At 48.1% G+C, this 72,089-nt stretch overlaps 3 protein-coding genes and 1 pseudogene across 3 annotated transcripts; 3 read left to right on the forward strand and 1 right to left on the reverse strand.

Annotated features, from left to right (window-relative positions):
* Positions 1-11,138: 11,138 nt before the first annotated feature.
* On the forward strand, positions 11,139-13,333 carry LOC109770566 (serine carboxypeptidase-like 34). The gene is made up of 6 exons (XM_020329272.3): positions 11,139-11,483; positions 11,576-11,683; positions 11,779-11,874; positions 11,980-12,072; positions 12,176-12,264; positions 12,344-13,333. Exons 1-6 carry the CDS (start codon positions 11,192-11,194, stop codon positions 13,157-13,159), a joined length of 1,494 nt encoding a protein of 497 aa, XP_020184861.1. The 5' UTR covers positions 11,139-11,191; the 3' UTR covers positions 13,160-13,333.
* Positions 13,334-25,434: 12,101 nt separating this feature from the next.
* LOC109770560 (BTB/POZ and MATH domain-containing protein 1-like) lies at positions 25,435-27,072 on the reverse strand (annotated as a pseudogene).
* Positions 27,073-27,572: 500 nt separating this feature from the next.
* LOC141027323 (BTB/POZ and MATH domain-containing protein 1-like) lies at positions 27,573-28,631 on the forward strand. Its single transcript, XM_073504327.1, has one exon. It carries the CDS (start codon positions 27,573-27,575, stop codon positions 28,629-28,631), a length of 1,059 nt encoding a protein of 352 aa, XP_073360428.1.
* Positions 28,632-29,847: 1,216 nt separating this feature from the next.
* Positions 29,848-31,086, forward strand: LOC141027324 (probable F-box protein At4g22165). Its single transcript, XM_073504328.1, has one exon. It carries the CDS (start codon positions 29,848-29,850, stop codon positions 31,084-31,086), a length of 1,239 nt encoding a protein of 412 aa, XP_073360429.1.
* Positions 31,087-72,089: the final 41,003 nt, after the last annotated feature.

Here is a 72,089-nt window from a genome sequence, read left to right on the forward strand (position 1 = left end):
GCAGACTGTAATTCTGTTTCTGAGGAATAAAACTCACATTATCCCGCAAAAAAATCGGATCAGTCTAGTAGCAACTGCCTGCCTACCTGTCTTTTGATATGATTTTTTTATCCTCCCATTTCGTTCCCTAACCCTATGCGGTTAGGGCGAACTTTTTCCTTCGAACTTCACCGGCGAGCCCGTGGATTCACATCTCCTCTGCCTGCCGCTTCGGCGGTTGGTGGCGGGAAGGAGAATCCCTGCGCCTCAGCCTAGGTTAGTAGTTTATGTTCGGGTTTTTCCGCAGGTGCGATGCTCGAGTAGATGGCAACACTTCTTCTTCGAGTTTGTCTTCCGGGCTTCGATCCTCATCGAGTTTATCTGTTTGGACATAGTGGATGGATCTCCGGCGATTCTAGCCGTCTCCTTTGAGCGGCGAGGTTAGGATCTTCTGTCACGTGGCGAGATTTGGTGTCAGGCTTTAGATCTGTACAAGGGTTCAACGACGACGACTACATCTCCCGGCATTGGTCCTTAGGGGCACGTGCACGAAGACTTCCCGACTGTCATTGACAAGGTCAAACCGGCTTCGGTTAGGGAGGTGTTGGAAATATGCCCTAGAGGCAATAATAAATGGTTATTATTATATTTCTTTGTTCATGGTAATTGTCTATTGTTCATGCTATAATTGTATTGTCCGGAAATCGTAATACATGTGTGAATACATAGACCACAACGTGTGCCTAGTAAGCCTCTAGTTGACTAGCTCGTTGATCAACTGATAGTCATGGTTTCCTGACTATGGACATTGGATGTCATTGATAACGGGGTCACATCATTAGGAGAATGATGTGATGGACAAGACCCAATCCTAAGCATAGCATAAAAGATCGTGTAGTTTCGTTTGCTAGAGCTTTTCCAATGTCAAGTATCTTTTCCTTAGACCATGAGATCGTGCAACTCCCGGATACCGTAGGAGTGCTTTGGGTGTGCCAAACGTCACAACGTAACTGGGTGACTATAAAGGTGCACTACGGGTATCTCCGAAAGTGTCTGTTGGGTTGGCACGGATCGAGACTGGGATTTGTCACTCCGTGTGACAGAGAGGTATCTCTGGGCCCACTCGGTAATGCATCATCATAATGAGCTCTATGTGACTAAGGCGTTAGTCACAGGATCATGCATTGCGGTACGAGTAAAGAGACTTGCCGGTAACGAGATTGAACAAGGTATTGGGATACCGACGATCGAATCTCGGGCAAGTAACATACCGATTGACAAAGGGAATTGTATACGGGATTGATTGAATCCTCGACATCGTGGTTCATCCGATGAGATCATCGTGGAACATGTGGGAGCCAACATGGGTATCCAGATCCCGCTGTTGGTTATTGACCGGAGAGGCGTCTCGGTCATGTCTGCATGTCTTCCGAACCCGTAGGGTCTACACACTTAAGGTTCGGTGACGCTAGGGTTGTAGAGATATGTGTATGCGGAAACCCGAAAGTTGTTCGGAGTCCCGGATGAGATCCCGAACGTCACGAGGAGTTCCGGAATGGTCTGGAGGTGAAGAATTATATATAGGAAGTCAAGTTTCGGCCACCGGGAAAGTTTCGGGGGTTACCGGTATTGTACCGGGACCACCGGAAGGGTCCCGGGGGTCCATCGGGTGGGGCCACCTATCCCGGAGGGCCCCGTGGGCTGAAGTGGGAAGGGAACCAGCCCCTAGTGGGCTGGGCGCCCCCCCATGGGCCTCCCCCCATGCGCCTAGGGTTGGAAACCCTAGGGTGGGGGGCTTCCCACTTGCCTTGGGGGGCAAGGCACCCCCTTGGCCGCCGCCCCCCACCCTAGATGGGTTTGGCCGGCGCCCCCCCCCTTCCCAGGGGGCCTATATAAAGGGGGGGAGGGAGGGCAGCAATATCACAGCCTTGGGCGCCTCCCTCCTCCCCTGCTACACCTCTCCCTCTCGCAGAAGCTCGGCGAAGCCCTGCCGAGACCCGCTACATCCACCACCACGCCGTCGTGCTGCTGGATCTCCATCAACCTCTCCTTCCCCCTTGCTGGAACAAGAAGGAGGAGACGTCGCTGCACCGTACGTGTGTTGAACGCGGAGGTGCCGTTCGTTCGGCACTCGGTCATCGGTGATTTGGATCACGGCGAGTACGACTCCGTCATCCACGTTCACTGGAACGCTTCCGCTCGCGATCTACAAGGGTATGTAGATGCACTCCTTTCCCCTCGTTGCTAGTATACTCCATAGATGCATCTTGGTGAGCGTAGGAAAATTTTAAAATTATGCTACGATTCCCAACAGTGGCATCATGAGCCAGGCCTATGCGTAGTTACTATGCACGAGTAGAACACAAAGAAGTTGTGGGTGTTGATGTTGCCAATTCTTCTTGCCGCTACTAGTCGTTTCTTGTTTCGGCGGCATTGTAGGATGAAGCGGCCCGGACCGACCTTACACGTACGCTTACGTGAGACAGGTTCCACCGACTGACATGCACTAGATGCATAAGGTGGCTAGCGGGTGTCTGTCTCTCCTACTTTAGTCGGAACGGATTCGATGAAAAGGGTCCTTATGAAGGGTAAATAGAAATTGGCAAATCACGTTGTGGTCATACGTAGGTAAGAAACGTTCTTGCTAGAAACCTACAAACCACGTAAAAACTTGCAACAACAATTAGAGGACGTCTAACTTGTTTTTGCAGCATGTGTTATGTGATGTGATATGGCCAGAAGATGTGATGAATGATATATGTGATGTATGAGATTGATCATATTCTTGTAATAGGAATCACGACTTGCATGTCGATGAGTATGACAACCGGCAGGAGCCATAGGAGTTGTCTTTATTATTTTGTATGACCTGCGTGTCATTAATAACGCCATGTAAATTACTTTACTTTGTTGCTAAACGCGTTAGCCATAGAAGTAGAAGTAATCGTTGGCGTGACGACTTCATGAAGACACAATGATGGAGATCATGATGATGGAGATCATGGTGTCATGCCGGTGATGAAGATGATCATGGTGCCCCGAAGATGGAGATCAAAGGAGCATGATGATATTGGCCATATCATGTCACTATTTGATTGCATGTGATGTTTATCATGTTTTTGCATCTTATTTGCTTAGAACGACGGCTTTAAGTAAGATGATCCCTTATGATAATTTCAAGAAAGTGTTCACCCTAACTGTGCACCGTTGCGAAGGTTCGTTGTTTCGAAGCACCACGTGATGATCGGGTGTGATAGATTCTAACGTTCGCATACAACGGGTGTTGACGAGCCTAGCATGTACAGACATGGCCTCGGAACACACGCAATACACTTAGGTTGACTTGACGAGCCTAGCATGTACAGACATGGCCTCGGAACGCGGAGGACCGAAAGGTCGAGCATGAGTCGTATAGAAGATACGATCAACATGGAGATGTTCACCGATCTTGACTAGTCCGTCTCACGTGATGATCGGACACGGCCTAGTTAACTCGGATCATGTTTCACTTAGATGACTAGAGGGATGTCTATCTGAGTGGGAGTTCATTGTGTAATTTGACTAGATGAACTTAATTATCATGAACTTAGTCTAAAATCTTTACACTATGTCTTGTAGATCTAATGGCCAACGTTGTCCTCAATTTCAACGTGTTCCTAGAGAAAACCAAGCTGAAAGATGATGGCAGCAACTATACGGACTGGGTCCGGAACCTGAGGATCATCCTCATAGTAGCCAAGAAAGATTATGTCTTAGAAGCACCGCTAGGTGAAGCACCAATCCCAGAGAACCAAGACGTTATGAACGCTTGGCAGCAGCGTGCTGATGATTACTCCCTCGTTCAGTGCGGCATGCTTTACAGCTTAGAACCGGGTCTCCAAAAGCGTTTTGAGAAACATGGAGCATATGAGATGTTCGAGGAGCTGAAATTAGTTTTCCAAGCTCATGCCCGGGTCGAGAGATATGAAGTCTCCGACAAGTTCTTCAGCTGTAAAATGGAGGAAAATAGTTCTGTAAGTGAGCACATACTCAGAATGTCTGGGTTGCACAACCGCTTGACTCAGCTGGGAGTTAATCTCCCGGATGACGCGGTCATTGACAGAATCCTTCAGTCGCTTCCACCAAGCTACAAGAGCTTTGTGATGAACTTCAATATGCAGGGGATGGAAAAGACCATTCCTGAGATATATTCAATGCTGAAATCAACGGAGGTGGAGATCAGGAAAGAACATCAAGTGTTGATGGTGAATAAAACCACTAAGTTCAAGAAGGGCAAGGGTAAGAAGAACTTCAAGAAGGACGGCAAGGGAGTTGCCGCGCCCGGTAAGCCAGTTACTGGGAAGAAGTCGAAGAATGGACCCAAGCCTGAGACAGAGTGCTTTTATTGCAAGGGAAGTGGTCACTGGAAGCGGAACTGCCCCAAATACTTAGCGGACAAGAAGGCCGGCAACACCAAAGGTATATGTGATATACATGTAATTGATGTGTACCTTACCAGTACTCGTAGTAGCTCCTGGGTATTTGATACCGGTGCGGTTGCTCATATTTGTAACTCAAAACAGGAACTACGGAATAAACGGAGACTGGCGAAGGACGAGGTGACGATGCGCGTCGGGAATGGTTCCAAGGTCGATGTGATCGCCGTCGGCACGCTACCTCTGCATCTACCTACGGGATTAGTTTTAAACCTTAATAATTGTTATTTAGTGCCAGCTTTGAGCATGAACATTGTATCTGGATCTCGTTTAATTCGAGATGGCTACTCATTTAAATCCGAGAATAATGGTTGTTCTATTTATTTGAGAGATATGTTTTATGGTCATGCCCCGCTGGTCAATGGTTTATTCTTGATGAATCTCGAACGTGATGTTACACATATTCATAGTGTGAATACCAAAAGATGTAAAGTTGATAACGATAGTCCCACATACTTGTGGCACTGCCGCCTTGGTCACATTGGTGTCAAGCGCATGAAGAAGCTCCATACAGATGGACTTTTGAAGTCTCTTGATTACGAATCATTTGACACGTGCGAACCATGCCTCATGGGTAAGATGACCAAGACTCCGTTCTCCGGAACAATGGAGCGAGCAACCAACTTATTGGAAATAATACATACCGATGTGTGCGGTCCAATGAGTGTTGAGGCTCGCGGAGGATATCGTTATGTTCTCACTCTCACTGATGATTTAAGTAGATATGGGTATGTCTACCTAATGAAACACAAGTCTGAAACCTTTGAAAAGTTCAAGGAATTTCAGAGTGAGGTTGAGAATCAACGTGACAGGAGAATAAAATTCTTACGATCAGATCCTGGTGGAGAATATTTAAGTCACGAATTTGGTGCACACTTAAGGAAATGTGGAATAGTTTCACAACTCACGCCGCCTGGAACACCTCAGAGAAACGGTGTGTCCGAACGTCGTAATCGCACTCTATTGGATATGGTGCGATCTATGATGTCTCTTACCGATTTACCGCTCTCATTTTGGGGCTATGCTTTAGAGACTGCCGCATTCACTTTAAATAGGGCTCCGTCGAAATCCGTTGAGACGACACCGTATGAATTATGGTTTGGGAAGAAACCTAAGCTGTCGTTTCTAAAAGTTTGGGGATGTGATGCTTATGTCAAGAAACTTCAACCTGAAAAGCTCGAACCCAAGTCGGAAAAATGCGTCTTCATAGGATACCCTAAGGAAACTATTGGGTATACCTTCTACCTCAGATCCGAAGGCAAGATCTTCGTTGCCAAGAACGGGTCCTTTCTAGAAAAGGAGTTTCTCTCGAAAGAATTGAGTGGGAGGAAAGTGGAACTTGATGAGGTGATACTCACCCCTTCCGAACCGGAAAGTAGCGCAGCGCGGGAAGATGTTCCTGTGGTGCCTACACCGACTGGGGAGGAAGTTAATGATGATGATCATGAAGCTTCGGATCAAGTTACTACTGAACTTCATAGGTCCACAAGGACACGTTCCGCACCAGAGTGGTACGGCAACCCTGTCCTAGAAATCATGTTGTTAGACAACGGTGAACCTTCGAACTATGAAGAAGCGATGGCGGGCCCAGATTCCGACAAATGGCTAGAAGCCATGAAATCCGAGATAGGATCCATGTATGAAAACGAAGTATGGACTTTGACTGACTTGCCCGATGATCGGCGAGCCATAGAAAACAAGTGGATCTTTAAGAAGAAGACAGACGCGGATGGTAATGTGACCATCTATAAGGCTCGACTTGTCGCTAAGGGTTATCGACAAGTTCAAGGGGTTGACTACGATGAGACTTTCTCAACCGTAGCGAAGCTGAAGTCAGTCCGAATCATGTTAGCAATTGCCGCATACTATGATTATGAGATATGGAAGATGGACGTCAAAACGGCATTCCTTAACGGCTTCCTTAAGGAAGAGTTGTATATGATGCAGCCGGAAGGTTTTGTCGATCCTAAGAATGCTAACAAAGTATGCAAGCTCCAGCGCTCAATTTATGGGCTGGCGCAAGCATCTCGGAGTTGGAACATTCGCTTTGATGAGATGATCAAAGCGTTTGGGTTTACACAGACTTATGGAGAAGCCTGTGTTTATAAGAAAGTGAGTGGGAGCTCTGTAGCATTTCTCTTATTATATGTGGATGACATACTATTGATGGGAAATGATATAGAATTCTTGGAAAGTATAAAGGCCTATTTGAATAAGTGTTTTTCAATGAAGGACCTTGGAGAAGCTGCTTATATATTAGGCATCAAGATCTATAGAGATAGATCAAGACGCCTCATTGGTCTTTCACAGAGTACATACCTTGACAAGATATTGAAGAAGTTCAATATGGATCAGTCCAAGAAGGGGTTCTTGCCTGTATTGCAAGGTGTGCAATTGAGCACGGCTCAATGCCCGACCACGGCAGAAGATATAGAAAAGATGAGTGTCATCCCCTATGCCTCGGCCATAGGGTCTATTATGTATGCCATGCTGTGTACCAGACCTAATGTAAACCTTGCCGTAAGTTTGGTAGGAAGGTACCAAAGTAATCCCTGCATGGAACACTGGACAGCGGTCAAGAATATCCTGAAGTACCTGAAAAGGACTAAGGATATGTTTCTCGTTTATGGAGGTGACGAAGAGCTCGTCGTAAAGGGTTACGTCGATGCTAGCTTCGACACAGATCTGGATGACTCGAAGTCACAAACCGGATACGTGTATATTTTGAATGGAGGAGCAGTAAGCTGGTGCAGTTGCAAGCAAAGCGTCGTGGCGGGATCTACATGTGAAGCGGAGTACATGGCGGCCTCGGAGGCAGCACAGGAAGCAGTCTGGATGAAGGAGTTCATTACCGACCTAGGGGTGATTCCCAATGCGTCGGGCCCGATGACTCTCTTCTGTGACAACACTGGAGCTATTGCCCTTGCGAAGGAGCCCAGATTTCACAGGAAGACCAGGCATATCAAGCGTCGCTTCAACTCCATTCGTGAAAGTGTTCAAAATTGAGACATAGATATTTGTAAAGTACATACGGACCTGAATGTAGCAGATCCGTTGACTAAACCTCTCCCTAGGGCAAAACATGATCAACACCAGGACGCAATGGGTGTTCGATTCATCACAATGTAACTAGATTATTCACTCTAGTGCAAGTGGGAGACTGTTGGAAATATGCCCTAGAGGCAATAATAAATGGTTATTATTATATTTCTTTGTTCATGGTAATTGTCTATTGTTCATGCTATAATTGTATTGTCCGGAAATCGTAATACATGTGTGAATACATAGACCACAACGTGTGCCTAGTAAGCCTCTAGTTGACTAGCTCGTTGATCAACTGATAGTCATGGTTTCCTGACTATGGACATTGGATGTCATTGATAACGGGATCACATCATTAGGAGAATGATGTGATGGACAAGACCCAATCCTAAGCATAGCATAAAAGATCGTGTAGTTTCGTTTGCTAGAGCTTTTCCAATGTCAAGTATCTTTTCCTTAGACCATGAGATCGTGCAACTCCCGGATACCGTAGGAGTGCTTTGGGTGTGCCAAACGTCACAACGTAACTGGGTGACTATAAAGGTGCACTACAGGTATCTCCGAAAGTGTCTGTTGGGTTGGCAGGGATCGAGACTGGGATTTGTCACTCCGTGTGACGGAGAGGTATCTCTGGGCCCACTCGGTAATGCATCATCATAATGAGCTCTATGTGACTAAGGCGTTAGTCACGGGATCATGCATTGCGGTACGAGTAAAGAGACTTGCCGGTAACGAGATTGAACAAGGTATTGGGATACCGACGATCGAATCTCGGTCAAGTAACATACCGATTGGCAAAGGGAATTGTATACGGGATTGATAGAATCCTCGACATCGTGGTTCATCCGATGAGATCATCGTGGAACATGTGGGAGCCAACATGGGTATCCAGATCTCGATGTTGGTTATTGACCGGAGAGGCGTCTCGGTCATGTCTGCATGTCTCCCGAACCCGTAGGGTCTACATACTTAAGGTTCGGTGACGCTAGGGTTGTAGAGATATGTGTATGCGGAAACCCGAAAGTTGTTCGGAGTCCCGGATGAGATCCCGGACGTCACGAGGAGTTCCGGAATGGTCCGGAGATGAAGAATTATATATAGGAAGTCAAGTTTCGGCCACCGGGAAAGTTTCGGGGGTTACCGGTATTGTACCGGGACCACCGGAAGGGTCCCGGGGGTCCACCGGGTGGGGTCACCTATCCCGGAGGGCCCCGTGGGCTGAAGTGGGAAGGGAACCAGCCCCTAGTGGGCTGGGCGCCCCCCATGGGCCTCCCCCCATGCGCCTAGGGTTGGAAACCCTTGGGTGGGGGGGCTTCCCACTTGCCTTGGGGGGCAAGGCACCCCCTTGGCCGCCGCCCCCCACCCTAGATGGGTTTGGCCGGCGCCCCCCCCTTCCCAGGGGGCCTATATAAAGGGGGGAGGGAGGGCAGCAATATCACAGCCTTGGGCGCCTCCCTCCTCCCCTGCTACACCTCTCCCTCTCGCAGAAGCTCGGCGAAGCCCTGCCGAGACCCGCTACATCCACCACCACGCCATCGTGCTGCTGGATCTCCATCAACCTCTCCTTCCCCCTTGCTGGATCAAGAAGGAGGAGACGTCGCTGCACCGTACGTGTGTTGAACGCGGAGGTGCCGTCCGTTCGGCACTCGGTCATCGGTGATTTGGATCACGGCGAGTACGACTCCGTCATCCACGTTCATTGGAACGCTTCCGCTCGCGATCTACAAGGGTATGTAGATGCACTCCTTTCCCCTCGTTGCTAGTATACTCCATAGATGCATCTTGGTGAGCGTAGGAAAATTTTAAAATTATGCTATGATTCCCAACAGGAGGGACAACAGCGGCACGCCGGCGGCTCGTTCTTGAGGTAGTAGTGATCGTTCAGTGGTCTTGAAATCTTTACATAATTTTTATTATGTTTGAGATGCTTTATACTTCCAATGAACTTTTCTAACAGAAATGATCATTTCCGCAAAAAGAAATGATTCTTTTTCTAGTGTGTGGTTTAATGAGCCTAAGAGCATCTTCAATAAATGATGTAGATGTTAAAATAACCGAAATATACATCACCAAGGCCCAAGAAGTCACTCCAACATATAATGTAGATGGATCATATACATCACTTGGGTGCAGCCGTGTCGCGCGAAGCCCAACTGCCACCGGAACCTTCCACCGCACGACCACCCTGCTTTCCGCCGCACCCCCACGCCACGCCGCCCGCCCGCCGGACCCCATCCCACGCCACACCTGGCATATCTGGCCTCCCAACTGCCGCCGCCGCCAGATCCACCACTTTTTTGCCGCCCCATGCCTCGAAATCGCTGGAATCAAAGCCGCTCTGCCTCCGCCGCACCGCCTCTGATTTGAAGCATCTCTGTCACTGTTGGCGCCCACACAACCTCCATCTTCTGGTCGTCTCCATGCGACTATGCTACTTCCCTGCCGTCGCACGCCTCGACTTCGGCTGAATCAACGCCGCTTGGCTGCTGCTGAATTTGGAGAATCTCCGTCGCCGCCGCCAGGCCACACAACCTCCGTGACTCTACCGGTCGTCTCCCTGCAACTCCAACGCTTGATTCCAAGCCCCACCCGCGCTGCTGCCGTGTCACCAAAGCACTAGTTTTTCATCATCTATTGGAGCACTAGTTTTACATCATCTAGTGTACATCATCTGTTGGAGTTAGCCTTCTTTTGTGATGTAAAAATCACTTTTTGACTATGTAAATTTCACATCTACTACTTCCTGGTGATGTAAAATACATCTATTGGAGATGCTCTACATGCTGCAGATTTTTAGGATTTGCCATGCTTATTATATAGGATTTGCCACGTTCAAAAGTGAAAATTGCCATGTACTATATTTTTTTTCAAAATAATTACCACGCCGCACTGAGTAATTGCCATGCGTTTGATCAGGATCCGATGTACTTTTTTTTTTGCATCGAGGATCCGATGTACCTGAGGGTGTTATACATCATATGTGTATATTGGGGTCCTTGGTGAATCTACCTCCTCTCAGCGTGTAGTGTACTTTTGTGTACTGGCCTATTGTGTCATGGTCTAGACCGACTAACTCCACCGTATTTGTCGACGTACACGTGACACGGCACCTACGTACGTACAGCACTGCTCTACCATATAGCAGTATGTCAGGTACTGTCTCGGTACCGAACCAACCAATCAATCAATCAACGTGCAACAACAAGCCCGTGACTAAAATTCGTAACAAAACCTGACAGTGCATACAAATGGAATGGCATGAAATTAGCAAGCTGGATCCTTTTGCAACAGACTGGCCGCGTCGCGTTTTAATCCGTCCAGATACGTGCGTGCGTGCATAGCAGCAGCTGGATTCCTGGCACCAGTCTGCCCGCGTTTTAATCCGTCCAGATACGTAGCAAATACTAGCAATGCTGATGTATACCGGACTAATAATAACTACTTACCAGACAAACCAAATCCTGCATCGCAACGGCCAGCTACGAGTACGAGCTGATTTGATATATTTCCATCTCTTTCCCCGCGAGAGATTTGATTTCCATCCAAACGCGGTCGAAATCCGATCTGGAAAACTTTCAACCTGCTGCCATATATATACCCACGGGGCAGATGCTGAATATCCGCGGAGCAGAGTACCACGTACGTAGCAGTTCACGAGCGGCTTTGGTCGATCGGTCTACGTACGTCGAGTGGCCATGGCCATGTCGAAGGCGGCGGCGGTCGTCCTGCTGCTCGCGGTCGCGCTCGTGTCGACGACGACGTCCGTGGCGGCGGCGAGGCACCACCGCGACGGGTTCGCGGAGGTGTTCGACCGGCAGGAGGCGGACCTGGTGGAGGCGCTGCCGGGGCAGCCGGAGGGGCTCGGCGTCCGGCAGTTCGCCGGGTACGTGACGGTGAACCAGACGCACGGCCGCGCGCTCTTCTACTGGTTCTTCGAGGCCACCCACGACGTCGTCAAGAAGCCCCTCGTCCTCTGGCTCAACGGAGGTACGCGCCACCATGAGCATCTACTCGACTCGATCGATCTGAGTCGTGTCGTTGGTCGTTCTAGAGTAAAAAATGTTATTGCATGCATGCAGGGCCCGGATGCTCGTCGCTTGGGTACGGAGCGCTGGAGGAGGTGGGCCCCTTGCTTATCCAGAAGGGCACCCCTGAGCTCAGGCTCAACCCCGACGCATGGAACAAAGGTGCCCTGTCACAAACTCACAGTGCCATCAACTTTGGTAATTACAGTTAAATAGTTGATCATAGTTCTTAATTTTCTGTACGTGTGCAACTGCAGAGGCAAATCTGCTCTTCTTGGAGCAGCCTGCCGGCGTCGGGTTCTCCTACACGAACACCACGGCCGATCTCGAGAGATTCGGCGACGAGCTCGCTGGTACGTATCCATCCATGCATGACCCAAGTACCCAACCCATGCATATTTTTAGTTTTTCTCTAATTGATTGATTGACTTACTCGAATGGATGCGTTCGTGAATCAGCCCATGATGCGTATACGTTCCTCGTCAACTGGTTCGAGAGGTTCCCACAGTTCAAGGGCCACGATTTCTACATCGCCGGAGAGAGCTACGCCGGTGAGTATTGCTACTACCTGTCGATCAATCTCGTGATTATGGTACCACATTAACTACGTAATACTAGTAGGAGAAAATCTAATCAATCTTCTAAATTTGGTAGGGCACTACGTCCCCAATCTCGCCGAGAAGATCGTGGAGCAGAACAAGAAGGTGCACAAGAGCAGGCGCATCAATTTCAAGGGATTCATGGTACGCAATCAATTCTGTTGATTTACGGTTAGATGTTGCTTACCTCGTCGTCGATGATGTTAACCCCTAGTTGTCCCAGATCGGGAACGCGGCGATCGACGAGGCGTCGGACGACCGCGGCATGGTGAACTACGCGTGGGACCACGCCGTCATCTCCGACGAGCTCTACGACGCCATCAACAAGAACTGCAGGTTCGACCACGCCGGTAACAGCAGCGACTTCTCCTCGACGGGCCACAACCCCGCCAGCAACCCCGCCTGCGACCGCGCCATGAACGGCTTCTACGGGGCCTTCGACCACATCGACCTCTACAGCCTCTACACCCCCGCCTGCACAGCCAACCCCTCCGGCACGGCGGGCCAGCTGCCGCGCCGCCTCCACCGGTCCGACAACGGCAGGCCCCTGCGGCCGCGCTACAACAGCTACGACCCGTGCCTGGACAGCTACGCCGCCGCGTACCTGAACCGGCGGGACGTGCAGGACGCGCTGCACGCCAACGCCACCGGGAGCATCCCCTACGCGTGGGCCGCGTGCAGCGACCCGCTTTTCCAGCACTGGCAGGACTCGCCGGCGTCCACGCTGCCGGTGATCAAGAGGATGGTCGACGCCGGCCTCCGCGTGTGGGTGTACAGCGGCGACACCGACGGCCGCGTGCCCGTGTCCTCCACCCGCCACGCGCTGCGCAAGCTCGGCCTCAGGACCCTCAAGCAGTGGAGGGAGTGGTTCACCAGCGACCAGGTCGGCGGCTTCCAGGTGGACTACGACGGCCTCACCTTCGTCACCGTCCGCGGCGCCGGCCACATGGTGCCCACCGTCACGCCCGTGCAGGCCAGCCAGCTCTTCGCCCACTTCCTCGCCGCCAAGGAATTGCCGCCCAAACCCATCGTCGCTTAAGCTTGGAAAAATAGTGCTTCGTTAAAGCCATTTTATGGACTATATACATATTACAGGTTGTTTGAATGGATTGTAGTCGATCGATCTTATAGGTTTGAACGAAAATCTAGTCTCATATTTTGTATGTAAATCAGAACTTCCGTTGCTCCTAGTAAATAAATTTGTTGTTGCAAATTGCAATAGTGCAGAACTGGACTTTGTTCACAATGAGAGGGTTCAGACCGATCGAACAATACATTCAGGTGCGGATCAGTACATTGAGGTGCACTCTCAAAACTACGATGCCCAGTTAAGAGCATCTCCAGCCGAAGAGTAAATTGCAAAAAGAAAAAAGAACATCACAATTGTGCAAAAGTCATCAAATACCCACAACAAACAATGAATTTGGATCAGCCTTTCTGTAACACCCTGATACAGTAGTATAAGTTACTCCCCACTATATATGACCAGCCATATATGCACCGAGGGAGTATGACTTTTGTCGTTCCTAAAGAAAGTACGTCTTATATTTTGTGTTAGAGACACTACAAAAACTAACGATTCATTAAAAAAGCTTTAGTTTCAACAGGTAAACAAATCTGCCCAAACAAAAGGATGTTAATTTTGAAATGGGCGTGTCTTATATAGGAGTATCATCCACTGGTAGAAAAAGAGGCTTCCATACGCCCCCATTAGTCCCCAAAACAATCGAACCGCGACAAAAGGGGTCTTTAGTCACGGTTCGGGAGGAGACCCGCGACCAACTATCTGGGCCCAGCGCGCTCGGTCGACAGCTGGCGGACGGGAGGGGCTTTAGTCCCGGTTGGCCTGGCCAACCGGGACTGAAGGTCCCCGAAGGCCTTTAGTCGCGGTTGGCCAGGCCAACTGGGACTAAAGGCCCATCCCTATATATAGGACTCAGCTCACTTCACTTCACTCAGCTCACTTCACAATTTTCAGAAGGGGGTGGTGTGTTTGCTTTTGGTTCCTCCTATGCACACAAGGTGTTCGATGAAATGCCCGAGAGCCTGAAACAAACATGATATGAAGTGTCCGAGCCACACTTGAGCTTTCTCATTTATTTTTCCTCCGCGATCATGGTTAGCAACTTGAACCTTTCATGTGTCATTGATAAAATATGCATGTGTGTAGTTCATTGTTTAATTTGTATTATTTCTAGCTAGTTAGTTTAACAAATGCATGATGGTTAATTATATACTTTATATAATAATAATGCAGATGAATCGGCAATGGATGTACGGTCCCCGACTCTCCGGCGAGTTCACTACGGGTTTGAAAGATTTCCTCGTAGTGGCAAATGCGAACAAGCAGCAAGGTTTTATTATCTGTCCATGTGCTGTCTGTAAGAATCAGAAGGGTTACTCCTCCTCAAGAGACGTTCACATGCACCTGCTTCGGCACGGTTTCATGCGAAGCTATAATTGTTGGACCAAGCATGGAGAAAGAGGGGTTAGAATGGAAGAAGATGAAGAAGGGGATGATATCGATGACAACTATCATGATCATTTCGGTGATACTTTCATGGAGGATGATGCTGAAGGTGGGGAAGGGTTAGGTGAAGGTGAAGAAGAGGCACATGATGAGCCCGCTGATGATCTTGGTCGGACCATTGCTGATGCACGGAGACGCTGCGAAACTGACAAGGATAGGGAGAATTTGGATCGCATGTTAGAGGATCACAAAAAGTCGTTGTATCCAGGATGCGATAATAGTCTGAAAAAGCTGGGCTGCACACTGGATTTGCTAAAATGGAAGGCACAGGAAGGTGTAGGTGACTCATCATTTGAAAATTTGCTGAAAATGTTGAAGAATATGTTTCCGAAGAATAACGAGTTGCCCGCCAGTACGTACGAAACAAAGAAGGTTGTCTGCCCTCTAGGTTTAGAGGTTCTGAAGATACATGCATGCATTAACGACTGCATCCTCTACCGCGGTGAATACGAGAATTTGAATGAATGCCCTGTATGCACCGCATTGCGTTATAAGATCAGAGGCGATGACCCTGGTGACGATGTTGAGGGCGAGAAACCCAGGAAGAGGGTTCCCGCCAAGGTGATGTGGTATGCTCCTATAATACCACGGTTGAAACGTCTCTTCATGAACAAAAAGCATGCCAAGTCGTTGCGATGGCACAAAGAGGACCGTAAGTCCGACGGGGAGTTGAGACACACCGCTGATGGAACGCAATGGAGAAAGATCGACAGAGTGTTCAAAGATTTTGCAGCTGACGCAAGGAACATAAGATTTGGTCTAAGTACTGATGGCATGAATCCTTTTGGCGAGCAGAGCTCCAGCCATAGCACCTGGCCCGTGACTCTATGCATCTACAACCTTCCTCCTTGGTTGTGCATGAAGCGGAAGTTCATTATGATGCCAGTGCTCATCCAAGGTCCAAAGCAACCCGGGAACGACATCGATGTGTACCTAAGGCCATTAGTTGATGAACTTTTACAGTTGTGGGCCAGACCTGGTGTACGTGTCTGGGATGAGCACAAAGGAGAGGAATTTGACCTACGAGCGTTGCTTTTTGTAACCATCAACGATTGGCCTGCTCTCAGTAACCTTTCGGGACAGACAAATAAGGGATACAATGCATGCACGCACTGCTTACATGAGACTGAAAGTGTACGTTTGGTTAACTGTAAGAAGAACGTGTACCTGGGTCATCGTCGATTTCTTCCCCGAAATCATAACATAAGAAAGAAAGGCAAGCATTTCAACGGCAAGGCAGATCACCGGCCGAAGCCTGCGGAACGTACTGGTGCTGAGATATTTGATATGGTCAAGGATTTGAAAGTCATCTTTGGAAAGGGTCCTGGCGGACAATCAGTTCCGCGGGGAGTTGACGGGCACGCACCCATGTGGAAGAAGAAATCTATATTTTGGGAGCTAGAATATTGGAAAGTCCTAGATGTCCGCTCTACAATCGACGTGATGCATGTTACGAAGAATATTTGCGTGAACCTGCTAAGCTTTTTGGGCGTGTATGGGAAGACAAATGATACAAAGGAAGCACGGCAGGACCAGCAACTTTTGAAAGACCCAGATGACCGGCATCCGGAATGGTTTCAAGGTCGTGCCAGCTACGCTCTTACCAAAGAAAAGAAGGTCATTTTTTTTTAATGCCTGAGCAGTATGAAGGTCCCGTCTGGCTTCTCGTCGAATATAAAGGGAATAATAAACATGGCGGAGAAAAAGTTCCAAAACCTGAAGTCTCACGACTGCCACGTGATTATGACGCAATTGCTTCCGATTGCTTTGAGGGGGCTCCTACCGGAAAATGTTCGAGTAGCCATTGTGAAGCTATGTGCATTCCTCAATGCAATCTCTCAGAAGGTAATCAATCCAGAAGATCTACCACGGTTACAGAACGATGTGGTCCAATGCCTTGTCAGTTTCGAGTTGGTGTTCCCACCATCCTTCTTCGATATTATGACGCACCTCCTGCTCCACCTAGTCGAAGAGATTTCCATTCTCGGTCCTGTATTTCTACACAATATGTTCCCCTTTGAGAGGTTCATGGGAGTATTAAAGAAATATGTTCGTAACCGTGCTAGGCCAGAAGGAAGCATCGTCAAGGGCTATGGAAATGAGGAGGTAATTGAGTTCTCTATTGACTATGTTCCTGACCTTAAGCCGATTGGTATTCCTTAATCGCGGCACGAGGGGAAACTAAGTGGAAAAGGCAAGATCGGAAGGAAATCCACGATATGTATGGACGGTCATTCTATGACTGAAGCACACCACACAGTTCTGCAAAATTCCAGCTTTGTGGCTCCGTACTTCGAGCAACACAAGAATATTTTACGCTCGGACAACCCGGGGAAGCCTGAATCCTGGATTAGAAAGGCCCACATGGAGACTTTCGGCAGTTGGTTGCGAAAACATTTAATGAATGACAATGATGTTGGAGATCAGCTGTACATGTTGGCCAAGAAACCATCTTCGACTATAACGATTTTCCAAGGGTACGAGATAAATGGGAATACATTTTACACCATCGCCCAAGATAAAAAGAGCACCAACCAAAACAGTGGTGTCCGCTTTGATGCAGCAACCGAGAATGGGCGAAAGGTCACATATTATGGTTACATAGAGGAGATATGGGAACTTGACTATGGACCCTCCTTTAAGGTCCCTTTGTTCCGGTGCAAATGGTTCAAGCTAACAGGAGGTGGGGTAAAGGTGGACGAGCAATACGGAATGACAATGGTGGATTTCAACAATCTTGGTTACCTTGACGAACCATTCGTCCTTGCCAAAGATGTCGCTCAGGTTTTTTATTTGAAGGACATGAGTAGCAAACCGAGGAAACGGAAAGATAAGAAAACGATCAGTACATCATGCGATGATCCAAAGCGCCACATTGTTCTTTCAGGGAAAAGAAACATCGTGGGAGTGGAGGACAAGACAGACATGTCAGAAGATTATAATATGTTTGGTGAAATTCCGCCCTTCAAAGTGAACACTGACCCAAGCATTAAGTTAAATGATGAGGATGCTCCATGGATACGGCACAATCGTAAGCAAGCAGGGACACAAGGGAAGAATTGATGTGTAATAATTTATTGTACCAAACTTTGTTGAATGGATCATGTGAATTAAAACGTACGATGGCGAATCCGGATGATTTGTATTTGGTCGATGAACTGAATGATGTATCAAACCTTTTGTCAAACCTTCAAGGGATCGATGAACTGATTTTTTTGATATATTATTTGTATTTTTAAGATTTTAAAATGAATTGTTTTCTTTTTCTGATTTTTTTGATATATTATTTGTATTTTCAAGATTTTAAAATGAATTCGTTTTATTTTTCTGTTTTTTTGATAAATAATTTGTATTTTTAAGATTTTAAAATGAATTAGTTTTATTTTTCTGATTTTTTTGATATATTATTTGTATTTTCAAGATTTTAAAATGAATTAGTTTTATTTTTCTGTTTTTTTGATATATTATTTGTATTTTCAAGATTTTAAAATGAATTAGTTTTATTTTTCTGATTTTTTTGATATATAATTTGTATTTTTAAGATTTTAAAATGAATTAGTTTTATTTTTCTGATTTTTTTGATATATAATTGTATTTTTAAGATTTTAAAATGAATTAGTTTTATTTTTCTGATTTTTTTGATATATAATTGTATTTTTAAGATTTTAAAATGAATTAGTTTTATTTTTCTGATTTTTTTGATATATAATTGTATTTTTAAGATTTTAAAATGAATTAGTTTTATTTTTCTGATTTTTTGATATATAATTGTATTTTTAAGATTTTAAAATGAATTAGTTTTATTTTTCTGATTTTTTTTATATATAATTGTATTTTTAAGATTTTAAAATGAATTAGTTTTATTTTTCTGATTTTTTTGATATATAATTGTATTTTTAAGATTTTAAAATGAATTAGTTTTATTTTTCTGATTTTTTTGATATATAATTGTATTTTTAAGATTTTAAAATGAATTAGTTTTATTTTATATGAAAAAGGATCTTTAGTCGCGGTTGGGGAGGCGGACCGCGACTAAAGGTGCCCTTTAGTCGCGGTTGGTGTCCCCAACCGCGACTAAAGGCTCTTTCTGCGCGGGAACGAAAGCGGCGCCAAAACCCTTTAGTCGCGGTTGGTGTGGCGGACCGCCAACCGCGACTAAAGGGTACCTTTAGTCGCGGTCCGCCTCCCCAACCGGGACTAAAGGTCTGTCTATATATACTGCACTTAGCAGTTTCCGCCACTTCCCATTCTTCTCTCGACGCCGAAGCCCTGCCCCGACGCCGATCGACGCCGACGCCGACGCCCTGCCCCCAGTGAGCTCCGCCGTCCCCCACTTCGCCTGCCCTGCGCGCCGCCGCCCCCGCCCCCAGTGAGCGCCGCCGCCGCCCTGCCCTGCCCTTGCCCGCGGCCCGCCGCCCCTGGCCCTGCCCCTAGCCCTGCCCCTGCCCGCCGCCCGCGCGCCGCCCGCCGCCCGCCCGCTGCCCCTGCCCGCCGCCCGCCCGCTGCCCCTGCCCGCCGCCCGCTGCCCCTGCCAAAGAAACCAAAAAGAAAGAAGAAAGAAAGAAGAAAGAAAAAGGAAGAAGAAAAAAGGAAGAAGAAAGAAAAAGGAAGAAGAAAAAAAAGAAAACAAAACAAAACCAAAAGAAAGAAGAAGAAAAAAGGAAGAAGAAGAAAAAAGGAAGAAGAAAAAAAGAAAGAAGAAAGAAAGAAGAAAGAAAAAGGAAGAAGAAAAAAAGAAGAAAGAAAAAGGAAGAAGAAGAAAATGAAAACAAAACAAAACCAAAAGAAAGAAGAAAAAAAAGGAAGAAGAAAAAAAGAAAGAAGAAAGAAAGAAGAAAGAAAAAGGAAGAAGAAAAAAAAGAAGAAAGAAAAAGGAAGAAGAAAAAAAGAAGAAGAAAGGAAGAAGAAGAAAGAAACCAAATGAAAAAAGAAGAAAAGAAAGAAGAAAGAAAGAAGAAAGAAAAAGGAAGAAGAAAAAAGGAAGAAGAAAGAAAAAGGAAGAAGAAAAAAAAGAAAACAAAACAAAACAAAAGAAACCAAATGAAAACCAAAAAGAAAGAAGAAAGAAAACCAAATGAAAACCAAAAGAAAGAAGAAAAAAAGGAAGAAGAAAAAAAGAAAGAAGAAAGAAAGAAGAAAGAAAAAGGAAGAAGAAAAAAAGAAGAAAGAAAAAGGAAGAAGAAAAAAAATGAAAACCAAATGAAAGAAGAAAGAAAAAGGAAGAAGAAAAAAAGAAGAAGAAAGGAAGAAGAAAGGAAGAAGAAGAAAGAAAGAAGAAAGAAAAAGGAAGAAGAAGAAAGAAAGAAGAAAGAGGAAGAAGAAAGGAAGAAGAAGAAAAAAAGAAGAAGAAAGGAAGAAGAAAGAAACCAAATGAAAACCAAAAAGAAAAACAAAGAAAACAAAACAAAATACTTGGCAGTGCTCAATAATCTTATTTTTTAATTCCTCCTCCTCTATGTCCCCTTAATCTTATTTTTTAATTCCTTTATACTTAAAGAATTTTTACTACATGCAGGAGTGACATATGGCGGACGATAGAGCCGAGCCGCTTAGGGATCCGGAGGCTGAACGTTATTTAATGGGCATCATCAACAACGAGATTCCTTATGTGCCGGGCTCAGAATATGAGCAAGAAGAGGATGTAGTCTCTTCTTTTCTGAACCTTGACGGTGGAACAGAGATTGTCGATGATCAAGAAGGTGAAGGAACGGACATTGCCGACGGAGGTCAACCGTCAACAAACGACGATCTCGAATTGCAAGTAGCAACCACCTCCGGCGAGGTATATATATACATTGAGCCTCTCGTGATACAAACTTACTTAAATGTGAATACATATGTATTAACGCGCGCGACTCTCTTTCTTTTTTTAGCCCTCGGCCGGAACGAGTACGACAGAGCGTGGCAAATCCAAGGCGATGAAAACAGGAGAAACATATGCCATTGAGTTTGTCAGTGAAACCGGCAAGCCCCTACAGCACACCTCAAAGTTTATCAATCAATGGGGAGTCGTTGTTAGAGACAACGTCCGGATCACCGTCCAGGAATGGAAGGAGCCAAAGAAGGCACGTCTTGGTTTCAGTTTTGTCGACAAGAGAACGAAAAAGGATTGCTGGAGAAAGCTTATGGAACATTTCATTCTACCTCCGGAATACAACAAAGTCGATGAATTCGGTAACGAGGTTCCGGGTGGACGTGAGAGGAGGAGGCTAGTTAAAGAGTTCGCTCTTCAGAAGATGGGCGAAGCATTCCGGAACTTCAAGAAAAATTTAACCCGTGACTATGTCAACAAGGGCAAGACTCCGGATTTCAATGGACAACATGAGAAACTGAAAGATGATTGGCCAGAATTTGTGAGGCAAAAGCAATCGGAGCATTTCAAGGAAATATCGAAAAAAAATAAGGATAATGCGAGTAAGAAAAAGTTCCATCATATTATGGGGCCAGGAGGATACCGCCTTTCGGAGCCTAGGTGGCAGAAGATGGAGGAGGACCTGAGGGTGCGAGGAATCCCTCTAGGTACAGAGGGATGGGACCCAAGGGCCAAAAGCTGGTGGTACGGGCATGGGGGATCGCTAGACCCGGAGACAGGGGTGTGTGTTCACCGGCAGAAAAAGTTTGCTCCCACCCAAGCCCTTATTGACGCAATGACCCAAGCTCAAGAGGGCTTGATCAAGTTCAACAGAGAGAAAGACGCACTGACAACAGCCCTCGGGAATGATGAACACGGAGGACGTGTACGAGGCAAAGGCAAAGTTCCGTGGAAAGTAGGGTTTTCCCAGGACAATGACCCGTACTGTTACAGAAGCCGTAAGAGAAAGACGGACCGGGATGCAGATCTTATGACGAAGTTTGCATCGGAACTCCATGAGTTGAAGCAGACCGTGCATGAACTAGTAAAAGAAAAATCGGCTGCAGGGCCGCATGAAGATCATGAAGCGGATCGCGGAAGCCAGCAGCGGAGAAGCAGCGTGGCTTCCACGGATGCCCCGCCTGGTGCTAGTGCACCGATGATCGAGATTCGTGCACCGGAGCCTCACTACCCCGTGGATGATGTAAAGGAGATGAAAGAATGTGATCTGCATTATCCCGTGGGGAACGTTTCCACGAAGGTAGCTAGCGGCAGTGCTTTACCCTGTACACCTGGAGCACTCCACCACAACAACCCCATTGCATATGGCTATGCTCGTGTCACGGTGGAAGACATAGTCCAAGGGTTTGAGGACCTGGAGATCGACAAACCTACACCCGAAGGGGAGAGAAGACTTGGAGATGTCAAGCGCCAGATCATTCTATGGAAAAAGAAGTACATGGTGTTTCCAGGCGAGGCGCCAAGGCTAGCAAGTCCACCCCCCTCCGATGGTGGTGGTGGTGGCGGTGGTGGCGGTGGTGGTGGTCGTGGTGGTTCACCTACACCTCCTTCACGCCATTCGACGCCGTCCCCCGATCCACAACCTCCGGCGGGTACGACGCCCCCCAATCCTCCTCCGGCGGGTACGACGCCCCCCAATCCACCTCCGGCGAAGAAGCAGAAGCAGGCGGACAGCAAGGAAACCCGCTCCTGGACTATTAACCCGGACCCTTATGTACCTAAGACCACAAGGGTACCGGAGCCATCACTGAAGCCTCTCCTCCCAAGGCCTGGGGAATTTAGTGAAGCTGAAACCAAATTGGCCGCGTCTGCTGATTATGAGAAATGGAAGGCGGATATGAAGGCGATAAAAGAGCCTGAGCCCAAGCAAGTATTCACTGAGAAGCAAAAGAAGTGGGCTAAGGATTTTTTGACGACACCGTCCCAAGCCGAGCTGAATATGCCTGACGACTATGGACATGAACTTCGTAGGCAAGCAAAAATATTGAAGGAGGAGAAAGAAGAAAGTAAAAAAAGTGGGAAACAAGTTGACCAGCTCGGGATGCAGAAGAAACAATCGATCCCCCCGCTCATAGTGAAAGCCGGTCCGGAAGAGGACCCCGAGATCATAGCAGCTGCGGCAGCACTTGGATTGACTGTAGCGAGTGCCATGAAACAAGCGTCCGAGATGGGTTTGACTCTTCGTGCCTTCTTAGGCCTTGAGGATGCGCCAGTATGTGAGATAGCATTACAATATGTGCGGAATGGGTCTCTCGTCGAGCCTGCGCGGGAAAAGAGTCTACCACCACAAATGCGAAATCTGCTACGTTGGTACAAGCAATTCATAACATGGGCCGACAAAGAATATGTTTATGCGGATGTTACAGATGAGCATCACACCAAACGGTACTCTGTACAAGTTCATATGAGTGAATTGTTCCAGCTGTTCAATCTGCGCGACCTCGACAAATCTATGCTGAGTTGCTACGTTCTGTAAGTGATTTATTTCTACCTCATCTCGTTCTTCATTGACTGCACTATATATATATATATATATATATATATATATATATATATATATATATATATATATATATATATATATATATAGTCCTAACTATATTGTTGCGTACGCTATTATGCAGATTGAAGATTTGGGAATGCAAAATAAGAAACATCCATGATGTTGGGTTCATTGACCCACATATCGTTAATGGACATGTGTTAGAACATCACCCCGAAGACGTGGAGAAAGACTTGTACAAGTTTCTTAGAAAGCATCAACTCAAAAGTCATATTCTATTTCCTTACCATTTTGGGTGAGTGTTTCTCTCTTGTGCCCATTCTCTTTTGTTTACTCCATGCATGGTATGTCTAATCGATGAGTTATGCATGACTGTGCATGTAACGTGTCCGCAGGTTCCACTGGATTCTGCTAAATATTGAACTTCACACCTCCAGAGTTCTAATCATGGACTATATGGATTCGGATCCAAAGCGTTGGGCCGACATGAGAAAAATGCTGCAAAAGTAATTATTTTCAATCATTTGAGCTCTATATCGATCGGTCTCTTTCGTTCATTTCCTAATATCAAGTAACTAATAACTCCCTTGTTCATTTAATTTTCTTTGCCCTGTAGGGTTTGGAGACGGTTCTCAGAAGAAATTGTCGGTGAATTCAAACATGAGCTAGATTTCAGAAGGTTAGTTAATGTGGATAAGCAGCCACCGGGGCCCAATCTATGTGGATACTATGTTTGTGAGAACATCCGGAGACACACCTCTGAGCGGAAGGCATCGGATAGCGTGCGGAACGCGACGAATAACTTGCGGAGGAGGCTTAGTCCAGAAGCTCGCTTCCGACCAATTCAAGAAGAATTAGCAGGATTTTTCATGAGGGAAGTCATCAATCCTAAAGGAGAACACTATACCGAGGACGAAGAAATTTATATGCATACCCGAGATTGAAACTTGTTCGAAGTTGTATATGGTCATCCATCCTAATTGTGTATGGAAACTTGTTCGAAGTTGTATATGGTCACCCGAGATTGAATATATATTATATATTCCTCTTGAATTCTTCTTGTTTGAAATTTCATATGCATGTATATAGTAGCTTAGAATATGTGTACTGAAACTTCATCAAAATTAAAATAAAACAAAAAATAAAATATAAAAGAAATAAAACACTACAAATTAAAAAGAAACCAGGTTTAGGGGGGCTAAAACCCTAAACCTGCGGAGGAGGCCTTTAGTCCCGGTTAGTCACGAGAACCGGGACTAAAGGTCCTCCGCCCCGACGGACCACTGGCGCCCACGTGGACGGGCCTTTAGTCCCGGTCAGCCACGAGAACCGGGACTAAAGCCTTTAGTCGCGGTTCGTAAGAGGCGCGACTAAAGGGGGGGTCTTTAGTCGCGCATATTTAGTCCCGGTTGCACAGCCGGGACTAAAGGTTGTTGCGAACCGGGACTAAAGGGCTTTTTTCTACCAGTGATCTTCTATAAGGAAACGAAGGAAAAAAGGGCAATGAAGGTGAAAACAACCAAGTTCTGCATTAGAAAGTTAATCAACACGATGGTCACTGAAGATGCAACGAAACAAAATTGTCTTGTGTGCGGTTTATATACCAAATTGACCTTATTTTGTTCATGCAATTTCTGAGTCAATACATGTGGCGTATACTTCACCTATATAAATGGACAGATTGCGTATGATTATTTTGTGTCATTTTTCATTTTCATTTGTAAGATAGTGAAATGTGGAAAAGAGAAGAAGCTTATTCGGTTATGTTCATCCTGGGTTATATACTTTTGTTTTTCTTTGTTAACTTTGAAAAATTCTTATGGACACACAACTACAGACTCTATTAAGGTGAAATTAGGGACATCACATAAATAGTTTTGGGTGACTCTGCTTCAGGGAATATGAAAGAAACCATGAATAGTTGAAGCAGAAGTCAGCAAACTTTGCAGCGAAATTTAAACGGGCACCACCACTGGCGTGGCGTGCGCCGCGCTTTTCGGCACTAGTAAAGACTATATGCGCGGGTGCGAACTTATAGTGCTCATCTTTTTTTGAAAAGTTAAAAAACCATGTTTAAAAGTTTAAAAAATAATGTTGAAACTTGTATGTGTTCACTAGGGATTCCTGAAATTTTGTCTTGAAAAAAATGTAATTTGTAAGCTGTATAGAAAAACAAAGTTTCGGACCAAAAAACAAAACAAAAGGCGGCCCATTTGAAAATACATATTTGTCTTTATTTTATACGCCACGTGTGAAAGTAAAATGTTACGAAATTTTGCACATACGTAATATGCACACGCGTGTGTGTGTGTACAAAAAATTCAACTTTTTTTATGTTGTAGAAAAAGTATTTTCTAAAACGGGGACGAAGGTGCCCCGTCACCGTTGGTAATTGTGCCTATATGCACCTTCTATAATAGGGAGGCCAGAGTAATGCAAGCTTCTATAGTTTCTAATACTAAAATAGATTGAATTCAAAATTCATGTACTGAAAGTTTGCGCACATCACACATATGCATTCAAAAAATGTGTATTTCATACTATAAAACTGAACTGGGAAACAAACAACTAGTTCCTTCGTTTGGGTTTATTAGCCCCTCGTATCATAAAATTAAAAATAATTTTTATTTCATAAAATAAGTGCTATATGTAGCAAAAATAGTACCATCGGAATTCAAATATGAATTCAACAACATAAATTTTATGGCATCGCTTGTATTTTGCTAGTTAATTCTATGGTCAAAGTATGAGCTATATGATTTTAAAAAAAGTATGAGCTATATTAGGGAGACTTGTAAATCTGAAGAGAGTAGGCCTAACAGTATTCCAAAAAAGAAACTAATTGCTAGCAGTAACACATGCGGATAGAATCAGCAAAGTAAATTTTCTTGCGTGACAGAAAACAAATGCATAGCTTGCCACAATGCACACGGGCATGTTAATATTGAACCTTGGCACTAGCTAGTACTGCTAGCTAGCTACGCTTTCTGCCACGGGCGGACTTGAGTAGCTCGCGCAGCACCAAGGGGCAGCTTGCCTCTAGGTGTTGATACCCATCCGTCGCCATGACAGCATCAAGAGTCGCCGGAGTTCTGACTATAAACTCCAAGCACTTGCCTTGAGCAGGGAGCAGTCATGCTGCTCCGCGAGAGCCAGAGTCGTCGCCGCCGTGTCGACGCTGATGCCGCCAGAGAGCCTATCTTCACAAATCAGCTTGAGCCTGTCAAGCCCGTACCTGTCAGCAGCAGCAAGCAGATGCTGAGTCATAACCGTCACCGTCTCCGTCGTCTCGTCAGCAAGTTCCGGCACTGTGTCGGTGTAGACGAAGTGCAGCATGGCCTTGAAGACGGCCGCCTCCATGTCCTTGACCTCGGCGTCATGAGAGCTCCTCTCCTTCATTTGCCCGAAGAACTCGGCCATGAGCACAGGGGACCTTGCAGCGAGTATGGCCTTGTGCGCGGCGAAGGACTCGCCGGCGACAAGGAACGTGACGTCCGCTCCGGTCCCGCTCCTCAGGAGCTCGGCGAGGTGCTCGTGCAAGTTGGACGATGGCACCTCCATTATTCCCCTAACAGAGATCGTCGCAGGCAGATCGGGTATTTCCTTAAGCACCGTGATGGTGCACTGCACGGTGAACGAATCGTCTCTGAGATAGGCCGATCTTTCTAGATCGCTTTTTTCAATGAGCAAAATTGGATGCGAGGTGTCCTGCGGATTCTTGAATTTGCCACTGTGCCTCCTTTCTTCGGATGGTTTAAGCTTTCCCCTCGGATCCACCAGGCGACAGCCGAGAGTGGCCTTCACGTTGCGCGTGCGGGCTTCGCCAAGGAAGAAGAGCTCCGCCGCTATCCATGACAGGTACATGGAATGGTGGCCTGGCAGCCCTGCGGAATACAGGCGGATCTCCCAGTCGTACCCGTAGACGTTCCACCTGGATTTGATGCTGCCCTCGAGGCTGTCCATGGTCTTGGTCATGCAGTAGCCGTTCACCCTGAGCAGTTGCACCGAGCGCACAACGTCGGTGAGGTTCGTGCGGGCGCTTGCCATGGCGAAGGTGGGAGAGATAAGGTGGGTAGCACGAGAGGTCGAGAGGAGAGAGTAGTGGAGTGAGAATGGTGCCTTTGATGCGGTTTTATTCCAGGACGAGCTTACGAGCCGACTCTTCGGGTGAAGAGATGTTGCAAAGCAATAAACGGAGGTTGGAAGCTAGAGTTATTATTAATCATTGCATGCGCGCAGTATACCAGCAGTCACCGTTGATTATGACGTTGGAAATACGAAGCATTTTTCAGTTGCTGAACATCGTGATCAACGGTGATCAATGATCGAGTAGTAAAACATCGTGTGACTGTTGAGTACTAGAGCATTTTCGCTCGATCTTCCGCCATCGTGTGACCATTGGTACTCGAGGAGTCATGGTTACTACTACAACCTGCATAAAACCTCGCCACGATCAATCTCAGTTTCTCTCATGGTCTCCTATACTCCGTTTCTCTTTTTGGAGTACTAGTCTGTTTCTCTCCCCAGTCCACATCCCACCTATCGCCATGGAAGATGCCTGCACAAACCTCACCGACGTCGTGCGCTCGGTGCAGCTGCTCACGATCAATGGCTACTCCATGACCAAGACCATCGACAGCGACGACGGCTGCATCAAATCCAGGTGGAACATCTACGGCTACGACTGGGAGATCCACCTGTATCCTGCAGGGCTGTCGAATCGATCCCGTACGTCTTTAGCCTTGAAGCTTGTCTTCGTCGACGAAGCCCGTACGAGCACCGTGAGGGCCAGCCTAGCATGTCAGCTCGTAGATCCACAGGGGAACCTCAACCCCTTCAAAGAAGAGAGACAAGCAGGGACATTCAAGCGCGCCCAGGACAGCTCGTCTCCCGTTTTCGTCATGGAAATGGCTGCTCTTGAAAGATCTGCCTATCTCAAAGATGATTCTTACACCGTGCAGTGCACCATCACCGTGCTCAAGGAGACATCCGGTTCAGCGACGAGCTCGGTTCATGGAGCGGACGTCCCGTCCTCGGACCTGCGCCGGCATCTCGGCGAGCTCCTGCGGGGCGAGACCGGAGCGGACGTCACGTTTCTTGTCTCCGGCGAGTCCTTCACCGCGCACAAGGCTGTGCTCGCAGCAAGGTCTCCCGTGCTCATGGCCGAGTTCTTTGGGGAAACGAAGGAGGAGACCTCTCCCCGCGTCAAGGTCAAGGACATGGAGCCGGAGGCATTTAGGTCCATGCTGCACTTCGTCTACACCGACACGGCGCCTGAACTGGATCAGACGCCGGAGACGGTTGTGGTTATGGCTCGGCGTCTGCTTGCAGCTGCTGACAGGTATGGGCTGGACAGGCTCAGGCTGATTTGTGAGCGCAAGCTCTCTGACGGCATTGGCGTCGACACGGCTGCGACGACCCAGCTGGTTCTGGCCGAGCAGCGTGGCTGTTCCATGCTCAAGGCTAAGTGTTTGGAGTTCATCGTCAGCACTCCTGAGATCCTTGATGCCGTCATGGCGACGGAGGGGTATAAGGAACTAGAGGCTAGCTGCCCTTCGGTTCTGCGCCAGCTTCTCAAGTCTGCACGTGGAAGAATGTGTAGCTAGTGCAACGGTCCAAACCTCTGCAGCATTTGTCATCTGTAGCAAACGAAAAGGTGTAGTAGCACCCGGGTGTCCTGACTCCCCATTATCCTCCAGTTGAATCGCACAGAGATTCGTGCAGGGACTGTGCAGAGGTCTGACGAGTTACAGGCAGCAGTGTGCTTAGCCAGGCCAATTTTCCCTCATCTAACATCGATGTGTACCAGGCCGTAGGTCTCAGTATTAGGTCTAGTCAGCAAGTACAGGTCTGACGAACTTGTCTCCAACAGAAGTGACAGGCGGGTCACGTTCTACATGGTCAAAGCGGCGCGTGCGGTAACCTTGACCATTCGTTTTTGAGACAATAACTTGTACAGACATTTGCAGGTCATCTCCACTGCTCTAAAACGGACTCCTCTTGATAAAGGTGGGAGCCAGCGAATTGAAAACAGCAGCTGTCTCCACTGATATGCTTGGCAGTCATTTACAGAGACATGAATAGTACCCATGGCACTGTTTAACTACAGGATGTACTCCCTCTCTCTATACAAAAACTAATCTGGTCCAAGGCTGACTTTTCCATGTTCATGTGCTGCACACGCTGTAGAGAGACAGAGATTGAACAGTGGCATGTGATGTGATGCGTTGGTTACTTTTGGTGTTTACGAATCACGGGTTGGACAACGACCAGGCTATGTAGTTGGGAATCTTTACTGTTCACCTAGGCCTGCTAAACAAACTAGCGGTCAAGGGCCTAGTACATATCTTGATGAGAAAGGTACAGCATGAGCGGCTAAGATAACCGGGAGTCCGGACCCCCGGGTGCTAAAAAGCCAATCTCCTGTAGCAAATTATACCTTGTGTCTTCAACATACTACTAGTTGTTTACAAACTACTAGTACTATCTCTTTTCAGATTTTAGCTGTATGAAAGCTTTTAAATCCGCTGAACTTGACCGTGCTCTAATTGGTCAAACCTTAGTAGCTTGGAACAATCTTGTGCACAGTCAATCTTGTGGCTTTTAGATGGAATTTGTGCAGGTGTTAGGATTCCATCATACCAAGCTGGGTTGATTGTGGGTTTCCCGGCCCGACTCGATCAGACACATCCAAATCCAATTCTTTCCCGGATCGAACTCGCACGGGACGGAAGGATCAGTACAACGCTGACAGAGTTTGCCTCCCCTGCCGTCGTATTCCACGATCACTGCTCTAAGTTTGTCCATCATCCATCCATCACGATGGAAGCTCCAGCTCCCGCTCCAGATTGGTCCGAGCTGCCCGCCGACATACTGTACGACGTGCTCACGCTGCTCGAGTGCCCGGACCTCGTCCGATCCGGCGCCGTCTGCGCGGCCTGGCACACCGCGTACTCCACGTCCACGCTACGCCGCGCCGGCATCTGCCCCGTCCGCCAAACCCCCTGCTTAATCTACTACACCGAGGCCGCCGGCGGGCTCAAAGCCCTCGGCATGTACAGTCTTTCCGAGAAAAAGGCCTACACCATGCAGCTCCCTGAATCTCCCATCAAGAACTGGATTGGCGCATCGCACGGATGGTTAATCACTATGGATGACAAGTCTGAGCTGATGCTGCTCAACCCGATCACCGGCAACACTAATGTACTCCCTCAAATTACAACCATGGAGCATGTTAAACCTGTCCTAAACGGCGACGAGGTTCTTGAAAAGTATGAGGTGTTTTACTACGACGGAGAGACTCCGAGGGTGGTGGAGGAGGACACCGCTGTATGGTCCTTGGAGGAGTATGGTCACATGGTCTATCTAAAGGCCACCTTATCGTGTGATCCATCGGTAGGTGGATGCATCGTCATGCTCATCCACCAGCCGTACGGCCAGCTCTCGTTTGCCAAGGTAGGAGATGATCATTGGAATTGGCTCAACGTATCTAGCTACTACAGAGATTGTGTATACCACGACGGGTGGTTCTATGCAGTTACCGAAGAAGGCGCGATTGATGCATACAATTTACATGGACCGTCTGTCATCCACAAAAGGTTGTTGCCCCAAATAATCCAGACAGTTTCAAAATGTCACGTTGTTCGGGCACAATCGGGAGATGTCCTCCAAATCATTAGGAGGCAGCTTCTAAATCCTGATCATGATCAACCGGGCAGTCGGGAGTGGGTCACTGAAATCAAAGTGTACAGGGTTGATTTTGATGACCAGAAGTGTGTCAACATAAATGAGATAGGGGACTATGCGTTGTTCATCGGGAGCAGCACAACGTCTTGCTTAAGCCTCAAGGACTATCCAGACTTGATGCCAAACCATGTCTATTTTACAGATGACGACGATGCAACACACATTTTCCGGAGAGATGACCCTCCCGAGGTTGGAATTTACGACATTAAAAATAATACCAGGGTGAATGTGGTTCATCCTGAACTTTGGATGAATTGGTTGCCTCCAATATGGTTGATGCCGAGTCTTGCAAAAACAGGTATGGTTGTCCCTTGATATCTATTCTGGAAGATGCGTGTTGTTGTATATCTCGAGCTTTGAGCAGCATTTATTTACGTGTTATATTTTCTAGTGCCATCCTCATAGAATTTATAGAAATCAACTCCCAACACTACGACAGTTAAAAGTTTTGCCATGTAACATTTTTTCCTTTTCTCTTGGAACATCATTATTGCTTCGTATTAGTTGTACTTTTATTTGATAAAATTCGCTTGATTATGTTGAACTTGCAAAACCTAGTTTTCCTATGGTTGACTTGTTAGATTGCATGAATCATGACACTTTTTACCGAACCTGTAGATATTTCTGCCCACATTTTTTTAAGGTAAATTATGAGAAGCTCTATATACAGAGTTAAAGCTACACTTATACTAGGCCAGAAAGAGAAGGAACTGTACAACAAAGGCACACACAATACCTAGGGAGCTAGTTATGCAAAAGCATGAACCAAGACCTCAAAATTCTCATATTTTCGTCTCTTTGCCCTATGGACGATCCACTGCACTAATGTATTGTTTACCCACATGATCCTAGTGTATTGTTCTTTCAAATGTCTTATTGGATCTCGTATTGCGCTGGTCTACAGAGAATCGGAAAAAAACAGACGCTTCATGCCGTGGCATCACTGCTAGTTAATATTGCAAATGGTTTCTTCAACAAAGGCAAAGGTTGGGCGCCAATGACAACAAAATCAAAGGAAATTACTCACCAGCAACAGTAAAATCCGGCACCAAATCATCAAGAATGGAAACATCTGAGTGAGAAGGATACGTAGCTCTTCCACCGTTCCACGTACAGTAGTAACTGCATCATCAGTCCATCTACAATGATACCAGTAGTTGCTCTATCAGCCAAATAGATGTGGAAGTTAAAACTTGTTGTTAGAGCTAATAATTAATAACAGACAATAGATTCTTTGGGCAGCATTTAGTCACATATTGTATTTCCTAGTGCTGCACCTCCTAGAATTTATAGAAATCCACTTTCAATAATAAGACTATTGATCTTAGCCCCCCCCCCCCCCCACACACGGCGCGGCCCCCGCGTCGTCTGTTCGAGCGACTCGGGCGGCGACTAGGGTTTCCCTGTCGCGCCGCCGCTCCCTTCCCCTCCCTCCCTCGCCGCCACCTGAAAGCCGCCGGATTCGCTCGCGCGGCCGCCGGTGATGGTGGCGGCGAGGCCTCGGTCGCTCCTTCCCTCGAGGAGGACCTCGGATCTGGGGCGGCGGCACTCCTTGGCGAGGCGGCGGCGCCATCTCGGCCGGCGTCGTTCGTGGGTGTGCTCTGGCTGGCGGCCTCGACCATGCGGGTGGTGAGACGACGGCGGGTGGCGGCGGCGACGCGGAGGTCTTCCCCTCCTCGTCAGATCTGAGGTTTGGCTCCTTTCCCATGTCTCCCTCGTCCCCGCCGCTTCACGCCAGCCTCCCTCCGTGCCGGTCTGGTGTGGATGGGTGACCGGTGGTCTGGTTTTGGGCCGCGGGAAACCGTTGGTCCGCTTGGCCGGCCTGGCAGCAGCGACGTCCTTGACGCCGTTTCCTCCTTGGAGGTGTTGCCGAGGCCCTTCCCCTTTCCACCCCTGTTCCTCCTCCCGGGTGAAAGCCCAAAATCCGGCTAGGATTGGGCGGCGACGGTGCGCTGCGCGTCGTGTCTTCCTTGGGGGCGCCACCCGGGGAGGGTTGCGTTCAGGTGAGGGGTTCAAAAGTCGGAGCTTCGGTGGCTTGGGTGGTCTGGTGACGGCGGTGCCCTTGCTGCCTTTCTTCAGTAGCTGCACCTGGTGGTTTTCCTGCAGCTCTCATGTGTTCTAGGATGTGGCGATGCGGCAGTCGCGAGTGCTCGAATGTTCAAGTGGTGATGTGCTGCGGCTGCTCCAGGTCCCGAAGCTTGCACTTCCCCTGCTCTAGGGTGAGCGTCTCTCAAGTCCGACGGTACGGCGCCTTGCGAGCCATGGCGAGAGGGAAGGGTCCCTCTGCGGCGAGAGAGACGGAGGATGTGTGTTGTATTTCTACCTGGGCGTTGGTCGGGCTCACTTACCACACTCTATTGTAAGCAGGTCCCCGTCGTGCTCGTGTGTGCCCCTACCCTAGATGGTTGATTGGCTGTAGTCTTCGGCTAGGACAAGCTTCGTGCTTTGTTTTCCTGTATTCTTTTTAAGCTTGTGCGTTCCGTTGAGTTGTAAGCCTCCTAGAGTGTCCCCTTGTATCGTTTGGCCGAGGTGGTTTGTGTGTGTATGTAATTCCTGGCCGGTTGATGGCTTTGTTAATTCAAAGCCGGGCTCTTCGCGAGCCTTCGTTCTAAAAATAATAATAATAAGACTATTGAAAGTTTTGCTATTATAACATATATTTTTTCCTTTTCTTCGAACATCATAAATCAGTGGGTTTAGTTTGCACTGGTCTTGATGCGGATTGTTGGTTATACTTCTTATTCATAAATATCACCATATTTTTATGAGTGGTCATCGAGAGACCAAACTTGTTTGGTTGGGATAGTTTAATATATGAAAGTTGTCCGGTTTTAAAGTTGATTGACAAAAACCACACAAGTCAATAAGTGTAGGGACAAAAATAGGCTTTTCTACAAATCGATAAAATTATGGAAATAAGTTACTAGCTTTGGTGCAAAAAGACACATGAAAAAGACACACACACATAACTTGCCATCAAACCCTGGACCTTTGCACTAGCTATGCTTTCTCCCACGGGCAGATAGAGGAGCTCTCGCAGCACCAAAGGGCAGCTTGCCTCTAGGTGCCTATACCCCTCAGTCGCCATAACAGCATCAAGAGTCGTGGAAGTTCCAACAATGAACTCCAAACATTTAGCCTTGAGAAGCGAACAACTATGTCGCTCCGCAAAGGCCAGAGTCGTGGCTACCGTGTTGACACTGAGTCCATCGGAGAGCTTGTACTCACAAATCAGCTTAAGCCTGTCCAGCGCGTACCTGTCAGCAGCTGCTAGTAGATGCTGAGTCATGACCAACACCGTCTCCGATGGATGATCAGCAATGTAGAGAATTATGCAACTCACGATATATTGATCGGGTGCAATATGCACGCATATATAAGTACAAAGGATAGCCACGTCCTCAACTATACATGGAAGGAGGAGGGCTTCTTGTACAAGAAATACACATATGTATCTACATCTCAACACCCCCCCACAGTCGAAGCGGCACCATGGTCGACGCAAAGACTGGATCGGAACTCCTCGAAAGATGCGGTAAACAAGCTCTTTGTCATGATGTCAGCAAATTGTTGGGACGTAGGGACATGTAGCACGCGTACATAACCAAGAGCTACCTGTTCCCGAACAAAATGGATATCAATCTCAATGTGCTTGGTGCGTCGATGATGAACCGGGTTGGCGGAGAGGTAGACCGCAGAAACATTGTCACAGTAGACAATCGTGGCCTTGTCAACCGGAGACAAGAGCTCATGCAGAAGCTGACGAAGCCAGGAACACTCGGCGACGACGTTGGCAACGGCGCGGTACTCCGCTTCAGCACTGGAGCGGGAGACAACGGGCTGCCGCTTGGACGACCAGGAGATGAGTGATGGTCCAAGGTAGACGCAATAACCAGAGGTCGAGCGGCGCGTGTCAGGGCAGCCGGCCCAATCGGCGTCAGAATAAGCCGTCAGATCCAGAGAGGATGAAGCCTGAAGTGACGATCCAAGATCCAAGGTGCCACGGATATAGCGCAGAATGCGCTTGACCGCGGTCCAGTGAGCATCACGAGGAGCATGCATATGGAGGCACACCTGCTGCACAGCGTACTGGAGCTCCGGACGAGTAAGAGTGAGGTACTGAAGAGCACCAACAATCGACCTGTAGAACGGAGCATCTGAAGCAGGAGAACCATCTGTGGCAGAAAGCTTGGCCTTCGTATCGACAGGTGTGGCAGCCGGTTTGCAGTTAAGCATCCCGGCACGGTCCAGAAGCTCATGAGCATACTTCCGCTGATGAAGAAAGAAGCCATCTGCTCGACGAATAACCTCGATCCCGAGGAAATAGTGCAGAGGACCTAAGTCCTTAATGGCAAACTCAGCACGAAGACGATCAGTGAGCTGTCGAAGAAGGGCAGTCGAGCATGCTGTCAAGATGATGTCGTCGACATAGAGCAGCAGGAAAGCAGTAGCATCACCCTGATGGTAGACAAACAATGAAGCATCGGAGCGAGTGGAGCGGAAGCCAAGCTGAGTGAGAAACGCGGCGATGCGCTGGTACCACGCACGAGGAGCTTGCTTGAGCCCGTACAAGGACCGAGAGAGCAAGCACACATGATCCAGAGAAGACTCATCGACGAACCCAGTCGGCTGCTGACAGAACACTTGTTCCTCAAGATGACCATGAAGAAAGGCATTGGAGACATCCATCTGGTGCACAGGCCAGGAGCGAGAAGCCGCCAGCTGAAGAACAGTCCGAATCGTGCCGGGTTTGACAACGGGAGCGAAAGTGTCGGTGAAGTCAACACCTGCTCGTTGACGAAAACCCCGAACGACCCAACGAGCCTTGTGTCGGTCAAGAGTACCATCCGGATGAAACTTGTGCTTGAACACCCACTTCCCGGTAATGATGTTGGCCCGAGGAGGACGGGGGACAAGCTGCCAAGTGTGATTGCGTTGCAATGCGTCAAATTCCTCCTTCATCGCGGCGAACCACATGGGGTCGCGAAGCGCGGAACGGGCGGAGGTCGGCAGGGGTGATGGTGACGAGGAAGACGTCGAAGCCACATAGGTGTACTCATCCGGAGGGTAGCGAGTGCTCGGCCGATGGACACCCATGCGCGACCGAGTGACTGGGCCGGCGGGTGGGGGCACCACAGCAGCAACCAGCGGTGGAACGGCCGGTGACGGAGGAGCCGAGGACGGGGCCGGTTGTGAAGTAGCCGGCGACACGCCCGGCGAAGAGGCCGGGGCAGGACCCGGCGATGAAGCCGGCGATGACGCCGATGCAGGGAACGGCGAGGCCGGCGAGGGAGCCGGCGCAGACGCCAGCGAGGCCGGCGCTGAACCCAGCGATGGAGAGGTCGGGAAGGCCGGCGCAGAACCCGGTGGTGAAGAGGCCGGGGAGGCCGGCTCGGAGGCCGGCAAGCCCGGCGAAGCAGCGGGCAGGAGCCAGAGTGCCGCGCGACCGGGAGGCGCCCCACGCCGTGGCAAGGAGCCAGGGCGGACAGGGTCGGCCAGAGAGGGGCCGGGCGCCGAGGAAGATGTCACCTGTTGTTCCTGTTTAAACGGGAAACAAAACTCGTCGAAATAAACATGCCGAGATGTGATGACACCACTAAAAAAGACACATCCGTGACATTTTGGGCCGAACGAAAAAAAATTTGTCATACATATGACACTTCTATGACGATAATTGTGACAAAACCCGGTATCATCATAGATGTGGTGGGCTCCTACTTCTATGACAAAAATCATGACAGAAAATGGGCTTTTCGTCCTGGGCGGGCCGGAGACGCAGCTGCATGACATTCTTTGGGCCGTCCATGATGGAAAAAACCATGGTAGAAGCGAGGGGGAGGAAAATTTCGGGGAGTTCCCGGTTACGGTGGGAGGTCGGGGGCCGAGCGATCCGCGTTTCTCTCGTACACGTACGCGCGTGTGTGCGGGGCGTTGGCTCTAACTGAACCCAAGCGAGGCGTTGGGCTCTAACTGAACCCGAGCGATCGATCGATGGCTGTTAACTGAACCCGATCGAGCGATTCCTTCGCTACTGCTGCTAACTGAAGCCGATCGATTGGATGAACAGTGAGCGTTGCGGGGGGGGGGGGGGTTGGATGAACAGGACCCCGTGGTGTGGTGGAGGGCTGGATGAACAGTAGACGGTGGAGGGGTGCTCGTGGAGGGGTGGTTGAACAGGACCCCGTGGTGTGGAGGGCTGGACGAACAGTAGACGATGGAGGGGTGCCCGTGGAGGGGTGGTTGAACAGTAGCCGGTGGAGTAGCGCGCGGTGGAGGCTGGATGAACAGGAGCCCGTGGAGGCTGGAGGAGGTCGACGGTGGAGATGAACAGTATCCCGTGGAGTCCCGTTTTGCGGTACGCCACACCCATCCCGATGAACAGGACCCCCGTTTCGACCATAGGAGGTCCGTTTCGTCCATTTTACGGTACGCCACACCCCTCCTGATCAACAGGACCCCCGTTTCGACCGTAGGAGGTCCGTTTCGTCCGTTTTACGGTACGCCACACCCCTCCCGATCAACATGACCCCCGTTTCGACCGTAGGAGGTCCGTTTCCTCCGTTTTGCGGTACGCCACACCCCTCCCGATCAACAGGACCCCCGTTTCGACCGTAGGAGGTCTATTTCCTCCGTTCTACGGTACGCCACACCCCTCCCGATCAACAGGACCCCGTTCCGAACGTAGGAGGTCCGTTTCCTCCGTTTTGCGGTACGCCAGGCCTCGTTTCCATCTCCTGTTCCGTCCAAGCCCTCTCGATGAACACGACCACGCATTCCGTTCCGACCCAGCCGGTTGGCTCCCACGCGTTCCGTTGCCTCCCGATGAACACGACGCATTCCGTTGCCTCTCCATGAACACGACGCATTCCGTTGCCTCCCCATGAACACGACGACGACGCTGTTTCTCCGTTCCGACCCAGCCATGTACGCGAGCCCTGGCCGTACGTATGCGCGAGTAGGCGTTCGAGACCCCGCCCGTATGTACACATACGTGGCCGTATTTTCTTTCTTGCACCCTGTCCGCTGTACGTACGTGTACATGCTACGTGCGTGCCTCTACTACGACACGTACACGCCTCTACTACGACACGTGCGCGCCTCTACATCCACCAGTATATATGTACGTACACGTTCGCGACCAAAATGACAACGCTACGTACGCTTCGACCAGGTGGGTCCCGACTGTCAGGCACTTCCTTGCGTGCGAAGATGTAGCTGGTGGGTCCCGGCAGTCAGGGGGGCGAATCATTTTTTTTGCCCGGACGCACTTCCTTGCGTGCGAAGATGTAGCTGGTGGGTCCGAGCAGTCAGGGGGAAATGTTTTTTTCGCGAAATACGGTGGCCCGTCCGGTGGGTCCCCGCTGTCAGGTGGAGGAATCATTATTTTGCGCGTAATAAGGAGGCACTTCCTTGCTGCGGCCGTGGACCCAGCTGTCAGCCTCTCCACTTACAGTCCATGTCCGATGGAAGTCATTCCTTGACCACGTTGACCACGCCGCGCCGAGAGCACCACGGCGGTGGACGACGGCGAGGACTAGGAAGGGGACGACTCGGAGCCGGGGAAGACGCAGCAGTGGATGCCCACGCGAAGAGGAGTACGAGGGTTCACTGGTTTGGCTGCGGTGTGAGGCTGCTGTCGCCGCAGAATAACAGGGGGTGTGGGTGAGTAGAGGGATGGCCTGGCCAGCGGTGGGAGTAGTAGGTGGCGGTGAGGCCTCCGCGGCATCACAGCCGGCCACGGGAGGCAGGAGCACGCGGCACGACCGGCGCTGGTTTGGGTGGCTAGAGCAAGAAGACCAAAGGTTGAAGAAGCACTACGGTCGTTGGATGAACATCGTACGATAACAGGAGCTAGAATCGTTCATATTGACTAAGTTGACAAAGCCCTCCGTCCCCGTCAACTTGGTAGGCCCACAAGTCAGCCTCCCACTATGCTGGGTTCCAGCTGGCTGGGGGAGTATTTATTTTTTTGTGCGTAATAAGGAGGCACTTCCTTGCGTGCGAAGATAGCTGGTGGGTCTGACATGTCAGTGGGGGGCACGTTATTTTCGCGAAATACAGAGGCCCTTCCGGTGGGTCCCAGATGTCAGGTGGAGGAATCATTATTTTGCGCGTAATAAGGAGGCATTTCCTTGTGTGCGGCCATGGACCCAGCTGTCAGCCTCTCCACGCATAGTCTACTTCCGATGGTGTCGTTCGTTGACCACGCCGCGCCGAGCGCATCCAAGGTGGTGGACGACGGCGAGGCGCCGGACAGCAACGAGCCGGAGATGGGAAGACGCTGGAGTAGAGTCGCGGACGGAGAGGTGTACGAGGGTTAACTGGTTCTAGTGCGGTGTGGTTCGGCAGTCAGTGGAGAAGAACAGGAGGTGTGGAGGGGTGGAGGGATGGCCTGGCCAACGGTGGAGTAGCGCTTCATAGCGAAGCGTGCTAAGCAGAGCTGCTAGCAGCAGCAAGCGGGAGGTGGTCCCGGCGGCGCTGGAGGAAGAAGACGAGAGATTGAAGATGGATGCCGGTCGTTGGATGTAAATCCAATGGCTAACATGTCAGAATCATCTGTTGACTAAATTGACAACGACTTGCGTTGGCTTCGACCTATTGGCCCACATTTCAGCCTCCAAAAATGTGGCACGTATTCAACCCATTTTTTCAGAATTTATAGTCTTTTTTTTGCGCCGTAGAATTTACAGTCAATTTGATCTTTTTTTTTGAATTATAGCCATTAGCTGGGCTGGGTGAACAAATAATGTAGCGTCCATGCAGCCCATTTATTTTTTTTCCTAAAAAATTACACGCCATTTGCACTTTCTCGAAATACACGATTTTGCTAGGCTGATTTTAATTATAATGTTGGGTTGGGCCAGCAATGTTATCAAAAAATAAAAAGGGGTTGAGCATTTTGTTATAAATATATTTAAATAATAAGTGATATTATTACATTCGTCCTTAAATCTTACCAAGCTTTTGTACATGCCAAAACAATCCAGGATTTTATTTGTTAAGAAATTATTTTTATAAGTTAATAAGATGTGGGATATCGTTTTCTTACATATGTAAGTATCTGTTAAATATATGATGACAATAAAAATAATATATAATAACATATAAAATAATTTAAATATATATAATATAGTTAGAAGGGAAACATAAGTTGGACCTGGCGTTCCTATTCTTATATAGAAAAATAGAACAGACCTGTGCGTTTTCTTAAAAAAAATATAAATTGGGCTGCCAAAAATAAAACCTCGGATGGGAGGTCCATAGGCCGGTCGATACATGACGGCCCTAAGAAAATAAAAACAGGCCTATGGACCTCCCATCCGAGGTCGTGGGCTGCGCATGTTAAAAATGAAAGCCTAGACGGGGCAGCCCAAAACCACGTCCAACACTTGCCAAAACTTCGTCCCTCGTTTTCTCTGTGTTTCGCACACTCGACATTGTGTGGGCATTTTGACTGTGCATGTTAGAAGAGCGGAAGAGCGGCGCTGGTCTTGGAAGTATTTTTTGTTGTTTTGCGTATTTTGGGTCAAAGTTTGACCATGTACTGTATTTGACAAGCAAAATGTGAATGCATGTCACCAAAAATTGTATCGTTTGGTTCGTATCTGAATGTACTTTCAAATTATATTATTTTTGCAACGTATAACATATATTTCATGTGCGAAAATCATAGTCAATTATGACCCAGAATAAAAGGGAGACTAGTTAATGTGGGGTCGCTTTCTTAATTGAAGGGTAAATTGATTTTGATTTTGATCCAGTCACAGCGCGCCGGCCCTCTCGTCCAATCCTAAATCGCTGTCGCACGCTCCTCTCCCTCTTCTCCATTGCAAAACCACCTCCTCTCCTCTCCATCATCTCCATTCCAAAACCACCGTCTCGCCTCTCCCTCTTCTGATCTTCTCCATTGCAAAACCACCTCCTCTCCTCTCCATCATCTCCATTCCAAAACCACCATCTCGCCTCTCCCTCTTCTGATCTTCTCCATTGCAAAACCACCTCCTCTCCTCTCCATCATCTCCATTCCACCGTCTCGCCTCTCCCTCTTCTCTATTGCAAGACCACCGTCTCTCCTCCCATCTTCTAAAGCTAGCACCGGACCACTCAGAAGGACATCTATGGAGAGGATGCAGCAGCGAATCAGGCAGATCGCCGGCGGTGACCAGGCAAAGTTAGCCAGGTTGAAGGAGATCCTTAGTTGGTTTGACAATGAGTGGGAGATTTCGAGGACGGTGCGGGCCATGTGGCAATGTATGCGAAAGAGCGAGACGGCAGCGATGAGGGCGGCGATGTACATGTACTCCTCGGCGACAGTCACGCCGCAGTCCTCCGAGTTCATCGAGTATCTCCTCTGGGCGATGGAGCAGACAGATTCGCCCGAGGCAACAGTCAGGTGGAGGTGGTGGGCGTACAGGTCGAAGGTCGAGCACCCAGAGGATAACGAATCGATCGAGTATGGTGTGTCGTTCGTGAGGGTGCAGAGCCAGCCGGAGCCACATGAGTATTCGTTCTCCCACCGCAAGAGGAGGCCGGATGGCGCGACGTTGCTTCCCCGCCATTCTCCACGGTTCCCTCGACGCTCGCCTCGTTTCAATGGCGGCGGTAGGGTTTAAGGTAAGCTTCGCACTAACCTAATCTTCCACCTGCTCATGCTTACAATCAGTGTGACAGCTAATGAAAATCATGCTTACAATCAGTCTCCGAGTACTACGCCAATCACCCTAAAATAGCTCTGGACCTTTGGGTCAAAGTTGTGACACAGTGTACAAATAAAGAAAAATAGATTGGTGCTTCTTTCAGAAAAGAGTACTCCCTAGAAAACTGCCAATATAAGCTACTAGTATTTGGTTAGATGATTTGCTGCCGAGAAAGATCCGTCCACAGAGAGCGCCACACATCCCACTGGTGGTGGTGGATGCCAATGCGTGCATGCAGCATGGTTGAGTCGGTAATTTTTACTTGGCACACCTCGCACTCTGCATATATGCCGGTTCCATACGTGCATTTGTGCAGTTCCACCAAAATGCAGCTGAATAACCCTGTTTGCACAGATAATGAAAAAGCGTGATTACATTATAGTGGCACTAGTTGATGAAACACACAAAATAAATAGAAGAAAAATATTGCGATAGTATCATAGTATGCCATGCTGCGAGGGCGAGATGGGCCCTGTGACGCCTCATACGGTACGCCTCATACACCTTCTGCCAGTGATGAACATCAGTGTACAGCGGTAGTACAAGGAGGCGCCTTGAGACATTCAAATCTCTATTTTTGTACATATCAACTAAAATTAAGCACCCCATTTTGCAGAAACGCTTAAACATTAACAATGGGACTAGTTGATGAAACATACATTAACAAAGAGAAGCACTTTCTTTATCTACATTGGAAATGAAATGATAGAGATGACACTCGCTCTATTTTAACTATATTATTACTTCATTTTATCAGTGACACTAGGGTCGAGCAGGTGGCAAACGAGGTGTACCGTGCGTCGCAAGGATGGAGGCCGGGGGTGCTTAGACTGGGATGCTGAAGCTGGCTCTTTCAGTCACCAACATGGATGATTCAATTCATGGGACCTTTTGGTGCAGTTCACCTAAAATGAAGCAATGTTCCGTGAGCTAGCAGCTTCTTCTTCAATTTTTTTTAAGAAAAGGGCTCCAGCCCCGGTTCCATTTCCATCAGAAAACGAAACCCACAGAGCTTCTTCTTCATTAGTTGCAATAAAATTGAGCAACATCAAGGTTGGTTGTGAAGCTCCTGGAATGCTCAACTATAATTTGGATATCATTTGTGCAGTTCAACTAAGATCGAGCGTGAAATGTATATCTCTGTTTGCACAAAAAAGGTGGAAAGGAGGGTGACTAACAAGTGATGAAACATGCATCAAATGAAAAGAAGCATGTTCCTTATCTGAATGGCAATCCTACAAGGACAGTAGCAATTTTTTAAGCACTGGCATTGCTAGATATTAGTGTGGGCATTAGGATTAACTATGACAACCGTTAAATACGACATTACTTTGGGCACGGGAGAGTAGGCGGACCAGGACAGTTGCATTTCTAACGAAAAGAACCAACTTATCTTAATGGGAAATTTTAGCAGGACATGTAAAGAAGTGCCATTGATTCATATTACTGGAGGCATTACATTGAAAACAACATTGGTTTAACGTGTCCTTACTTTTAACAGTGAGACTGCTACATTTTACCAGTGGCATTACATAAGAGTGGCTCGGGGCAACAAACATCAGAACAGGATATCTGGGTTGGTCCCATTTTTGTTCGGTATAGCCACCTTATACTGTGTGAGGCTAGCAAATCTAGTGCTGGACTTACTCTGTTGACTTGTCCCCCAGTCCCCACTTTCTTTCCTTTTTCAACCAATAGATCGGGTTTATATTGAGTTTGTACTGCGTTTCCCTTTATTTCCCTATTAGACCTATAGACCAGTTGGATAGCCAGTCTCTGCTACTTTTCGCCCCCATTATTTCCTCTATCGACCAAGTCCTAGATTCAGGTAACAAATCCTCCCCCACCCCCACCCCCTTTCTTCCTTGTTTGAACCAAGTAGTACTAGATTCGAGTGCATGAACTAGTTTTACCTCTTAAACGTAAAAAAATTAGGTGGTTTTCAAACAGCCGATCGATCCTATCTATGAGGGGGCCTGAGAAATAGTAAAAGATACAAATGCAGCGACGTCAGGAGCTCGGGAAGTAGAGCAAGGCCGATTTCGAAGGAAGTTATACCTGATGGTCGCCGGGATGTCGCTAGGTGGGCGGCGGGAGGCCGGATCTGCCCACACTACGGCAGCAAGGAAGAAGGGGTCGGAGGCCCTCCCTCGCCAGCGGTGCTTGGGAGAGAACGGCAAGGCAGGCTGATCGGGGCGCGCCCAGCAGTGGGTAAGAGCTGTCACAAAGGACGACCGCGTGAACGTTGCACCTTCTCACCTTCCCCGGCGGAGAGGATCCGGCTGGATCTGTGATCAGCGGTGAGCAGAGAGAGAGAGTGTGGCCACCGCTGTCGTGTTTAGATCTGGAGAGGCCGAGATAGTGTGAAGAGAGCAACACTAGCAAGCAAGCACGGAGGCTCCTGCCTATATAGTGGAGTAGTACTAGTTTTCTTTTGTCTACCGGAGCCGGCTTGACCTCGTCAATGACTGTCGAGAAGTCTTCATGCATGTGGCCCGGAGGCGCAGTTGTCGTCATTTTGATCTGAAGCACCGGATTATAACATATAACACGAAAAAATGCCACATGACAAGAAATCATAACCTCACTGCCCAAAGGAGATAACATGAATCCCGACAGACAAACTAGACGAGGAACAAAACTCAAATTAAAGATAAACTCGTAGAAAAGGGGTCCGTCGATAGATGTCCTAATTAACATAGCCGGCTTGACCTAGATGGCAGCCGAGTAGTCACTGTTCGTGCATCTGCCCCCAATGACTAGCCCAACTCAGTTGTCGCTGTTCAACCCTCGCAGTGATCCGAAGCACATGACACCTAATTTTGCGAGATGACAAGAAACCTTTTTTTAGATTTCTCACCACAACTACAGCCATGTACAACACAGCCTGCACGATATGTACACGATAGCCAGTCCAGGCGTGTCTGCTGGAGTCTGGTCACATGCATGGACGAACTGATCTTCCGTGTCTTGCAGGGATCGTCCTGGCACCAACGTAGTACAACACTTCTCTAGTACTATCGCTCGTCTCCCTCTTCTATTAAGTCACCCGACTTGCGGGGCCGGGGAGTGTGCCTATGGTCGGTTCTCAATTGACGTCCCACATGTGTGTGAAAAGGCAATATGACGCGCGTTCCATTCGGAGAGCAGCGTGCCAGACCGACCGACCGCCTGGGGTGCGACGCGAACGCGACGGGCGTGCTGTATACTCCGTACATGTGTACCGCCGTTTTCTAGACGCTTTGCTCCATGGCGCGGGCGCAATCCATGGATACAAAATTAGTATACTGTATACTATTTAAAAGTCGAGGGCGGGGCTTTTCCTGCGCGGTAGGCGGCGGGGCAGTTCCGCCTAGTCGGTTCGACAGAGACGCGAGAAGACGAGGGAGTAGGCTGCTGCAAACGTAGGGCTGTGTGATTTGACAGCGAGTTACTGTTGGACAGGTGGGGCCCGTGATTTGACTTGCCATTATCATTTTAACTGCGGCGTTACGACCGGCGTGAGTCCCCCGATTCCTGACCACCTCCATACAGGTGCCTCTCCCAATGCTCCACCATGTAGTAGAGTCTGGCTCTTGCATGAGAGCCCACTTCTCCACTTTTTCCTTGCCTCTCTTTCCTCCACATATGCAAAAATGCCATGTAAAGCGCACTATTGTACTTACTTTTACTTGCTCCTACAGGTGCTTAAGCTTGCCACATAGGCATAAAGTCTGATGTGGCAAGTTAATCAAGAAGAGAGAGACTAGTTTGGTGACCCAAGGAAGAAACGGTGCTAAGCACGTGTACCTAGGTGAAAAGATAATTTTGAGTCTATAGCTAATTAAATGAAGCAAACTTAGCAACACCATTTCATTGGAAGAGGTCACTCCTTGGCAAATGCAATAAATACTAGTACTCCCTGTGTCCCATAATATAAGAATGATTAGTCCTCTCTCTACGCATTTAACTCCTCTTCTTTAACACAGGCGAGTTCTGGATTGGAGGGTTTGGAGGATAATAAATGCTCATTAACTTGATTTTAGCCTTTTTAGTATTTGGATCCAAGCATGGGTGAGGCTACCATGTTTTAGTCCCACTACTTTTAGTCATGGGACTAAAACGTATCCAAGCACCCTCTTAGTTTTATTTGAGGGGTGGGTTGTGCTGGACACCATTATTGTGATTAGCCTTTTTAATAGTACTATATGCATAATTTGGCGACGAGCGCTCTCTATATGTACTACCTTTTTTTTAATTTCAAGTTTTGCTCCATGGCGCAATCCATCGATACTACTGATGTACAAAAGTATACATTTTTTAAAAGGCTAGAGGGCGGGGCAGTCTAGCTTGGTCGGTTTCACGAGAGGCGAGGGCCTTTGTGATTTGATGGCTCATTACTGCTGGAAGGCGGGGCCTTGTGATTTGACTGCTCGTATAAATGCGCCGACGACCTGATCGAGGAGGAGCAAAGAACCGTGCGGTATACTCAAGTTTTCCACTGGAGTAGTACTGCGACGGAGGAGCACGAAACACGGCAGCCCAGTGCCATATGGCGATAAAAAATGATCTAATTTGCTAGTCATCTCATTGTTAGCATTGTTCTATTCATTCCCTCAAAAAAACATTGTTCTATTCATGCCTCGCAGAGAACGTGACACGTGCGGCGAAACACCCGAAGCAAAAGATGAAACACAGGAGCAAAAGAAGAAGGAAGATTATCACCCCAAATGATCTAATTCGCCGCGGAGTCGTAACTGCTTCTTCATCGCCTCCACGACCCCCATCTCCTTGCGCGTTTCCTCCGCCATCTTCTTCATTCTGTCCATGACGCGGGATTTCTCGACGCGAGCCTTCATCATCTGTTCCACGGCCGCATTACGTACCTTGACAGCAGCCGGGTGCTCGATGCGGAGCTTCGCCAACTCCTCCTTCTGTTCCATGACGAGGGCCTGCAGCATCTTCATCGAGGAACTACTATTCTCATGCAGCTTCTTCCAGCCGGCGTTCTTCTCCTTCAACAGGTCGATCTCGTGGCAGAGCTTCGCCTTGTCCTCCTGAAGTCGCAGGATTTCGCCGGTCGCCTTCTTCTCTGAGGCAATGCTCTTCTCAGCAGCATCACCAAGCCGGCGGTCAACTCCCCCTGCTGATTGAGCTCAGCGGGCATGTCGTCGAGGCTCTCCTTCAGCAACTCCATCAAGCCTTGGATGAACTCCTTCTGCTTATTGAGCTGATCGTGCATGCCGTCGAGGGATAACGACTCCAGCTCCGCCGGCTCGGCATGTTCGCCTCCGCGGCTAGGGCGCTCCTGGGAGCCATCGCCTGCCCGTGAGAGATCTTTCGAGGTCTCTGCGTGGCGGCGAGCCCTCTCTTTTTTTTCCGCAGCCTTGGTTGCCGCTCCCTTGTTACGAGTAGTTCTCGACCTAGAGCTCTGCTCACCGGCCATGGCAACGACGGACGAAGAAGAAGCACTTATGAGGAGGAAAGGTAGAGTAATTTTTGGTTAGGTAATTCCCCTTTTTATAACCTAAGTACTAGCACTAGTACTAATACCTGCATAGTGGGAACATGTTCAGGTTTGGTACGTACTAGTAGGTGTGAGCAGGCTTTCGAATGTGATGGGAACAAGGTAAAGATTAATTGATGGTTTTGGTTTCGAGGCCCGAAACGGCTCCCGATGAGTTTAGCGGAACATAAATTTCAAGTACTACACTGCTCAAATGCGTAAATATTATGTTACTGTCAAAAATTGGCACAAAATACGAAGGAGACCAATGGAAGTACTACTAGCAACCCACGATTTAACTACTCGCATGCGCGCAGTGGAGTAATAATGTCTTTCTTCCGCCCTCATGTCCACTCAATTTGCATGCGCTGTATTAATTGACCATCAATGAAGTGAACGACTTTACACGCGTCAAATTATCACATGGGGTGGATCTTGGTACAAAATTGCGTCCGCCAGTGTACCCGCGTGTGTGTGCGAGGGAATGAGTGCGTGCATGGCGTGCGTGCACATCTTCGCTTCGTGCATGTACCGCCAGTATGGCTCAGGGAGGACGAGTACATTCTTTTGGAACCAGCAGCACGTCACTGTGATCAATCCACGCAAGGAGGTCGCGACAACGCCTCCACATGTGCCACGTGGCTTCATGAACTGTAAGAGAGACACTGTGTAGCGTGCCATTGGTATTCTAATTTATGTGTTTTGCACATACTCGAAGTACTAGTAAGGTACACGTGCATTGCACGCATCAGATTTTGCAACCAAATTATGAATAAATACCACACTATAGCATGTAAGCTCTGAGTCATATATGCCTGATGTAGCCCTTCGTTTAATTCTTATAGTTCATCTCATTCAAAATCAATTAGTTTTTATAAAAAAGCTAAGAACGCGGGAATAGGAAAAACATGGGATTATAGTGGAATGTCGTCTTGAATCCTACAGGATTGTACGACTGTTTGATTGTGCATAGAAAAAACGCAGAGTTCTTTCAAAGAGGTTTGAGTGGATGGGATGTTTCCTATGAAATCTAGTGCAAATGAATCATATGGAAAAATTCATATGGTTTACAATCCTACGAATCAAACAACCAAGATAGGAAAAATTCCTAATGATTAGAATCCTCCAAAATTCCTTTGAGAATCCTTTGAATCAAAGAAGCCCTTAATCTATTTTATGATTCATGGAATTGTGCGTTGTAAAGCATAAAGTAAAAAACAAATAATGGCAATTCAACTAGAAAAAAAGTTTGGGCACTTATGATACGGAAGATTCTAGAACAAAAGAGAACCACTGTTGTTTTGAGGTTTGTGCATTATGCTTAAGTTCAACCATGGAGTCTGCTAGATTGTACATGTGGCAAAATCCGGTGGGGGGCTAGAAGATGGTGCGAGGGGCCGAGTGGAGGGAGACTATGAAGGAATGCACAAGTGCGAGATCGATATTTAGAGAGAGGGGGCGAACACGTGCGCTGTTGCGCGTAGTGGCGGGGCCATGAAAAATAAATGAGCTAGGGGGCCAAGCATTGCTAATCCTTTACGAGGAGGGTCAATTCATGAACTTAAACCATTTTTAGCAGCAATTGTCTAATGATCACATTCATATTAGCCTCGATATATAGTGATGTTAGGGGGGGAGGGGGCAGGGCCCTTACTGCCCCCTGTCTTCGCCATTGTGCACGCGTCTGAGAGATGAAGCGGAAGGCATGGATGATGAGAGGGGGACGTTGGATATATAATTAATGTGGGTGTATTAGCTATATATGTTAATCCTATATAGAGAGGTATAGATTGATTGATGTGGACGTGGGAAAGAGGGTGAGACCTCACTGGATATATCGATTGATCGGTTTGTGTGGAAAACTATGAAAGACCTAGCTATAAACACACATACATAGAGGAACATCGATCGTTGCGCATGCACGCGTGAGAGATAAAGAATGCCCGATATGATGGAGAGGGGGATGTGTGTGGGTGTGTGCCTTCATGGGAGACCGACCTGAAAAAAAAGATTGCATGCGTCCGATGGATAATGCCGACTGGTAGTGTGTGTGCATGCATGCACGAGAGAAAGTTAGTGGTACAATTATAAAGAGAAGACTACTGTGTGGGTGTAAAAGAATAGGTGATGTCGTAATCAATGTAAAGTTGAATTCAAATATTTGAATAAGAGATCCTGATGTTTGAAACCCATGCATGCATGAATATAACGGAGATTTGCGCGGTGTGGTTTGAAAACGAGCATGTTGTAATGTATACACATTGAACAAGATCAGACTGATTTGAATTTGAGATACCGATGGCAGACATCATTTGGCCACGTCGCATCCGTGCATGGACACACTATTCTAATTGGAGATGATGGGCGGCTTTCGCATCACATATCTATATCTATACCCCTATATATATATATATATATTATATTTTTTTTATATTGTGTGCGGGTAACTTTAACTTTGAAAGATGGTCGTTGGATGAGGCGAATCCGATGGTCCAAAGATGGCAAATTTGAGCACTACTGGCCGTTGGATATCTTCTAGATTCCACCAGATTTCGCCACATGTATAATCTAGAAGACTCCATGGTTGAACTTAAGCATAATGCACAAATATCAAAACACAAGCACTTCTTATTTGTTCTAGAATCTTCCGTATCAGAATTGCCCAAATGTTTTTCTACATGATTTGCCATTATTTGTTTTTACTTTATGTCTTACGACGCACAATTCCATGAATCTTAAAATAGATTAGCTTTCTTATAAAAACTAGATGATTTTGAATGAAATGAACTATAAGAATTAAACGAACATCTACATCATGCATATATGACTCAAAGCTTGCATGCTATAATGTGGTATTTATTCATAATTTGGTTGCCAAATCTCATGCGTGCAATGCACGTGTACCTTACTCTAGTCTAAATGGTGTTTGTGTGTGTGTTGTGCGTGTTGAGGTGTAAATTGTCTTTTTTTGGGTACACGTTAAGCTTGTTCTTCCGAAATTTCAAGCCGCGCCTTGTTATGCCGAAAATTCAAGCTAGCGTCTCTGTCTATCGTGCTGCGAAACTCCCGCCTCTTCAACCCGCGCCTTGTTAGCCCGAAATATTTAAGATATATCTTTGTCTCGTTGTGCTCCGACAACTCCCTCCATCTCAACCCGCGCCTTGCTATTCCGAAATTACAACGCGCGCGAAAACTCCCACCTCCTGTGAAATCCCGACACGCGAAATGCCCGTGGTACCCCTGAACCGAAAGAACCGCCTCAAATCGGTGGGGGTACTTTCGTAACTTACCCCACATTTCGGACAAGCGCGTCTCTAAGCCATGGTTCCCCACTGCCATCCCATCCGCCCACCCATTCGTACACCGAGGCCGCGAAAACCCGCGACGAAACCCCACACCCTGCTCCGTCCGCCACCCAGCTGGAGCCTCTTCCCCGACGACGTCGTCCACAGCAACACCTCGACGTCCCTCATCCACCATACTGGATGAGGATCCGTCGTCGATCTCATCGTCCCGCCGGTTCAGCCACCCCGTCCTCCACCTCCAAGGACCTGCCCCGACGTTCCCCTCGTCTTTCGCGCCACCTCCATTCCCACACCGCCGTCTTCACCTGCACCACCGGAAGAGCATCATCATCACCGTTTCCTCGGATGAAGTTGTGGCCTAATCGGCGCCACCAAAGAGGTTGTACACTAATCGCCGCATTTTCTTCTTGATCCGATCTCACGGTGCTGCCGGCGCTCGGTCCCGAGCCGAAATGGCACGGCTCCATCCACGGCGGCGTCGCCGGCCACTTCCTCCACGGCGTCGCTCCCTCGGCGGCGACGTCCACATCAGTAGGAGCTGCTGCTGCTTTAGCTCTCGCTCGTGCTGCTGCTCTGCTCTTGCTCTCGGTCCCCTGCCTGGTCTGCTCTTGCTATTGCTCTTGCTCGCGCTGCTGCTCTCGCTCTTGCTCTTGCTTGCGGTGCTGCTCCGATTTAGCTACACTTCAGTCGACTGAATCGACTTCTGGGTCAGTCGATTTTCAGGGGGGGGGGCTCGCCGGGGTGAAGGAAGAACCAGCCGCAGCGGGGAGGGGGGCTCGCCGGAGAGGTACCTGAAGGAAATATGCCCTAGAGGCAATAATAAAGTATTATATATTTCCTTATATCATGATAAATGTTTATTATTCATGCTAAAGAATTGTATTAACCGGAAACATAATACATGTGTGAATACATAGACAAACAGAGTGTCACTAGTATGCCTCTACTTGACTAGCTCGTTAATCAAAGATGGTTATGTTTCCTAGCCATAGACATGAGTTGTCATTTGATTAACGGGATCACCTCATTAGGAGAATGACGTGATTGGCTTGACCCATTCCGTTAGCTTAGCACCCGATCGTTTAGTATGTTGCTATTGCTTTCTTCATGACTTATACATGTTCCTATGACTATGAGATTATGCAACTCCCGTTTATCGGAGGAACACTTTGTGTGCTACCAAACGTCACAACGTAACTGGGTGATTATAAAGGTGCTCTACAGGTGTCTCCAAAGGTACTTGTTGGGTTGGCGTATTTCGAGATTAGGATTTGTCACTCCGATTGTCGGAGAGGTATCTCTGGGCCCACTCGGTAATGCACATCACTATAAGCCTTGCAAGCATTGTGACTAATGAGTTAGTTGTGGGATGATGTATTACGGAACGAGTAAAGAGACTTGCCGGTAACGAGATTGAACTAGGTATCGAGATACCGACGATCGAATCTCGGGCAAGTAACATACCGATGACAAAGGGAACAACGTATGTTGTTATGCGGTCTGACCGATAAAGATCTTCGTAGAATATGTGGGAGCCAATATGGGCATCCAGGTCCCGCTATTGGTTATTGACCGGAGAGGTGTCTCGGTCATGTCTACATAGTTCTCGAACCCAAAGGGTCCGCACGCTTAAAGTTACGATGGCAGTTATATTATGAGTTTATATGTTTTGATGTACCGAAGGTTGTTCGGAGTCCCGGATGTGATCACGGACATGACGAGGAGTCTCGAAATGGTCGAGACATAAATGATATATTGGATGACTATATTCGGACACCGGAAGTGTTCCGGAGAAGTTTCGGATTAAACCGGAGTGCCGGAGGGTTACCAGAACCCCCCGGGGAAGTAATTGGCCTTGGTGGGCCTTGAGGGGAGAGAGAGGGCAGCAGCCAGGAGGTGGCGCGCCCCCTCCCAAGGGGAGTCCTAGTTGGACTAGGAGAGGGGGGCGCAGCCCCCTTTCCCTCTCCCTCTCCCTCTCTTTCCTTCCCCCCTCTTTTCCTAGTAGGACTAGGAAAGGGGAGTCCTACTCCTACTAGGAGGAGGACTCCCCCTCTCTCCTTGGCGCGCCTAGGGCAGCCGGCCTCCCCCTTGCTCCTTTATATACGGGGGCAGGGGGGCACCTAAGGACACACTTGATATACGATATTTTAGCCGTGTGCGGTGCCCCCCTCCACCATATTACACCTCGATAATACCGTTGCGGAGCTTAGGCGAAGCCCTGCGTCGGTGGAACATCATCATCATCACCACGCCGTCGTGCTGACAAAACTCTCCCTCAACACTCGGCTGGATCGGAGTTCGAGGGACGTCATCGAGCTGAACGTGTGTAGAACTTGGAGGTGCCGTACGTTCGGTACTTGATCGGTCGGATCGTGAAGACGTACGACTACATCAACCGCGTTGTGATAACGCTTCAGCTGTCGGTCTACGAGGGTACGTGGACAACACTCTCCCCTCTCGTTGCTATGCATCACCATGATCTTGCATGTGCGTAGGAAATTTTTTGAAATTACTACGTTTCCCAACAGTACCCCACTATCTATCTTAGGGTTCAGGATGGGGCGGTGGTCGCCGGCAGTGGCGGGGCGGTGGTGTGGGGTCACCGGAGAAAAAGCTCGGCATGGGGGGGGGGCTAGAGGGATGGCCGGGGCGGCGGCGGACCGGCGGTGGGGAGTGTTTTCGGGGCGGGCAGGGCGGCGCACCGCCGGCCGCGGGCGGCGGGGGGCTGCTGTTTGGCCGGTGGTGGCTGGCGGCTCGGGGGGGTGGAGGTTGAAGATGAACCGCAGGCCCTTGATTTTGTATCCAACGGCTGCAAAATCGACTGACCAGAGATGAAAAAGTCAGTCGACCGACGTGTAGCCTCACCTTGCTAGTGCGTTCAGTTTCGACAGCAAAATTCAGTTTCGACAGTTAAGTTCAGTTTCGACAGTTAAATTCAGTTTCGACAGTTATGTTCAGAGATGAGCGGCTGATGTATTTTACATCTAGCACTTTGTGGTTATGTATTTTACGTCATGTATTGGAGATGCTATTAGAGTTCCACTCAGGTTAACGTTGTTCGTTGTCTCTCTTGTCCTGCTTCAGCCTCGGCGTCGTACAACTCACCGGAGCTGCTCCAACGACAAAACCCTCCATCACAGCGGAGCAGTACCTCGGGCTCCATCTCCAGACGCCTAAGATCTTCTTCCCCTCCACCGACAGCCAAGTCAGCCGGAGCATCCTCACCGGCCAACCCAATCACGCTGAGATCGACATGGCTTCGCCAAAGAGGTTGTACACTTGTTGCATCTCTTTTTTACTCTACATGTTATATATATTGTCCACTGAGCACTCGTAGTAACGGGAAATACGATTATTTTATCCTACTATATGACAAGCAGTGAGGTACCAGGCAACTTAGCTATCCGTGATGGACTCTCTTGAACGCCATCATTATTTATCTCTGCGTGTTTGAGCTGTGCATTTGTCGATGGGCCTGGGAGTTGAGCTAGTATGGCAGTGGCCTGGGTCCAAAGTAATAGAAGTAGCACAAAAACATTTTTTTAGTGTAGGATTTTCCTTGCTCAAGCCTGCCTACTAGAATCGCTAGTGCTTGAAAGGAAAAGTGAATGAAAAACATCGGAATTGGAAAGTTTCCTATGGTACTACTTTTCATGAATTTGGTGCAAAGGAATGGAGCAAAGGAAAACTGTAGGATTTGTTCCTTTAGTGTCTCCTTGAAAGAAAAACCGTATGAATTCTAATTTCCACTTCTCCTCCTTTTCATATTCCTATTCATCAAGCACAAGACTAAGAGATAGTAGCATAATAGAATTATAACCGTACATTTTCTTGTGGTTTGACTTAATCTCACCATGCTTTTTTGCATCCTGTGATCTTCCAATTGTTGTGAATCAAACACCCAGATTGGCAGAAATCCTGTGTTTTTAAATTCTCTGTTTTGCACGTGCATTCCTATCCTATTCCTATCTATTTCCTATCCCTGCATTGTTAGAATCCTCAAATTCAAACAAGCCCTTACTCAATTACTTCTGTTACAGATATGTGTCAAAGAAAACCTTGTGTGGTTTGTCCTGCTCCTGCGGCGTTGTGTTCCACCCTAGCTCAGCCGCTCCAACGACGTAAGGGTTCACCACAACAGGGATCTGCTCTCCAGACTGTCTTTCGCCGCCTCAGATCTTCTTCCCCGCTGCTGGCAGCCACGGCAACTGCATTACCATCATCAATTGAGCAGATGACCTTGAGGACTACACGGGTCCGCAAGAGAGGTCGCACTCTTCCGTGTCTGCTTACGTTATGCGTCGCTTAATATGATGACATGCTACATTATCGTCGTGTTCACCTATTAGACTCCGAGTCAGGTCCAAACTAATGCTGAAACTTGAGTTTTTAAATGGATGTGGGGTACATATTGGGGCAACAATCAGTACTATCTGTCTACTATCTGGTTAATCTCCGGTGTCTACTATGAGTTTCATGTTGGGTGCAAACAAACATTAAAGGAGCCATTATCTGTATTTTTTAACTAAAGCTATTATCTGCCTGCTATCATTGGTTTTGGGTCTATCCACAGTTTGCTACCATCACTCTGGATTTATGCATGCACTCGTTACATAATCTCATTATGTTTTATTCCTATGCATGCCAGTTATTGTACACAATGGAACTGATCATGTAGAGAAAAAGAGACGAGCCTTGCGTGGCAATAAAATTTCATGCAGACGTCGTTCCATGGTGGGCGCAAAGGCAGCCCCCCCTCCACCCATTTCGGATCGTAATCAAGAGGAAGATAACTATTCTGAGGGGGATTCAGAAGGAGAAGACCACTCCTATTTACCCCATGAGGTATTCGCTCTAACTTGGCATGCTGATGTTGGTAATATCATGCATATGGTGCCTTGCATTGCTTACTGTATACATTAAAGATGTCATCTGCTTAGTTTAGACATGCTTTGTGTCAATGCCATATGTTTAGTTTCTTTATCGTATATGTGAATCATGCAATGCCATCTTGTCTAGCCAGGCATCATATATGTGAATTTTGCAATGCCACCCTGATTAGCCAGTCATCTTATATGTGAATTATATCATGCCATCATTTTTTTATTACGTGTTAAATTTGTCAACAATTTTAGTACATTCAATTACTCTTCCTGTGCATCAGCCATTCGACACGATCATGGAAAAATCTGGAGTGGAAACAAGGTCTTTAGAGCAGACAATGCTATCTGACGAAGCGCATGTCTTGCTGGTTACTGATAGCTCCTCAGAGGAGGATTCAGAGACAGATGACCAGTCATATTCCCCCCCCCCGAGGTGCATGCCCTAACTTGGCAGGGTTATGTTGCTCATATCGTGCGTATGGTATCTTGCATTGCTATGTCATTTGCTTAGTTTAGACATGCTTTGTGTGAATGCCACTTGTTTAGTGTCTAATTACCATATATGTGAATTATGCAATGCCATCTTGTTGCAAGACATTATATATGTGAATTATGCAATGTTATCTTGTTGCAAGGCATTATGTATGTGAATTATGCAATGCCATGCTGTTTAGGCAAGTGTCATATATGTGAATTATATCATGCCATCCTTTTTTTGTATTTCTCATTGCTTTTGTCGACAATGTTTGTATATTCAACTGCTCTTCCTGTGCATCAGCCATTTGAATTGGTGATGGAGAAATCTGGAGTGAAAACAAGGTCTTCAGAGCAGACAATGCTACCTACTGAAGCAAATATCTTGCTGGTTGCAGATAGCTCTTCAGAGGAGGATTCAGAGGCAGATGACCAGTCCTATTATCCCCCTGAGGTGTATGCTCAAACTTGGCAGGGTTATATTACTCATATAATGCATATGTTGTATTGCAATGCTTAGTTTTTACATCATATACACAATATTGAATGTCATCTCCTTAGTTGACACATCATATATGCGATTACCCTCTGCTCACTTCCTTAGTATATAAATCATATATTTGAATTATGTCATGCCATGATGTTTACATAGACAGCATGTATCTGAATTATGGCATGCCAACCCATTTTCCAAAGACATAATATAGTTATATCATCTCATCCTGTTTACATAGTCATCATATTTTAAATTATGTCATTCTATCCGCGAATTATATCATGCCATCATGTTTCCATCGACGGCATGTTTGTGATTTATGGCATGCCAACCACTTTAATAGACACATCGTATAGTTATATCATGTCATCTTGTTTACATAGTCATCATATTTTGAAGTATGTCATTCTATCCTGTTTAGTTAGCCATCATACATGTGAAATTGTGTCATGCTATCCTGTTTAATTAGCCATCATATATGTGAAATTATGTCCTGCTATTCTGTTTGCTTAGACAACATAAATGTGAATTATTTCATGCCCTGTTTTCTTCCCTACTATCCATTGCACCTGTCTATCTTACAATGTTTGTACATTCAATTACTTTTCTTGTTTATCAGCCATTTCAATTGGAGGGAGTGATGGCAGTATCTGTGGGAGTAAAAACACGGTCTTCAGAAAAGATCGTGCTACCTGTCGATGCAGATAGAACCACGGTTGTACTTGCCCAAGAACCAGCCCCACCACACATAACCCACACTCATGCAGATTGTACCCCTACCCAGTTGGACAGAGAACTAGCTACACCCCTTCTAACCCCAACCCCAGCAGATAGACAGCCAGTTCCCGTTGACACAGCAACGTCTCCACCACAGAGCACCCAAACACGAGCAGTTAGTAAGGCAACTGCGGTGCCCAAATAACGAGGAGCACCACTTCAAACCCGAAGTCAACGCTTAAAGTAGAAGAAGAATTGTTCTCAGGTCAGGTTCCGTAGCTATGGTTCATACTACTTTGCTCTTGCACCACTGTATTTACTGATACCAACTAATTTCAAATTTGAAGGATGCAATTGAAACTCCAATGGCGCAACAGGTATGTTTTAAACCTGTTTCTTCAACGTGTTTGGTTGTTTGCTGTTGTAACTTGCTCTATGTTGATTTCAGTTTCAATTGAATAAACAGTTATGTTCTCATGCCATGCACATTACAAGTGTTGTTATTGCTGTGTAGTTTCCCACACTTATATTCTGTCTATGCTGCTTTGTCTTAAATAGATATGATTCGAACTGTATCTATCTTGATTTGGCAACATAAACTAGAATGATATAGACCATACAGTGACCATACTACATAGATATATGTTTGTTTCATGCTGTTATCCTGTCCACCTTACTACTGAACTGGTTTACCAAAATGAGTTTCATATACTACATTGTAAACCTGAGATGTGTTTGTTTGTTTCTCTTTTAGAACGCGGATAAAATATTGGAGAAGAGTACCCTGTTATGCAATGGTAACAGAAGTAATGCAGATAAGGTTCAAGATAGTGAGACATCCCTGTTGGTCTCCAAGAAAGCTGATAAAAACTATATTGAAGACACTGAGACAACCCCAAAGTCATGTCTGGATGTAGTGTTCGAGTTACTGGCTACCACTGTTGGCACCAGCTCTTCGAACTCGTTGCCTGAATTAGTTCGGCTTCTTGAGTCTCAACTTCAAGTTGAAAAACATCGATCAGATGTTATGCGACAGGAAGCCGAAGGACTGAGGAAGTCCCTGCAGAATTCAGATGCATACTTTCTGGTGCAACAGCAAGCGCTGGAGGACTTAAGCGCCAAACAAGAGAAAGTTAATAAGCTTGCTAAGCATCTTGCCAGCATTATGGGTACCCGGGATATTGTTTCTTGAGCTCTTCTGAAGTGGTTTTAGTTCTGGACTTGTTTTGCTGCGGCGTTTATATGCTGCTGTGTTCCCTATATTTGCACTGGTGGCGAACTTTGATGCCCAGTGGATGTAATATGTGTAGTAGCCGTGATAGCCTAGTGTAAGTTGCTTGCTTATTTATTTCCTTGTTGTCTTGTTTATTTGTTTGCTTGTAGTCAGTGCAGTTCTTTTTCTGCGGTTTGCTAGTGACTGCAATAACCTATTTTTCTAAACTAGGCCACAATAACCATGGGCTAATATTTACTGTAGTGACACTGGGCCTCCTACGGGCCGTAGAAACAGTGGGCCTTCTACGGGCCATATAAACAGTGGGCCTTCTACGGGCCGTAGAAATAGTGGGCCTTCTACGGGCCGTAGAAACAATGGGCCTTCTACGGGCCATAGAAACAATGGGCCTTCTACGGGCCGTATCATCAATGGGCCTTATACGGGCCGTATGATCGATTGGCCAAACATGGGCCAAACAGACCGCATTCTGGCCGTAAACGGGCTAGAGTTGGAATCGTCCGTTCATGGGCTGACCATAACGGGCCATCGTTAATAGGCCGTATTTGATGACGCTATGAAAACGGCCCAACGTATTAACGGACCACAAACGGGCCGACTGTAACGACGGGCTGAATTTGGCCCATAAGGAGAAAATGACAGTAACGGGCCGTAAGTAAACGAATGCTGGAAAATAGCCCAAGAATAAATGGGCTCTAAGAAGGCCGAAAGATAACATGGGCTGGAAACGGCCCAACGGAATAACGGGCCGTTAATGGGTATAAAGTGATACACTGTTCATTACGGGCCAGTTTCACCACGGGCCGTTAATGGATGTAAAGTAATACACTGTTCATTACGGGCCAGTTTCAGCACGGGCCGTTAATAGGCCAAGAGTTACATAGGGCCTCATATGGGCCGAAAGACGTCATGGGCCATACATGGGCCAGAAGTGAAAGCGGGCTGGAATCATATTGGATGGCCCAGATGACGCTACTGGGCCTCATTCGAATAGGGCGTAACAGGCCTTGGGTTAGCGGGCTGTAAATGGGCTATATGCGAATAGGCCGTTAACATGCTTTCCATGGGTCGGCCCGCCAGCTTTTGACCAAGTCAAATGGGCCGGCCTTTTCACAGGAATGGGCCACTGTTGGGCCATGCCACGTGTCGACGTATTATAGGCGCCTTCTGTCCAATGAGTGGATGACATCTGTCCCAGCGATGAGCCGACACATGTTTCCTCCAGCCAATGATGATTTTACACGTGGAAAATCCCCATTGGTCGGGACTGTTAACGGGTTATCGGATCCAAAACCCGACCCGATAGCTTAACGGCGTTCCGTTATGGTGGATGCCACGTGTCGGTCACCCTTGACGAAAGCACTTCTGTGACGCGCGATTTATCATCATGGAAGTGGACACTTCCGTGATGATAATTTTGGTAATGTCATGGAACACTTCTACGACAGCACAGGTATGACTATCTTGATTCTGTCATAAATTTGTCATGGATGTACATGCATGACAAAAAACGCGACCTACTGTGACAAACACGTATCATCACGGAAGTGTATTTTTTTGTAGTGCACGGTGGGAAACCGGATCATAGCATCTATAGCCCTTTGTGTTAGTCGGGTAACCAAGGAAGACACGCGGAAGGGAACGAGGAGCAAGTTTATGAGGAGAAGTGGCGGCTATACTAGGGTAACAAAGACAACCGAAAATACGAAGACCATCGTATGAAGGAGGGGACCCAAAGAGAAGGTGGTGTGGCGTAAAGTTCCAGCGGGTGCGACATGGACGAAGGTTAATAAGGAGGGTGGCGGTAGCGAGAGCGTCGGGCCAGAAGCGAGGTGGCATGTATGCATGAAATAGGAGGGTACAGATGCAATCGTTAAGAGTGCAAAGAATGCGTTCAGCCCGACCGTTCTGCTGTGAGGTGTAAGGACATGTAAGCCGGAAAATTGTGCCATGTGCGGAGAGAAGATTGCGGATGGTGGTGTTGTCAAATTCTTTCCCCTTATCAGTTTGCAAGGCGAGAATGGGACGACCGAATTGCGTAGATACATAAGAGTAGAAGGCGGTAAGAGTGGCAGCAACTTCAGACTTCTTACGCAATGGAAAGGTCCACCCAAAATGAGAGTAGTCATCCAAGATAACAAGATAGTATGAAAAACCGGTATTACTAGCAACGTGAGAGGTCCAGACATCACTATGGATTAATTCAAAAGGTAACGATGCAACTATGGATGAAGAACTAAAGGGAAGGCGAACATGTTTGCCCAGACGGCATGCGTGACAAGAGTGCGCATCCGTTTTATTACATGTAAAAGAAAAATCCCTAATAATTTGACGAAGAGCGGTGGAGCTAGGATGACCAAGACGGGCGTACCAAAGATCGACGCCGGCAGAAAGAGCAACTGGCCCAGCATGTGTGGATGATGGAGGATGGATGGAGTATGTGTCGCCCGGGCTGTCACAGCGGTGAATAACCATCCGGGTGAGGGCGTCCTTAACAGAAAAACCAACTTCGTCAAATTCCACAGTTACAGAGTTATCATGAGAAAGTTTACGAACACAGACTAAATTCTGAATAAGTTCAGGAGACACAAGAACGTTATTGAGATAAAGTGGTCGAGAGTTCGAGGGAAAACTAGTGGAACCAATGTGAGTGATAGGAAGACCAGCACCATTACCGACAATGATACGAGAGGAAGTGTGTATGGGAGACGCGGAAGAGAGATTAGTCGGATAAGCGGCCATATGCGAAGATGCACCGGTGTCCATAAACCAGTCGCCACCACCGGAATAAGCCCCGGTCGGAGGCTGTTGATGAAGTGCAGCAAGCAGGGCCGGATCATAAGAGACTGGCGCGGGGTAGCCCGAGTAGCCGGTCACTCCAGCGCTAGGGTTTGGCCCGCCATAGCCAACCGAAGCGGGGGAGTAGTAGGGTTGTGGGGTGACCGGACCGGGTTTCTGACCGGCGAAGAAGGCCTGATGACTGGAAGGGCCGGGCCCAAGGAGACTCGGAGTGGGGGGCCGGGGCACGGGCATGGTGTAGGCGTGCACAAGCCCTGTCCAGGGGTTGTGGCCGCCCCCCCCCCCCCCACGACGGCGTCGGCTGCTGCTGGGTAGACCCGGCGCGCGGCTGCTGCTGCTGTTGCTGGCCTTTGCCGCGACCGCGGCGCCGCTGGCGCGGCTGCTGTTGCGGCGGGTGTTGAGGAAGAGCCGCAGGAGCCGCAGGACGCGGCTGGTACGAGGCGCCGTAGGCGCCGTGCGGGTGCGGCGCAGGAGGGGCCGCGGGCCGGGGCGCCGGGAACGACGCTGGAAAGCCGGGGGCCGCGCCCGCGGGTGCAGGGCCGCCACGCGAGTAGCCGGCGGCGAAGGCGGTATGAACGGCACGGGAGCGAAGATGCTTCAACCGGCGTTCCTCGAGACGGAGATACGCCACTGCCCGCTCGTAGGTAGGGTTCGCCATGAGGGTGAGGTTGGAGGCGGCGTTGCCGAGATCCTCATTGAGGCCGGCGGTGAGGATGGAGAGGAGCAGCTCGTCGCCCACCTTGAAGCCGATGTCATGGAGCTCGTCGGAGAGAGTCTTGAGGCGCATGCAGTAGTCGTCGACGGAGGAGTTGTTTTGGTGACACCCGAAGAACTCCTGCTGCAGAAAGACGATTCGTTGGAGCTTGTTGTCGGTGAAGAGGCCAACGATCTTGTTCCACACCGTGCATGCATCATCTTTGTCGCGAACGACGGTGTGGAAGATGTCTTTGGACACGGTGAGGAAGAGCCACCTGATGATGGTGGCGTCGATCGCCAGCCAATCGGCGTCGCGGTTCAGGACGAAGAGGTTGGCGGTGCCTTCAATGTAATCTTGCAGGTTATACTCACGAAAGAGGAGATTGAAGTATGTTTTCCAGGCATAAAAGTTCGCCTCTTTGTGGGAGAGGATGACCGGGACGCGATGTTCGATGGGAACATCTCGGATGTAGGCGGGATCGGGGAGGGTGGCGGCGGAGGATCCGGCGGAGGAGTCGAAGGGGTTCGGCGGGCGCACTGCCGGAGGGGTAGAGGCGGCCGAACGGTGGGAGAGCTCGGAGCCAGACATGACGGCGGGTTCGAAAGTAGCTAGGGTTTAGGTTTCGAGCGGGGTTTGACGAAGCAGCGGGCGGCTAGCGATGGGTGTTGGGGTTGGCGGCTAGCGACGAGTGTTGGGGTAGCGGGCGACGGGTGTTGGGGTAGCAGGCGACCAGCGACAGGGTGGCGATCGGCAAAAGAGGTGGTGTCAGGCGGCGATTTAGCAGGAGGCAGCGGGAGGCAGGGAAACTAGCGGGAGGCAGGGGAGCGATCGCGAGGGTTGGGCGGTGGCGTAAGGCCAGCGACGCGTGGGAGGAAAGGCTACGGCGGCGGCGATGGATTTCGGCAGCGCGGGCGTAGCTAGCGGTGGCGGCTGAGAGCAACGGCGGCGCGGCTAGGGCAGGAGGGATCGATGCTAGGCTGATACCATGTAGAGAATTATGCAACTCACGATATGAGACGACCAGAAACTAGTAGAAGACTTGGTTCAAGGAGCAAAACTGGAGATGAGCAATCTTGGGGATGCTTGAACGTTCCTGCTTCTCTCATCTCTCCCCATGGGGGCTTCCCCGACGGATCTACCAGCTGACAGCCCAGACTCGCCCTCACGTTGCCCGTGCGGGCTTCGCCGAGAAAGACAAGCTTCAGCGCTATGCTCGGACGGAGGAAACGGTTGAGCAGCCCTGCAGGGTAGAAGTGGACTTCCCAATCGTACCCGTAGACGTTCCACCTGGATTTGATGCAGCTCCCACCCTTGTCGCCGTCCATGGTCTTGATCATGGAGTAGCCGTTGATCTTGAGCAGCTGCACCGAGCGCACAACGTCGGTAAGGTTTGTGCAGGCCACCTCCATGGCAATGGCTGGACGGTGGAATGGAGATAAACAGAGAGGAAAATGTATGGGAGGAAGGGAGACGATGTGTGTCTGTGAGAAATGGTCTGTCATGATTCCACTTTTAAGTGATATATCTGTTAGCGACCAACCGTACACTCTTCATGGGCTGGGCCATTGGTTGCGCCTATTGGGCCTGGGCTGATGGGAAGCAACAGAAGGCAGCAACTACATATACAAGCGAACGGGCTACGAACGACTCGGCTTGGATCAGGACGGCTTCGGCCTCCTCTGCTTCTGTCTTCCTCTTCCTCTGTTCGTGTTCCTCTCCTCCTTGTAATGGCTAGAGCTTCAGGAATCCATGGCTGTAATCTCCATTGGTGAGGAATAGAGAGTGTGTTGCTAACAATTGGTATTCAGAGCCATAGATCCTTAGCCACGAAATTCTGCTGTACAAAAATTTCCCTAAAATTTTCCCCAACTCCTCCAAATTCAAGCCAAACAAATTTCCTGGATCAGAGAGCTTCGATCCAGCCTGTTCAACCATGCTACGCGGATCAGATTCGGCGGCTAGCCGAGATCGCGTGTTCCCGTTGGCGGAGGACCACCAGCAGCGCTACCTCACCGAGTGGGCGGACCAGAGCAACAAGCGTCGTGCCGAGTTGGAAGACAAGAGGGCACGAAGTGATGCCGAGTTCGCCGCGCGTATTCCGGCCATCGCGGCGCAGGTGGCATCTGAAGCGTCGGCGGCCGTCGCAGAAGCGCTACGGGGCGCGCGCGCAGGGTACCACGAGAACCTCGACCTTGCGCCGACAACCACGACTGCGAGCCTCATCTCCGAGAGGGCCACGTCCATACAGATGTCAGTGGGGGCTCGTTCCATCCCCACATCAGCGGGAGCAGCGTTCGCCTCGCACGACTCTAACTTTGCTCGCGTGGCGCCCATCACCTGCTCGACGGAATGCCGAGGAAGAGGTAACGGTGCAACAAGGGCCACAGCAGCGCCATCGGCATCGACAACCACATCGACCCCAACTGCGTCTGTCGCGGACGACGACGCCTCCTCGTACTCGCAGCCATCCACCATTGTTGACGCGCTCTCCTCCGACTTCGCCTCTGTTCCTGATGCATCCATGGTGGCCTCTGCTCAGAGATCGACATCAGCATCCGCGCAGCAGCAGCAACAGCAGGAAGAAGCGGCACCGCGCCGGGGCATTGAAAGCACAGTCGTCAATGTTCTCGCTGCCTGGACGCCCACCAATTGTTCGACGCGATGTCCAAGCTCCGACTCATCCGAAGAGTCGATGTTCACCTCGTCCGCAGAACCACCTTCATCCATGACCAATGTCAACGTTATTCCTGACTAGCTACACTAGTGGAAAACGATGAGGTCATCGATGTTGCCACCATTGATGTCACTGCACCTGAGCCTATCAACCGCACAACAGGAGGTCTTGATCACAACACCGAAGACGATGCCATGACGCTATGCCTGGACCCTTGGAGTACGCCTATGGTGGTGTCATCTTCCTATGCGTCGATCGTGGCAGCGGCCGAGGCTGCCCTGGCTGTGTGTGATGTGTCCCCTAACAACGGCAACATCAGTATCACCCAAGAGCAAGCAGAACAAACGAGTAATCCTGACCTTGTGAGAAATTCTCTACTGATGAATTCAGGGTTCAAATTTTACCTAGTGCAGTTACTGTTCCAATATGATTATGCACATGAAGCTTGGCCTGCCTGCCATGTTCTTGACACTGGCTACATGATGTTTGTTACTCATAAGGAGAATGACTTTGAACAAGAATGCAAGACACTTGCTAGATGCTTCCCCACTATTCCAGATGTTGCCTGGGTGGATAGACTTTCATTCCCATTAATTAAGTCTGTTGTCAAGTTAGAAAATCTCATTGAGCAGTTGCAGAAGTATTTCATTTTCCAGGTAAAACTGAAGCCATGGCCTGCCTATGAGCAACCCTTGTTTATTGTGACATGTGCAAGTATGGTTTCTAATACTGATAACAACCTTGTCCTGCTTCAAAGAAAAAAAGGAGGAGCAACCAATATGCAATTTCATACACCAATTAGCCGCAACCTGCTCCAGTGGAACAATTACACACATCATGATCTGGACTATTTTCTGTGGGCAATTGCATGGTCATTAGTGGACTCATTTTGTGTTAGCTCATGTTTTGAAGGAAGTGGAATTGTCACTAGGAGGGAGCTGAGCTGGAATTATCATTGTTGTTCTGAGCCTATACAGTGGGAGATTGCATGGTTTTATCCCTTGGAGTATTTTGCTAGTGACAGAGAATTTGTTCAGCCATTATTTGCGAATTTAGTGCAGTCTTGCATTTTTGGAGAGGTTTCCTTCCCTGAGTTAAAACAAATACAGTGGAGAACTGCTCGTGTGACTTCGAAAGAATTGTTGTTTTTCCATATGGGTGAAGAGATCCTTCCAGCCATCTCCATTGTCATCAGTTATGGACCTATTGCTGTTTTGGCTTGGTACGTATTGGCTACAGAATTCGTGAGTGCAGATGCATATTTTGCGGAACTCCGCAAGATACAGTGCATAGGTGTCTGCGTTTCTCCTGGTGATGTTACATCAACTTTACAAATATGGCAAGGTCATATATGGGTTAATATGGTGCTGGAGTTTGATGGATTCCAAGTAACTCTGTTAGCTGCTTACATTTCTGTCTCTGGTTAGTTTCTACAAGATGGTCATGTGGTTGATGCTCATTTGCTACTACTCATTGGGTGTCGTCCTGAAATTATACTTGGAGTAATTTTCAATACCATTTTAGGCATGGTCTGTACATCATCAGTTCTACAGGTTTACGTTGATCAATGCACACAACTGCAACCGTTAATTGAAACAACAACAATGAAGCATCCTGTTCTTGGCAGTCCTATGAAGAACATCATTATTCTCATTGATCTGCCATTGCTCTTAGCTTGGAATTCTGGCGGTTGTGCATGGACCCTTGAAGATATGCAATATATTCCTTGCAACAGTGTGAATTGTCATTACAGAGCACCTGGCTGTCTTCACCTGGCTGAGTTCAGATGCCTAAGAAGGCATTATCCCAACTGCAGAAGGCTCGTCGTGGAAACTGATATGCAATATTATTTTCAATGTGTTGCTTGGGAATTTGCATGGTCACTTCACTCAGCGTGTTCTTACCCTCTTATGAATGGTGACTGTCCTTACCTCACTTCAGGCATGGCAAGTACTGTACCCTTTCAGTTCATTGTTTATGTTGCTATGAAGAACTTCCGGAGCCTCGAGTTTTGTCAAGGGAAGTTGTCATGGGATCCAGGCATCTGGGCCCTTCTCTATTTCTTTGGACTTTGCACTCAAGCTGAAGTAACAGGAAAGAGGAATGTTGCAGCTCCAACTTACTACCACAACCACTACCTCGACGCTTTCTGTGACCAAGTAAACATCAGCGACAACTACTTCCTTGAGCAGGTAGGCGTCGTCTGCTCTCTCAACCTCACCAAGTTCCGCCTCCACTACGGCACCCACTACGACCTCGGCGAAGTCTTGAAGCATCAAGTACCATGGGATCTAGGAGGTTCGACATGGCATCGGCTTCAGGTCAAGCCGAATTTCAAGGAAGGGGGAATGTTAGCGACCAACCGTACACTCTTCACGGGCTGGGCCATTGGTTGCGCCTATTGGGCCTGGGCTGATGGGAAGCAACAGAAGGCAGCAACTACATATACAAGCGAACGGGCTACGAACGACTCGGCTTGGATCAGGACGGCTTCGGCCTCCTCTGCTTCTGTCTTCCTCTTCCTCTGTTCGTGTTCCTCTCCTCCTTGTAATGGCTAGAGCTTCAGGAATCCATGGCTGTAATCTCCATTGGTGAGGAATAGAGAGTGTGTTGCTAACAATATCAAATGATTGTTGGACAAGTCAAAAAATAAAAATATTGTCTGGAGCAGAAAGCACAGAAGAATTTTGTAGGATTGTGGCGTTGTGCTCCGAACGTGCCCGCCACTCCTTGGGTAGCTCGCAACGCGTGCGTGACCATGGACGTTGTGGACCTATTACTAAGCTACTCCACGATCAATGAGTGCCAATAATCACCATGAGCAGAACAAAAGGTGTCCGATTTTTGTAGGATGGAGAATACACACCTTTGGTTCCTTGTCTTATGTAACAGCATCTCCAACATAAGCCCAATATATGAAATGTAAAAGATAGTTTTGCATCAAAAAAAGTTAGAGCATCTCCAACGATGACGTATATGTAAAAATATCCGAAATATACGCCACTTACACTAAAAAAGTGTTTCCGCACATGATGTAAATACAATTTTTTACTCAGATTTTACATCTGATGTAAAATGCCCGCGTCGTCCTCCCCCTAGGGCGACTCGGGCGGCCAGAAACCTAGCCGCCGCCGCCGCAAACTCCCTCCTCTTCTCCCTCCGCCGCCGCCGGAAGACGCCGCCGGGCTAAGCCCAGGGGCCAACGGCGGTGGCGGGGGATCTCCTCTCTCGCGCGTCTCCGGGGTGGGGCGGACCCCAAGGCGTGTGGTGGCGCGATCGATCTGGGATCTGCGGCGCGGCGGATGGCTGCAGGCGGCGGGAGGCCGGCCCGTTCTCGGACGGCGACGGCTTGGCGCGGCGGAGGCCAGCGCTGCGGGCGCTGCGGATGGCCCTTCGGGCGGCGGCGGCGGCTGCGGTCGGCGGCGGCCGGCTTGGCTGCGGTGGCGTGCATGCTGCCTTCAGATCGGCGACGGCGGCGTGGACGGCCTGGTGGTCTCGTCGGCGGCACCTCCGATCAGATCTGTTCTGACCGGTGCAGCCGGCGGTGGTGGTCATCTCTTCCGTCAGAGGTGGTCGGCCTGAGGCTGGGTGTTCGGATCTCGGGATCCGTCATCTGGAACCAGCTGCGAGTCGGGGAGACGTAGTTTCCGGTGAAAACCTTGCTCCTTTATATACGGGGGCAGGGGGCACCCCAAAGACACAACAATTGATCATTGATCTTTTAGCCGTGTGCGGTGCCCCCCTCCACCATAGTCCACCTCGATAATATCGTAGCGGTGCTTAGGCGAAGCCCTGCGTCGGTAGAACATCATCATCGTCACCATGCCGTCGTGCTGACGAAACTCTCCCTCAACACTCGGCTAGATCGGAGTTCGAGGGACGTCATCGGGCTGAACGTGTGCTGAACTCAGAGGTGTCATGCGTTCGGTACTTGATCGGTCGGATCCTGAAGACGTACGACTACATCAACCGCGTTGTGCTAACGCTTCCGCTTTCGGTCTACGAGGGTATGTGGACACACTCTCCCCTCTCGTTGCTATGCATCACCATGATCTTGCGTGTGCGTAGGAATTTTTTTTGAAATTACTACGTTCCCCAACAGTGGCATCCGAGCCAGGTTTTATGCGTAGATGTCATATGCATGAGTAGAACACAAGTGAGTTGTGGGCGATACAAGTCATACTGCTTACCAGCATGTCATACTTTGGTTCGGCGGTATTGTTGGATGAAGCGGCCCGGACCGACATTACGCGTACGCTTATGCGAGACTAGTTCTACCGACGTGCTTTGCACACAGGTGGCTGGCGGGTGTCAGTTTCTCCAACTTTAGTTGAACCGAGTGTGGCTACGCTCGGTCCTTGCGAAGGTTAAAACAGCACCAACTTGACAAACTATCATTGTGGTTTTGATGCGTAGGTAAGAACGGTTCTTGCTCAGCCCGTAGCAGCCACGTAAAATTTGCAACAACAAAGTAGAGGACGTTTAACTTGTTTTTGCAGGGCATGTTGTGATGTGATATGGTCAAGGCATGATGCTAAATTTTATTGTATGAGATGATCATGTTTTGTAACCGAGTTATCGGCAACTGGCAGGAGCCATATGGTTGTTGCTTTATTGTATGCAATGCAATCGCCCTGTAATGCTTTACTTTATCACTAAGCGGTAGCGATAGTCGTAGAAGCATAAGATTGGCGAGACGACAACGATGCTACGATGTAGATCAAGGTGTCGCGCCGGTGACGATGGTGATCATGACGGTGCTTCGGAGATGGAGATCACAAGCACAAGATGATGATGACCATATCATATCACTTATATTGATTGCATGTGATGCATCTTATCTTGCTTTGATTGTCGGTAGCATTATAAGATGATCTCTCACTAAATTATCAAAGTATAAGTGTTCTCCCTGAGTATGCACCATTGCGAAAGTTCTTCGTGCTGAGACACCACGTGATGATCGGGTGTGATAGGCTCTACGTTCAAATACAACGGGTGCAAAACAGTTGCACACGCGGAATACTCAGGTTAAACTTGACGAGCCTAGCATATAACAGATATGGCCTCGGAACACGGAGACCGAAAGGTTGAGCGTGAATCATATAGTAGATATGATCAACATAGTGATGTTCACCATTGAAACTACTCCATCTCACGTGATGATCGGACATGGTTTAGTTGATTTAGATCACGTGATCACTTAGAGGATTAGAGGTATGTCTATCTAAGTGGGTGTTCTAAGTAATATGATTAATTGAACTTAAATTTATCATGAACTTAGTACCTGATAGTATTTTGCTTGTCTATGTTGATTGCAGATAGATGGCCCGTGTTGTTGTTCCGTTGAATTTTAATGCGTTCCTTGAGAAAGCAAAGTTGAAAGATGATGGTAGCAATTACACGGACTGGGTCCGTAACTTGAGGATTATCCTCATTGTTGCACAGAAGAATTACGTCTTGGAAGCACCGCTAGGTGCCAGACCTGCTGCAGGAGCAACACCAGATGTTATGAACGTCTGGCAGAGCAAAGCTGATGACTACTCGATAGTTCAATGTGCCATGCTTTACGGCTTAGAACCGGGACTTCAACGACGTTTTGAACGTCATGGAGCATATGAGATGTTCCAGGAGTTGAAGTTAATATTTCAAGCAAATGCCCGAATTGAGAGATATGAAGTCTCCAATAAGTTCTACAGCTACAAGATGGACAAGAATAGTTCTGTCGGTGAGCATATACTCAAAATGTCTAGGTATAACAATCACTTGATTCAACTGGGAGTTAATCTTCCGGATGATAGCGTCATTGACAGAATTCTTCAATCACTGCCACCAAGCTACAAGAGCTTCGTGATGAACTATAATATGCAAGGGATGGATAAGACCATCCCCGAGCTCTTCGCAATGCTAAAAGCTGCGGAGGTAGAAATAGAGAAGGAGCATCAAGTGTTGATGGTCAACAAGACCACTAGTTTCAAGAAAAAGGGCAAAGGGAAGAAGAAGGGGAACTTCAAGAAGAACAGCAAGCAAGTTGCTGCTCACGAGAATAAACCCAAGTCTAGACCTAAGCCTGAAACTGAGTGCTTCTACTGCAAGCAGACTGGACACTGGAAGCGGAACTTCCCCAAGTATTTGGTGGATAAGAAGGATGGCAAGGTGAACAAAGGTATATGTGATATACATGTTATTGATGTGTACCTTACTAATGCTCGCAGTAGCACCTGGGTATTTGATACTGGTTCTGTTGCTAATATTTGCAACTCGAAACAGGGACTACAGATTAAGCGAATATTGGCTAAGGACGAGGTGACGATGCGCGTGGGAAACGGTTCCAAAGTCGATGTGATCGCGGTCGGCACGCTACCTCTACATCTACCTTCGGGATTAGTTTTAGACCTGAATAATTGTTATTTGGTGCCAGCGTTGAGCATGAACATTATATCTGGATCTTGTTTGATGCGAGACGGTTATTCATTTAAATTAGAGAATAATGGTTGTTCTGTTTATATGAGTAATATCTTTTATGTTCATGCACCCTTAAAGAGTGGTCTATTTTTGTTGAATCTCGATAGTAGTGATACACATATTTCATAATATTAAAGCCAAAAGATGCAGAGTTGATAATGATAGTGCAACTTATTTGTGGCACTGCCGTTCAGGTCATATCGGTGTAAAGCACATGAAGAAACTCCATACTGATGGACTTTTGGAACCACTTGATTATGAATCACTTGGTACTTGCGAACCGTGCCTCATGGGCAAGATGACTAAAACACCGTTCTCCGAAACTATGGAGCGAGCAACAGATTTGTTGGAAATCATACATACAGATATATGTGGTCCGATGAATGTTGAGGCTCGCGGCAGGTATCGTTATTTTCTCACCTTCACAGATGATTTAAGCAGATATGGGTATATCTACTTAATGAAACATAAGTCTGAAACATTTGAAAAGTTCAAAGAATTTCAGAGTGAAGTTGAAAATCATCGTAACAAGAAAATAAAGTTTCTACGATCTGATCGTGGAGGAGAATATTTGAGTTACGAGTTTGCTCTTCATTTGAAACAATGTGGAATAGTTTCGCAACTCACGCCACCCGGAACACCACAGCGTAATGGTGTGTTCGAACGTCGTAATCGTACTTTACTAGATATGGTGCGATCTATGATGTCTCTTACTGATTTACCGCTATCTTTTGGGGTTATGCTTTAGAGACGGCTGCATTCACGTTAAATAGGATACCATCGAAATCTGTTGAGACGACGCCTTATGAACTGTGGTTTGGCAAGAAACCAAAGTTGTCGTTTCTTAAAGTTTGGGGCTGCGATGCTTATGTGAAAAAGCTTCAACCTGATAAGCTCGAACCCAAATCGGAGAAATGTATCTTCATAGGATACCCAAAAAAGACTGTTGGGTACACCTTCTATCACAGATCCGAAGGCAAGACTTTTGTTGCTAAATTTGGAATCTTTCTAGAGAAGGAGTTTCTCTCGAAAGAAGTGAGTGGGAGGAAAGTAGAACTTGATGAGGTAACTGTACCTGCTCCCTTATTGGAAAGTAGTTCATCGCAGAAACCGGTTTCTGCGACACCTACACCAATTAGTGAGAAAGTTAATGATGATGATCATGAAACTTCAGATCAAGTTGTTACTGAACCTCGTAGGTCAACCGGAGTTAGATCCGCACCAGAGTGGTACGGTAATCCTGTTCTGGAGGTTATGTTACTGGACCATGACGAACCTACGAACTATGAAGAAGCGATGGTGAGCCCAGATTCCGCAAAATGGCTTGAGGCCATGAAATCTGAGATGGGATCCATGTATGAGAACAAAGTGTGGACTTTGCTTGACTTGCCCGAT

This window comes from Aegilops tauschii, chromosome 7 (genome assembly GCF_002575655.3).
Source record: "Aegilops tauschii subsp. strangulata cultivar AL8/78 chromosome 7, Aet v6.0, whole genome shotgun sequence".
NCBI classification, from domain to species: Eukaryota; Viridiplantae; Streptophyta; class Magnoliopsida; order Poales; family Poaceae; genus Aegilops; species Aegilops tauschii.

What these genes read in the sequence shown, in the direction of transcription:
- LOC141027323 (XM_073504327.1), top strand. Translation starts at nt 27,573, where the DNA reads ATGGAAGATGCCTGCACAAACCTCACCGACGTCGTGCGCTCGGTGCAG.
- LOC141027324 (XM_073504328.1), top strand. Translation starts at nt 29,848, where the DNA reads ATGGAAGCTCCAGCTCCCGCTCCAGATTGGTCCGAGCTGCCCGCCGAC.
- LOC109770566 (XM_020329272.3), top strand. Translation starts at nt 11,192, where the DNA reads ATGGCCATGTCGAAGGCGGCGGCGGTCGTCCTGCTGCTCGCGGTCGCG. An exon ending in CGTCCTCTGGCTCAACGGAG is followed by an intron (nt 11,484 to 11,575) that starts GTACGCGCCACC and finishes GCATGCATGCAG; the next exon opens with GGCCCGGATGCTCGTCGCTT. An exon ending in CGCCGGAGAGAGCTACGCCG is followed by an intron (nt 12,073 to 12,175) that starts GTGAGTATTGCT and finishes TAAATTTGGTAG; the next exon opens with GGCACTACGTCCCCAATCTC.